The sequence below is a fragment of the Macrotis lagotis genome, chromosome 2 (assembly GCF_037893015.1).
Source record: "Macrotis lagotis isolate mMagLag1 chromosome 2, bilby.v1.9.chrom.fasta, whole genome shotgun sequence".
Classification (NCBI taxonomy): domain Eukaryota; kingdom Metazoa; phylum Chordata; class Mammalia; order Peramelemorphia; family Peramelidae; genus Macrotis; species Macrotis lagotis.
This window is the reverse complement of record NC_133659.1, coordinates 35913956-35981253: the sequence shown is the minus strand read 5'-3', so window position 1 is coordinate 35981253 and position 67298 is coordinate 35913956. Positions and strand designations below refer to the sequence as shown.

Here is a 67298-nt window from a genome sequence, read left to right as displayed (position 1 = left end):
CTTCAGGGTGTCAAGGCATCTATTCAACAAGTATTAAATACCTACTAGGTTTCAGACCCTAAGAGACCACATCATTGATCAGTTTGACTACAGAACCTACTAAAAGCAATCATAAATATAAAAATAACCCTATCTTATGGATAAGTCCTAGAGGGAAACAAATTAGAAAGTTTGGGAGTGCTTCTGTCTTGATCTTAGGAGAATAAAGAAATGGAAGAGAAATATACTGAAGGAAAAAAGTTGGAAGAGAAATGGAGTTTAGGAAAAATTGTCTGGGGGGGGGTTGCCACAACTGGTATCTGGCACATAGTAGGCTCTTCATAGAGGCTGATTTGAATCTCATCTGACCTAGTCAAAGGAAAATATACATACACGGTTGGGTACAAAAAATATATTTCTTTGAACAGGGAAATGGAAGGGAAAAGGAGGGATTGGAGAATTAGTGGATTAAGGAAGAGTTGAGTACTAATCAAACTCTAGCTAATGTATAGGATGTATAATATAATAAGGCTATTCATGCAGTGGCAAAATGGGAAATAGTCTGACTCAATCAGGAAAAAATGAATAAACTAGTGCAGGTTGAAGTAAAGAGAACTAGGAGAAAATTCACACAGTGACAATTATAAACCCTTTGGAATTTTGATCAGCTTGAGGAGCACCCAGGATTCCAAGGTCTCCTGATAGAACATGCTGTCCACCACCTAATCAGGAAAGATTCCAAGTAGAGGAAATTGTGTGTGTGTATTTTTTTGAACATGGCTGATGCAGAAGTATTTTGCTTAATTTTACATGTTTGTAATGACTTTCCTTTAAAAATTTCCTTCTGGAGGATAGGGGAAAGAAGAGGGGTTTTGGAAGCTTCCTTTTACCCAGTATTGCCACCACCAAGTGGTAAAGTGGATAGAGCAATAGGCCTGGACTTTAGAAGGCTTGAGTTCAAAATGTAGCCTTAGACAGTAAGTAGCATTGTGACCCTGAGCAATTCACTGACTCAGTTAACACAAATATAAAATGAAAATAATTGTATTTGTGTGTGTAATACATACTCCAAAGTTATCAAAGAATGGCAAAGAACTTAGTTGAATGAATAAGTTAGAATATATGATTCTGATTCACTTGAATGAATAACTTGAAAAAAATATAAACTGGATGGAACATTACCAAAAATATTAGATACTTTTAGAGAAAAATGGGAAGCCATGAATGGATAAGGAATGAAACAACCAAGATTCAATGATGACTAGTATTGCAAGGAACATAGATTCAAAAAACAGAAGAATTGATCAATTGTTTTTAGTTGTTCAGTCATGTCTGACTCTTACCCCCTTGGGTTTTGTTCATGATGTTTTCTTGCCAAAGATGATGGAGTGGTTTGCCATTAACTTCTCTGAAGTGTCCTCGTTTTGCAAATGAGGAACCCAAGACAAATAGTAGGGGTTAAGTGACTTGCTAGATCATACAGTAATATCTGAGACTGAATTTGGACTGAGATTTCCTTCCTGGTCTCCAGGTCCAGCGCTCTGCATTGCACCATCAAGGTAACACTGATCAACTTGATAACTAACTACAAATTTAGAGGACCGTGAGGAAGCATGCTTCCTACCTCTTGGCTTTGGGATAGAATGTAGGAGCAGAATAAGACATGTACTTTCACAAAGACTGAATTTGAAGAAAAGGCTTGGAGCAGCTAAGTGGTGCAGTGGATAGAGCACGGACCCTGGAATCAAAGTCAGGAGGACCTGAGTTCAAATTTGACCTCAGACAATAATTATCTAGCTGTGTGGCCTAGGTCAAGCCACGTAACCCCATTGCCTTGCGAAAACCTAAAAAGAAAAGACAAGCTTCTGAGTCTGTCACTAATTGGATAGCATATCAGGAATATATTGTAGCCATGCTTGGTCATCGATTGATCAGATTTTCAAAGTTGAATGACTACAGTGTTATTGTACAATGTTCGCTTCACTCTGCGCCAGTTCATACAAATCTTAACCAGTTTCCCTTGAAGTCAATCCTGTTATAATTTCTTACAACAATAATATTCCATAACCATTCCTCAGTTTCCAATTCTTTGTCACCCCAAAAAAGCTGTTGGTGGGTGTGTACCTACATATATGTACATATATTCATGTATGTATTGGTATCACTGGGTTAAAGAATATATATAATTCAGAATGACTGGACTAAAGTTCTTCCCAATACCCTAATGCACATTTTTTTTCACAACTCCAACATTTGTCATTCTATTTTGGGGGTAATTTTACCAAATCTGATAGGTGGTACCTCAAAGCTGCTTTAATTTGCATTTCTCTAAAAATGATTTACAGAAATTTTTCCACATGCCTATCAAAAGATTGCATTTCAACAGAAAGTTGCCTACTTTATATACTTTGACTGTTTGTCAGTTAGAAAATGACTTATTCTTATAAATCTTAGAAACGAGACTTTTATTAGAGGAAACATGCACAAAGATTTTTTTTTCCCCTTTAGCTGTTTCATAATTTAGGTTCAAAAACTTTTAAATTTTTATATAATTAAAAATATACATTTAGCCTCCTGGGAAACTGTACCTGGTCTTGAATTTTTTCTCTATCCTTTGATTTGACTGACAGTTTTTTCTCATGCTCTTTTAACATGTCAACCTTTATTTACCCATTTGGATTTTGCTGATGTATGGTGTCAGATATTGGTCTAGATCTTCTTTTTGCCTTTTCAGTTTTCCCAGCAAGTTTATCAAATAATCCTAAACCAATAGCTGGGATCTTTGGGGTAGTCAAACACTTAGGCTACTTTGAAAAGAGATCAACACATAAGTGAAGGGTGATTAGCTGAGGTTTTGATGGTTGCCGACCTTCACAGTAGCATTTCTAGGGAGTCCACAGATTTCAGAAGTTCTTGGGTGCTACACTTATTTTCTACTGAACCATATGTAATATTCTTAATTGCCAAATTGAACGGCTTCGCTTCATCCTTGACCTTTCTGCAATTTTTAAAACTGTCCATCACCAGGGGCAGCTAGGTGGCGCAGTGATAGAGCACCGGCCCTGGAGTCAGGAGTACCCAAATTCAAATCCAGCCTCAGACACTTAATAATGTCTTAGCTGTGTGACCTTTAGCAAGTCACTTAACCCCATTGCCTTGCCCCAAAACCCCAAAACTACATCACCCTCTTCTTGATACTTTTTCATGACAGTAGATTACATTCTTTCCTACCTATTGGATCACTCCATCTTGTTGACTAGATCCTCATCTAGGTTGACCTAAGTAGGTTTTTCACCGGCTTCTATCCTGAGACTTCCTTTCCCCACCTCAATATTATTTCACTGGGTGACCTCAGCAGCTCCCTGGATTCAGTGATTATCTCCGTGTTGATGATTTTCAAACCCAGCTCTGTGATCCAGCTCTGATCTCTGTTGATCTTCAATATTGTATCTACTGTTGCCTATTAGATCTTAAACTCGGCATATCCAAAACAACTCTCAATAACTTTCTTCCCCTGGGCAACTAGGTGGAGTAATGGACAGAGATGACCAGCCCTGGATTCAGGAGGACCTGAGTTCAAATCTGGTCTCAGACACTTGGAAAAACAAAATAACTTTCTTCCCTAACTATCCACCTCTTCCAAACTTCCTTATTATGACTGAGGATATATCACTGTCTTCCCAAAGACCCAGGTTCACAATTTATTTAATTCACAATTAAATTGGATTTAACTTCTTACTGTTTCACCTCCCAAGTCTGTTACCAAGCTTGTTGATTTTATCTTTGAAGCATCTCTCACGTACCCCCTTCTCTCCTTTGGCATCATCTCACGCCTAGATTATCGTAACATCCTGTTGGTTAGGCTCCCTCCATAAGTCTCTCTTCCCCACTCCAATTCATGGTGATCTTCCTAAAGTATAGGTCTGACCATACCATTCTCCATCCTCCCACTCCTCCATAAACACCAGTGATTCCCTATCTTTCCAAGATAAAATTAAAAACTCTCCATTTGATGCTAAGAGCTCCTTGTAACTTGGCTACCTCCTACCTCTCCTGTCTTCACATCTTATGCCATCCACAACTCACCCCAATATTGTACTATGTGATCTGGTATCACTGACTTCATTACTATTTCTATCTTACTTTTTTTTGTGGGGATTAAGTGACTTGCCCAAGGTCACACAGCTAGTGTCAAGAGGCTGGATTTGAATTCAGGTCCTGACTCCAGGGCCAGTGCTCTATCCATTGTGCCATATTAGTTGCCCCTGGACATTTTCTCTGTCTCCTTTACCTGGAAAATTCTCCCACCTCATTTCCAACTCAGTTTCCCTGACTTCCTTCTGGTACTAGCTAAAATCTTAGCTTCTACAGGAAGCTTATCTCAATTCAGATACCTTCCCTCTATTGATTATTTGCAGTTTATCCTGCATGTAGCTTATTTGTACCTAATTTTTTTTAATGTTACCTCCCCATTAAATTGGGAGTTCATTGAGAGCAGCTACTGTCTTTTGTCTTATTTTGTATACCCAAAGCTTAGATTAGGGTCTGGCACATAGTAGTGCTTTATAAATATTTATTGACTAATTAAATCAACCCTGCTTGTCTTTCCAATCCTTGCATAATATGGCTACATCCTACCTTTGTTATTCTGATGGATCTGTGTTCTGATTGATGTACATTTTCCCTTGTACAGTGCAGAATGCAACTCAACCATACCTACCCATCCTTGTGTTCTTTGTGTCTTTGTTCTCATATAAACTTTTTTAAAATTAATTTTAATTTTTATTCTTTACAAATGAATAGAATAGGCATCTGCCTACCTACAGTTGTTATTTGTTATTTGCTTTTTGAAAAGGACCAATGATATCTTGGGGTGACATCTTGACTGGTAATTGAATTAGACTGAAGCGAGGCAGAATTGCATAAAGTTTTCAGCCTCACAGAGGAACAAATGTAGAATTGTACATGAAACTATAGATTACTATTATGTAGGTTTCAAAAGTAGCCTTTCCTAACTTCTGGTTCTCCCACTTAAAAATTCTCCACCTAATTTAAAAATTCTCTACCTAATAAAATGAGATTACTGGGAGGATACCTTTGATACAGTATGCATTCTGGTGGAAACATTTATCCCTTGCTCTTACTTTGACCAGTCTACTTCCTTTTTCCAGGCATAAATCTCACTAGACAATTTTTACATGGCTTCTGTCCTGCACTGTTGTTCATGGGTAACAATTTGCAACCTACTTATAGCCATTTTTCACTTTGATCAACTACCCATAACTTCAATTCTTTAGAAGTGTGATGTTCTGTTCTGTGAATTTCTACCATGCAGTTGCTTGACATGTGATGACCCCTTGTTTCATGGAGATGCTGAATGGGAGCCATTCATAGGAGCAAAGTGAGGGAAGTGATTTATTTCTCATTTTGCGATGAGACTTGATTAGTTTCTCTCCCCCCCCCATTTCAAAATCTTCCATTTAGATCTTCAAAAGCTCTCATTCTAAAGGAGGGTTTATGTGATAAAACTATAAGAAAGGAGAAAAGAAGAAAACTTTCTCATGTGTCCATATGAGATAACTGATTAAATATCCAGATTGTAGTGGTGTGGCAGCTTCTCCAAAAATGGCTTTCCAAGTTAACCCTTTTTGTACAATCTGTTAGGGATTCTCTTTCACTTTTCAGGGGACACAGGGTAGGAATTGGTGGAAAACAAGATATTATCTACTACTTCCACAGGCATGTTTTGGGGATTGTTTTGAGCATTTTGATTGGTTGAGGGAGTAGAGAAAGGAGAAAAAGAAGTTGAGGTATCCTGACCCACTCCTTGCTTGATGTTGAACCAATTCTTAACAACAAGAACCTGGTTTTTACTCTTGCCTATGCTTTTCAGAGAGTCTTCTCTGAATAATGATCATGATCTCATACAAAGAACAAAAGTGCCAGAGTTCATTTGTGACCCATATTTTTTTTAAACTCAATTCAATTGTGCCATTCTCCAGCTTCTAACATTCTCTTAGAACTTTGTTTAGTATCTATGAGAAGGAACAGTTTGTCTATGGCTAAAAAAGTGCCTTCTGCTCTTGTAAACACCACATTTTCTCCAAAAGAAATTCACTTTTTTCCAGTTCAATTTTAGATCCAATTCAACATCCACCATGCTGGTGGATCAGTTCTGTGGGTTATCCATCCTTCATCTTATCACAATCTGAACTTTATTCTTTGTCCACTTGGTTTTCCATTTGTAATTAGTCTAAACTATTGAATCATTACAGTTTACATTCAAGAGACTCTGCAATAATCTGGAATTTAATGCATCCATAACCAAGAGAATCTGCAGAGACTTGCTATCTACAGTTTGGCCTCAACACTACTGAGTATCATCAGAAAAGGAGTTGCTGAAATACATATTGGTAGTAGAAAGACCATTTCACTTGGAGTTACAAACCTCTCTGAATCTTGGCTCTGTCTTAGTAGGTGAGGAAAACTTTCTGAACTTGTTTCTTTGTGTGTGGAATGGAAATAATATTAATGCTGTCCCAGAAGATTGCTGTGAAGATGAGGTTTCGTGGGTCTCAAAATGCTATTGAAATGGAAAGTTTTATTCAGTACCTTAATATTAATAGTATTATCAGAATGAAAGCTCTGTCTTTGGATTGCCACTATCTCACACACGGTGCGCCACATAGTTCCTATTTAATGTTTTTTGATTGATTAATAAATATTGAGTGCAGAGCAGCTAGGTTTCCTTCTGATCTGTCCAGAATCCTAGTCTCTAGATGGGCTTCTGTCCAGTGCTTGGTCTTAATTTTAGTATTGCCATATTTCTGAATTGTACAATAAAACAAATGACAGTTTTAGAGATAAGAGGCCTGAATTCAAATCCCTGTTGTCACTGAACAACTTCTTTGGGCATTGGTTTCTAAGCTTTTTTTTAAAAAGAAAAAAAATTTAATGTAGCAGGCCTTTAAAGTCCCAATCTATGAAATATTTTAAACCTTGCTTACCCCAATGATGGAAATTTTCACTCCTTCCTCACCTCTGAAGCCCTGATGCCTGGTGTCACAAGTGCTCGGGCCGGCGGGATCACTGGGGGAGGCCGCAGGGTTGGGGGGTCCGGAGCTGAGGACACCCCACTCTGCCTATGCCACAAGCGTCTAGGCCAGCTTGGTGTCTGGCACGGCGTGCCTGGAGCACCCAGCTGGACACATGCCCTCGGCCTTTATCAGATGGCCTCGTGCGTGTTGCCAAACTTGGACGGTGAGTTCCAGGAGGAGGAGAAGGACATTTTCTACCTCTGCCACCTAGTCTTGGACCTTACAGGGATGGCCGAGGGCTTCTAAGAGACGCGCTGGGAGCCGGCCCCGCGGTGTCTTCGGTTTCCTGACCAGGTGGCGGAGAGACGGAGAGATGGAGAGAGAGAGAGAGAGAGAGAGAGAGAGAGAGGGAGAGAGAGAGAGAGAGAGGCATCAGAGATGGAGAGACAGAGACACATGGAGCCAGCCCCTGCCTCGGGAGGCTGGATTTTGACGCTTCAGTGAAGCCCCCTCGGGGGCCCCTGCCCGGCCTCTCTCCAAGGCTAACGCCAGGCCCCGCCTCCGGCCAGGCCCCGCCCCTCCAGGCCCCGCCTCCGGCCAGGCCCCGCCTCCAGCCAGGCCCCGCCCCGCCAGGCCCCGCCTCCCGGGCGGGCGCCGCGGCGGCCTGGGCTCTGCGGGCCGGGAGGCGCCCCCTCCCCTCCGCATGGCGCCGGCGCGGCCCCGGGGCTGCTGGCCGCGGCTGAGCGCGCGCCTGGCCGCCGCCCTGCGGGCGCTGCTCTTCTGGAGCCTGGTGTACGGCTGCTGCGCGCTCTGCGCCGCCGGCCAGCTGCTGCGCCTGCTGCCCGGCCTGGCCCGCCGGCCCCGCGCCGCCCTCCGCCGCCGCCCGCGGGACAGCCCGCCCGCCTGCCTGCACGACCCCTCCCTGGGCACCCACTGCTACGTGCGCATCAAGGTGAAGGCGCGGGGGGCGGGGCGGGCGGGGCGCCCTGTCTCTGGCTCTGTCTCTCTGTCTCTCTGTCTCTCTCTCTGTCTCTCTGTCTCTTTCTCTTTCTCTTTCTCTCTCTCTGTCTCTCTGTCTCTCTCTCTCTCTCTCTCTCTCTCTCTCTCTGTCTCTCTCTCTCTCTCTCTCTCCTCTCTCTCTTTCTCTCTCTCTCTCTGTCTCTCTGTCTCTCTCTCTCTCTCTCTCTCTCTCTCTCTCTCTCTCTCTCTCTCTCTCTCTCTCTCTCTCTCTCTCTCTCTCTGTCTCTCTCTGTCTCTCTCTCTCTCTCTCTGTCTCTGTCTCTCTCTTTCTCTCTCTCTCTCTCTCTGTCTCTGTCTCCTCTGTCTCTCTCTCTCTCCTCTCTCTCTCTCTCTTTCTCTCTCTCTTTCTCTCTCTCTCTCTCTGTCTCTCTCTCCTCTGTCTCTCTCTCTCTCCTCTGCCTCTCTCTCTCTCTGTCTCTCTCTCTCTCCTCTGTCTCTCTCTGTCTCTGTCTCTCTCTGTCTCTGTCTCTGTCTCTCTCTCTCTCTCTCTCTCTCTCTCTCTGGGGGGCATAGTCGCACCCTCAGACCTGACAGCCCACATTGGAAGCCTGGGGTCTGGGGTCGCCAGCCCTTGCCCGCCCATCCCGGCCTCAGTCTCCTCCCTCTGCACATCGGGGGGGAGGGTCCCCAGTCCCCTTTCTGCCCCCGGAGCCCGGATCAGCCTAAGGACTGAGCCCCCCACCCCGGACCGGAATGAAATCCGAGTAATTCGGGAACCTTGAAGCCGCGGAAAGAAGGGCAGGAAACGGGCAGCCGCAGGCGCCCCAGAAATGCCTAGGAGCCGGGGGTCCACGGCACAGGGGCGCCAAGCTCGCCCCGGCCCCGCCAGCCCCGCAGCCCGGCGGCCCCCCGGCCACGGCTCTGCTCGCCGGCCCCTCCGGGGCCCGGGGCGGAGGGGCATCTGGGCAGCCCGGGCTGGGGGGCAGGTTGGCCTGGGCCGGGGTCGGGACACTCATCCCTGACCCGCGAGCCCCCCCCCCCCGGGCTCCCACACACGGGGGTCTTCTAGGTCGGACAGGATCCGGGGCAGCGGGGGGCAGCGGGCTGCCTGGGACACTGGCCCCGAGCCCGCCTGCCCCGGGCCCTCCTGGCACGGCCAGCCTCCCTTCTCCTTGCTCCCCCCCCCACTCCATCTTTCTCCTCTGTCCATCGGGGGGTTCTCTGCTTTTGTCTCTCAGTCTCTGGTCTGTTCCTCTGTCTCTGTCCCTCCATCTTTCTTTTTCTTTTTGCAAGGCAAAGGGTTAAGTGACTTGTCCAAGGTCACACAGCTAGGCGATTATTAAGTATCTGAGGGCACATTTGAACTCAGGTCCTTTGAACTCCAGGACCGATGCTCTATCCACTGCCCGACCTGGCTGCTCTTTTCCTTTTTTCTTTATCTCTATCTCTTTCTCTGTCTTTGTTTCTCTCTCTCTCCTTTGTCTCTTTTGTCCCTTTCTCTGCCTATCTTAGTCCCTTTGTCTCTCATCTTTGTTTCTGTCTCTGTCTCTCTCTGCCTATTGTTGTCTCTTTCTCTCTCATCTTTGTCTCTCTGTCTCTCTCCTTTGTCTCTCTGTCTCTCTGCCAGTTTATCTTTGTCTCTTTCTGTCTCTCATCTCTGTCTCTCTGTCTCTCTCCTTTGTCTCTCTTTGTCTCTTTCTGTCTCTCATCTTTGTCTCTCTGTGTCTCTGTCCTTTGTCTCCGTCTCTCATCTTTGTCTCTCTGTCTCTCATCTTTGTCTCTCTGTCTGTCCGTCTTTTGTCTCTCTTTGTCTGTCTCTCTTTGTCTGTCTCTCTGTCTCTCTCCTTTGTCTCTCTTTGTCTCTTTCTGTCTCTCATCTTTGGCTCTCTGTCTCTGTCTCTCTCCTTTGTCTCCCTCTGTCTCTCTGCCTATCTTTGTCTCTTTCTGTCTCTCATCTTTGTCTCTCTGTGTCTCTGTCCTTTGTCTCTGTCTCCCATCTTTGTCTCTCTATCTCCCATCTTTGTCTCTCTGTCTGTCTGTCTTTTGTCTCTCTTTGTCTGTCTCTCTGTCTCTCTCCTTTGTCTCTCTTTGTCTCTTTCTGTCTCTCATCTTTGTCTCTCTGTCTCTGTCATTTGTCTCTCTGCCAGTTTATCTTTGTCTCTTTCTGTCTCTCATCTTTGTCTCTGTGTCTGTCTCTCTCCGTCTCTCTCTGCCTATCTTTGTCTCTTTCTGTCTCTCATCTTTGTCTCTCTGTGTCTCTGTCCTTTGTCTCTGTCTCTCATCTTTGTCTCTCTGTCTCTCATCTTTGTCTCTCTAGCTGTCTTTTGCCTCTCTTTGTCTCTCTCCTTTGTCTCTCTTTGTCTCTTTCTGTCTCTCATCTTTGTCTCTCTCTGTCTCTCATCTTTGTCTCTCTGTCTCTCTCCTTTGTCTCTCTTTGTCTCTTTCTGTCTCTCATCTTTGTCTCTCTGTCTCTCTGCCAGTTTATCTTTGTCTCTTTCTGTCTCTCATCTTTGTCTCTGTCTTTTGTCTCTCTTTGTCTCTGTCTCTGTCTCTCTCCTTTGTCTCTCTTTGTCTCTTTCTGTCTCTCATCTTGTCTGTCTCTTTCCTTTGTCTCTCTTTGTCTCTGTCTCTCATCTTGTCTGTCTCTCTCTTTTGTCTCTCTTTGTCTTTCTGTCTCATCTTTCTTTGTCTCTGTCTCTGTCTTTTGTCTCTCTTTGTCTCTGTCTCTCTGTCTCTCTCCTTTGTCTCTCTTTGTCTCTTTCTGTCTCTCATCTTGTCTGTCTCTCTCCTTTGTCTCTCTTTGTCTCTTTCTGTCTCTCATCTTTGTCTCATTGTCTCTGTCTCTCTCCTTTTTCTCTCTTTGTCTCTTTCTGTCTCTCATTTTTGTCTTTCTGTCTCTGTCCTTTGTCTCTCCTTGTCTCTCTGCCAGTTTATCTTTGTCTCTCTCTTTCTCACTTGTCTGTCATCTTTGATTCTCTGTCTTGATTATTTTATTCATATGAATCCCCCAAGAGGCTGCTAGGTGGTGCAGTGGAACAGAGCACTGACCTTGGAGTCAGGAGGACAGGAGTTTGAATTCAGCCTCTAACTAGTTGTGTAACCTGATTGACTCTCATCCAGAACCATCATCCTGATCCCTCTTCAGTTCTCTGCCTTTGCCTCTTTTTCTCTGTCTTTCTCTGTTCCTGTAATTTTTCTTCTCCTTGTCTTGTCACGGCACTCACCTATGAAGTGAAATGTTGAACCTTCTGGGCATTCCACTGTCAGGACTGATTACTGAAATGGCCAAGACAGGGAGGAAACTGGCAGCAAAGAGAACTGTAGAAACAGCTTCCAACCGGAAAAAAAATGTGGGAAGCAAAGACCTAAAAAAAGGGAGGGAGAAGAGGTGTGAATTATGTAACTGATGGCATAGATACTGGCTAATATGCTGAGCAAAATATGTGATGAGGAGGTAAACAAGACAGGGAGCTCAGTCCCCCTGATTAGAATTTTCTCTGAGCCTGAGCCTCACGGAGCCTAACTGATGAAATGTGACGCCTCAGTGGGATGAAAGTCACAGTGGTCAGTCATCCTGCCGCCCGACCTCATCATGCGGGATCTGCCCTTAGAGAGGAAAGTTACTGAATGTTACAGAGTTTTCTTTATTTCTTACTGATGTTCCCAAATGATGTATTTGAGTATTTTAAAAATCTAATGTATAAACTAGATATAAATGGCTATTTTTAAAAATCAAATGTATAAATACAATTAAGTATCTTAAAAATCAAATATACAAACTAAATACAAGTGGGTATTTTAATAATCAAATGTATAAATTAAATACAAATGGATATTTTAAAAATCAAATGTATAAACTAAATATAAATGCTATTTAAAAAATAAAATGTACAAACTAAATACAAATGGGTTTTTTAAAAATTAAATGTATAAAAATGACTGTTTAAAAAATCAAATATACAAACTAAGTCTGTTATTTTGATATTTCAAAATATATCTCTGAAATCCATATGCAAATCTCTTCTTCCCCTGCAGGACTCAGGTCTAAGGTTTCATTATGTAGCTGCTGGAGAGAGAGGCAAGCCACTCATGTTGCTGTTACATGGCTTTCCTGAGTTCTGGTAAAAGCGCTTTCCTTCCTTTCATTAAAGATTTCACTGACCTTTTTATGGTATGACCTCTCATGTTCAAGTCATGGTGTTTGACAGAGCCCTTTCTAATTTATTGTTCCTGACACTGGGATTTCCACTGAGTTACTTTATTCTTAAGTGGGCCTGAATGATGGGGGTTTGTCTGGGGCACCTATCACAGCCTCCTAAGCTTATATTTTTACAACATAAATCTGTTTCCCATGACAACTGCAAAGAACTTAGGCCACAAATTTCCATAGACCAAGAGGCATGCTTTCAGGAGATGGCAAGCAGATAGTGTTGGAGCCAAAAAGACCTAAGTTAAAATTCTTCCTCTGGCACAAGCCTGCTGTGTGACCTTGGGGAAGCCACTTCTCAGTGCTCTGGTTAATTCACCATGACTAAGATATGGATAAATGAATTAGTTGGAATTAATGAAGAGAGATTCCATACAGGGAATCTATGCCAATGCTATCACAGGTCCAATATGATGATGATGATGATGATGATGATGATGATGATGATGATGATGATGATGATGATGATGATCCTAGGTACAAAATACTGTTCTTAGACCTTAGGAGCTAGGCAGTGGAGAAGAAGAAAAGATAAAAAAGAATTTAAAAAGATAAAATAAAGAAAAGACTAAGCTTTTAAGGAAGCTTACTCTTGGGAGAGGGAGGGAGCACATGAACATCCACAGGAATCATCAAATACTTTTTTTAAAAATAAGTTTTTATTTAGGTTTTCTCTTTCTTACAGTATCCTAGTTTTCCCCAGCATCGTTCCCCCTTCCCCTTCCCAGAGTCTTGTCCTCTATAACACATAGTATTTTTTTAAAAGAGGGAAATAAATCAGTACAGATGATGAATATATTGAAAAAGTCTCACAATCAAAGCTACGAGCAACCTGGGTAGATCTCCCACCTCCATGAAAGGATAGGTTGGGGTGTTTTCTCATATCTCTTTACTAGGTTCCTTCTTGGCCTTTAAATTTTCATTACATTAACCATTGATTATTTCCATTTAGATTATTGTAGTCATTATATATTATATGTTCTTGTCTCTGCTTGTGTCACTATGTCATTCCATGTGTTCATATAGATCTTTCCATCTTCTCTGTATTCATCACACTCATCATTTCTTACAGCACAGTAATATTCCATTACATTCATGCATCATAATTTGTTAGCCATTGCCCAAACAATGTGATTTTTTTAGGGACATTAAAAGGTTTATTACATGTTATTGTGGTTAGCAGAAGCTAAAGGAGAGAGAAAATCAAGGCAGTGGGCTCATCCCCTGAGGTGATTAGCAGCATCAGCTGCAGCCATCATCAGGGAATAAACAGAAAAGAAGAGTATGGGGGCATGAGAATTTATTTGAGGGATCTAGCTCCCCAAGAGCAAGCTGATTTTCCAAAAGGAGACTGCCCATATGTTGCCTATAGTTATTAAAACCAATAACACATCATAAGGACATAACATGATTATGTTATCAACATACCAACAAGCTAATAAGTTCATAGAAAATTAGAACAGAAAGTCAGCATCGTCAACCAACTCTCCCATTTAACAGCTGAGAAAACTGAGGCTCTGGAAAGTGGCCATTGTGCTCCAATAAACACATTATAGTATTTATACGAATAAAGTATACAAACGTGTAGACATGTAGTTAACCTTTTCCTTTTAGTTATATGTACTATAGTTCCTGACAGTGGTTAGCACAGATTTTAGAAAGAAAATCCATAGCTCTGTCACTGCCCCCCCCCCAGTTATTATACAACTAACAACCTGGTCCAATTATAGTTGAGGGAGGAATTGTCTGATCCACATGTGAACACTGGGTGACAAATATAAATACATTATTTTTTGCCAGAAGTTGAAAAATAATGTTTTTAAGTTAGTGAAAGGAAAAATTTGTTTTAGATCACATAGATCGAGCTGTGATCTTGTGATGTTTCATAAGCTAAATAGGTCAGCCCAGTCAACAGCTGCATGAAAAAAAACAAATTCATTGAATGAACACAAAATTGGTGCTAGAGTCCTTTATAGAGTTTTATTTTAGATAAAATGTCAAAATGAATGTTTGGTCATTTTTTTTTTAAACTAAGGACAGTGGGATTTGATTCTAATTATGATAAAGTGATTAATACTTTGGGCTGCATAAGGAGGTAAAATAGAGAGTTTAGTATGAGAGGTTCAGGGCAGGATCCTATGCTTTGCCCCAAAATATCCACCCTATTGAAATGATTCTATTATTAATTAATTCCATTCAATTCAGCAAGCACCTATTAAACACCTTCTGTGTGCAGAATCTCAATCTAAATAAGATCCACACAAGTAACTATAATAGAAAACAAATTAGGTTTAGTGTCATAAGAGAGGTGTGCATAAAATATGATGGGGGTTAGAAGATCCATTTGGAAGAAGATCATTACTTGATTTCATGGAAGGGGGGCAGCATTTGATTTGGACCTTGATCAGTGGGTAAGATTTGGCAAGCAGCCACTGGGAGCTTTCCAGGTGGAGAGGCAAACAAGCACATGGAGCTTTTGGGGAATGGTAAATAGACAATTTTGCTGGAGCATATGGTGCCTGAGAGTAATGGGAAATAAAGCCAGAGAGATGGAATCATGGAAAGCTTTGAGAGATTAGACCTCATCCTATAGGCAAAAGAGAACTCCTGAAGACTTTTGAGCAAAATGAAGGACTCAGTCTTTGTTAAACAGAAGCATTTTCTAAATGATATGATCAGAACTCAAAATGTGAAATATTCAGACATATTATGGATAGTATATTTGAGGTAGTGAAAAATTAATTTCTTATCCTTGTGAAAGATATCCTCCTTTCCCTTGGTCATTAATAGTTTAGCAACTGATTCAAATAATCACAGATTACTAACAAGATGGTCATTGATGAGCTGCCTTTTACTTTTCAGCAAGAATGTTTATTCTATATTCACAAAATAATAAAACCCCAGAGTTGGAAGATTTCCAGGCTTCCTAGAATGACCCAGAGCATGAATCCCAACAACTTGAAAAACTTTAATGGTAGGGAACTGAATATTGTGGAATCAGACACTCCATTGCTGCACAGCTCTATTGTTTTTTTTTTCTCATAATGAGTCAAAATCTGCCTCCTGGTAATTTTTTTCCTGATGATTCTAGTTATATCCTGTGGGACCAAATAAAAGAGGTCAAATCCCCCTCCCACATAACAGCCTTTCAGACTTGATGATGACTCAGTCTTCATGGCAAGTAACTAGGTGGCACCACATGTATAGAGAGCTGGGCTTGGAATTCAGAAGACTCATCTATGAGTTCAAACTAGCCCCAGACACTTAACTAGCCATGTGACCTTGATCAAGTCACTTAACCCTGCTAGTCTCAGTTTCCTCATCTGTAAAATGAGCTGGAGAAGCTGTTCCAGTATCTTTTCCAAGAAAATCCCAAATGGGATCACAAAGACATGACTTAATATTTTGAGCTTTGTGACCTCCATCCATTCTGGTCAACTTTTTCAATGATCCAATTTATCCTAAAAATGTGCCTCAATCACTGGATGGAGTAGTACAGATGTGCCAAATCAATCAATTAACAAACATTTATTAAATATATTGAGGAGGGGTGGCTAGGTAGTAGATAAAGCACCGGCCCTGGAGTCAGGAGTACCTAGGTTCAAATCCGGTCTCAGACACTTAATAATTACCTAGCTGTGTGGCCTTGGGCAAGCAAGCCACTTAACCACGTTTGCCTTGCAAAAACCTAAAAAAAAAAGAAATAGAACACTAAATATATTGAGGATACAAGAAGAAGCAAAATTTTAAATTCCTGCAATCAAGAAGCTCACATTCATATGTTCCTATATTTATTGTCTCAATAATTGCATTAGCTTGTTTCCCATGTCACATTATTACCTCCTATTGAGTCTGCAGTCCACTGAAACCCCTATTTTGGATTATCATGCCTTGTGTTTAGCCCTATTGCATTTCATTTTTTGAGCTTATTTCTAGCCTGTGGAGGTCTTTGGATTCTGATTTAGCTGAAGCTATGCTTCTTGTTTTGTTTCATCTGTAAATCTGATGAGCAGTTTGTCTCTGCCTTTATCAAATCATGACAACAATGTTCAATAAAGTACAGGACTAAGTGGTGCAGTGAATAGAGCACCAGCCCTGGAGTCAGGAGTACCTGAGTTCAAATCTGGCCTCAGATACTTAATGATTACCTAGCTGCGTGGCCTTGGACAAGTCATTTAACCCCATTGCCTTGCAAAAAAATAAAATAAAATAAGTGCAGGGCCATCAATAATTACTGGGTTACTACCCTGAAGATCTATCAAGATGACATAAAATCATTAATGAATCCTCTTTGGGTCTAGTGTTTAAAATAGTTTCAAAATTTACTTAGCTGTAAATCCTTTTGCTGACCCACATCTTTCCACCTTGTCCACAAGAATTAACAGAAGAGCCTTTGCCAAAGTGGTTTGTTGGTGACCAGGTAGTAGATATCTATAGCATCCCCCAATCTACCAGTCTAGTAAACTTATCAAAGATAGAAAAAGAGGTTAGTGTGGCATGTCCTAATCTTGATGAAGCCATATACTAGTTCTTTGTATTTAGCTGTCCTTTTTCATTAGCCATCCCTTTATTCAGAGCTAGGGGTCAGTCATACATTTGCACCATCATGATAACCATACAGGGCTTGGAAAGCATTTTCTTCCTAAGGGCAGAGGGGAGGGTTTTTACTGGGCCTGCTCTATCTCTGGTGGCTGATGGCCTCATCCATTGACAGCACCCTTCTCTTGCCAAGCTCCATCCTTGGCAGTGTCACCTCACTTGTACAGCAACCCTTCCAGCAAGGCAGAACTCTCTGGATAGTTTCAGAGATGTCAAACTCAAAGTTAGTTCTTTGATTACTAAAGGCCATATGATGCCAACATAATTCCCAAATGCAGTAGGAACCAGATTAAAATGTAACTGAGAAATGTCTAACAAAATAAATGAAAATATAATACAACATAGATGATGCTAATTTGTGATTCTCTAAGTCAAAATTTAGCTTCAAGGATTTGTTTCTATTTGAGTTTAATACTTCTGATCTATAGTGCATACCCAGTTGTCCTAAGTGAAAATATTGCTATTTAACAACTTGTTGTTCAGTTGCATCTTTGTGACCCCATTTGGGGTTTTCTTGGCAAAGATACTGGAGTGGTTTGTCATTTCCTTCTTTTACATATGAGGAAACTGAGAAAAACGGTGAAGTGAGTTCATCAGGGTCATACAGCTAGGAAGTGTGCAAATCCAGATTTGAACCCATGAAAATGAGTCTTCCTGGTCCCAGGTCCAGAGCTCTTATCGACTGTTCCAGCTCATTGCCCAGTTAATAGTTTACTTTTCCTTTAATAGGGCAATGTGCCAAACCTGCCTATAATTTAGTTGCAAAGACTTAGAATAAGACTTTCAGTTTTTTGGTCACAGGCTTTTTAAATTTACATTTTGAGTTCTGAGTTGTCTCCTTCTCTCCCTCCCAATCCCACATTAGAGAAGGCCAATGTTTTATAGATGTGTGTGTGTGTGTGTGTGTGTGTGTGTGTGTGTGTGTAACCAAATACATACTTCCATATATTTGTAAACCCTTCATAGTTGATTTGAAAGATCATATTACTCAGAATAGCTTCGCTATTCACAGTTTCTCCTGTAATAATATTGCTGTTATATCTATAACCTCCTTTTGCTTCTTCTCATTTTCACTCTCCATCAGTTAATGTAAATCTTCCAGGTTTTTCTGAAATATTCTGTTCATCATTTCTCACAGCACAATAACATTCCATCAAAATCATATACCACAACTTGTTCAGCCATTCCTCAATTAATGGCCTTCAGCTCCATATTTAGTTCTTTGTCACCTCAAAGACAACTGCTTTAAATATTTTAGAATGAATAAGTTCTTTTCCTCTTTCCTTTATCACCTTGGGAAACAGACTTAACAGTGGCATTGCCGGATCAAAGAATCTACATTGATTTTTACCTCTGGGCATAATTCCAAATTGCTCTCCAAAGGTCATGGGCTTTTTCAGCAATTTGGTAAAGCTTATAGAACGCTTCTTAGAAAAGGTTTTTAAATATATAGGATTACATAATTATATTGAAACACAGTTTTCAATTTTTTTTAAAAAGCAACATAATCAAGTGAAGGTTCCCATATTAAGAAGTTCCAGCTTAGAAATTTGAATGCAGTCTTGAATTTGAACAGCTTTTGTTCAGCACTCTTTCTACTGTGCCACATAGTGAAATGCTGCCAGTGAAAAAATATGTACTAGGATTTTGCCAGGAAAGAAGGAAGGAAATAAGCATTTATTGAATAGCTCCTATATGCCAAGTCAAGTTATAAATAACATCTCATTTGATCTTCACAACAACCCTGGGAGGTTGGGACTGTAATTATCTTCATTTTACAGTTGTGGAAACAGATAAACAGAGGTTTAGTGACTTGTCCAGGGTCACCTAGCTAGTAAGTGTTTAAGGCTGGTTTTGATGAGTCTTCCTGATTCTAGGGCTGGCATTCTATCCACTGCCTCATCTAATTTCGTGAAGTCAAGCAAAACTAACCAATATTTACAAGCTCCATTCTCTTCACTTTTCTAAAAATTAAGACATCTACTCTTCCCCAAAACCATGGTTCCTTTCCCATTGATTTGAACTTTCAGAGGTTACTGACTACAGCTCAGCAACCCTATCTGTCCTTCCTTTTGGTACCCTAAGATGCTGTTCTTTTGGGTGATGTGATCTCAGGAAGAACTATTAGGCACCCTCTTACTATCTCCCCACTTATCCTGGTTATTAGCTCTCTATTGGTTCATTTCCTCCTATTCTTTCTAGCACAAAGATCATTATCCTTGGAAGGGAAGAAGTGAAAAATGAGCATTGAAAAGTTCTTTTCGGGGCAGCTAGGTGGCGCAGTGGACAAAGCACCGGCCCTGGAGTCAGGAGTACCTGGGTTCAAATCCAGTCTCAAACACTTAATAATTACCTAGCTGTGTGGCCTTGGGCAAGCCACTTAACCCCATTTGCCTTGCAAAAACTAAAAAACCTAAAAAAAAAAAAAGAAAAGAAAAAAGTTCTTTGTTCTCTTCTCATCATCCTATCCATTTAGGGTGGGAGTTCTCACCCTTCTTTGGTTTTCTTTTCTCCAATATTGTTTTTATGAAAGGCTTGATGGTATGGAAACTTTGATGGTATGCAAAGTACCTTTCTTACTTGCACCCTGAAAAAATAGGCAGTACAAGTTACAATTCCCATTCTAGAGTCAGAAAAGTCAGAGATTTCTCTATCTCGATATACCAACTGAAGTGTCAGAACCATGGGATTCAAACCCATTTCACTGACTCCAAGACTATCACCCTTCTACTCAAAAACACAGCCTCTCAAACTGCATCCTTATCACCATTTAAGAGTTGTCCATGAAACTGGATCAAAGCTTCAGAACTGAAAGGGACTTTAGAAGCCACAGTCCTTTGTTTTACAGATGAGGAAATTGAGGCCCAGGGAGGTTAATCATCTTGTTCACAGGAGCATGAATTTAGAGGTGGACATGACCTCAGAGGTCATGGACAACAATCCTATCAGTCTAAAGACAAGGGAACTGAATCCCAGTGGAGGCAGATGACATCCAATGACACAAAGATTGTGCCAGAAGCAGGATTTGAAACCCAGGTCTCTAACACTCAGGTTTCTAACACCAGAGAGGGTATTTTTACCCCTGCACAAGCTTTGCTTCCATAGACTTAAAAATTTTTTAAAAAATGTAATTCCTTATCTAACTAAAGGAAGTTATCAAAGACTTGATGCAAATAAATAAATACACACCAAGGTAGCTTGACCAGATACACTTGAAAATGAAGTTGACTTTTGTCAAGAAATGACATTCTGTTGTCCTTTCCCCTCCTCCTTCTGAATCAGTTTTAAAAATATTTTGAGCTGACAAAGCAGTTTCTTTGAGTGCTTAGAGTCCTTTTTTCTCACCAGCTGTATAAAATGCATTCATCAAAATTCTTGAGTGATGAGGCATGTGAGCATTTTACAAAAGGGTTATTTATGCCACTGAGCATAACAGCCCAACCTCTACAAGAAATCCAGAAATCAGAGGAAGAGAGGATGTTCTGCATCTAAAGTCTGTTCTAGTTATTTTAATATAGTAAAATCTGGGAAAGTGCCCATTGTGTTGATAAGCCCCTTGCTGTTAACTAGCTTGGCAGAAGCAAAAGGAAATATAGATGAAAAATAAGCCAAATAGTTTTTCTTGTTAAGTTTCTTTTAATCAAGTCTGACTCTTCAAGATCCTGTTCAGGGTTTTCTCAGCAAAGATGCTGGAGGGGGTTTGCCATTTCCTTTGGCAGCTCATTTTACAAATGAGGAAACTGAGGCAGACAGTGGTAAATGAAATGCCCAGGGTCACACAGCTAGAAAGTGTCTGAGTCTGAAACCAGGAAGATGAGTCTTCCTGACTCCAAGCTAGGTGTTCTCTCCACTTTACCTCTTTGCTGTCCCTCAAATAGTTGGTCAAATAAATGAAAATTGCCAAGATATTGCCATTCTTGAAGTCCCCTTCATTATTGCAATGAGATTTGACATTTTTTCTCAGGAACTAACTTAAGAGCTTGAGTGTAAACAACAGTATCCGGAAAAGATTTTTCTTATCATTGTAGGAAATGGGCATATGGATAATTTCACAAGTTTAATCAATAAATCAGTGAACATTTGTTGTGTACCTACCATGGATTGTGCCAAGCACTTTAGATTAAAAAAAGAAACAAAAGGTACTCTATCTCCTTAAAGAGCTCATAGTTTGTTGGAGAAGCTGAGAGTTGAAATGCAGATTACATGCCAGAACATTTTTTACTTAGGGCTGGAGCTTTTTGAACACAATATATTTTTCAATTAGTCTTTTGCATTTTACTAGAAGAATTGTCATTCTACCTGTTGGGAATTTCTAGTATATTATTTATCAAAATATAAGGAACTATTTAATTTTTAAAAAGTGTTGCCAGAGTTATTAACTGTGAAAGAAAACTTGTCTCATTTGGGAAAAAAAGATAAATTATTAAATATTTTGGTACATTAAAATATTTAATAATATGTAAGAAATTAAAAATAAAATATGACAAGTATAATCAGAACACCAAAATTTTGGCCTACAGAATCATCATTTGTTTACTAAACATGTAAGTATATTATTGTAATTTTATTATATATAATATAAATAAATCAAATTTATCATTTGAAATCATAAGTTATGGTATCAAATATTCAATTAAAACTAGCAAATATTGATTAGACACCAATTGTGTACAGAACAATCCATTTGCTGGAGTAGATGCAAAGTTTAGATTACTAATCCTTCCCTCATATAGCTATGGGAATATGGCACACACAAAAACAGAATCCAAAGAATATGATAAGTGAATTAGAGGTATATGAGAAAAGTACCATGGGAGGTCTATGATGGAATGTCATTACACAAAGAAGGAATCAGCATTCAAGGAAAAATTGAAGTGAATAGTGATGATGATTATGATCATGATAATATTATCATCAGCATAACTAACATGTATATAATACCTATAGCTTGCCAGGTACAGTGTTTTTACAAATACTGTTTCATTTTATCCTCACAACAAACCTGAGAGGTAGGTGCTATTATTATAATACTCATTTTACAGTTGAGAAAACTAAGGCAGACAGGAGTTAAAATGATTAGTAAATATCTGAGGTGAGATTTGAATTCAGGTCTTCCCATCTCCAGGCCTAACACTCTGTTGTCCTAGAATACTACAAACAAATTCATGTGTCTAGGAAAGCACCAAGTTATTCATTCTGACACCAAGATTAATGTAGAAAGGTAAGATGGGCACCAATTGTAGAGGAAGTTGGATGCCAGTCAAAAGAATCTAGACTCTTCTTCTTCTCCTCCTCCTTCTCCTACTCCTCCTACTACTACCACTAATAATAATAATAATTGTTATGATGATGATGATAATGATGATAAAGTAAACTACCATCACCCAACCTAGAAAGGGTATCAGCATTTCCAAAATCCCTCTTACATCAGTATAAAATGGGGACTATAATACTTGCACTACCTGCCCACTAACCACTGGCCATGGTGCTGACACTATTACAGTACTACCTGCTTCCTGTATTTCATTAGTCTAGGAATGTCACATTAGTCCAGGGACTGCCCAGACATCACAGCCATCCTACCCAGGCTAGACATTGGCTCTGCCTTATCCTGTATGCAAGGCAAGCAGGTAGGCAAGATTGGTCTCCCTTTCCCTCACCCTCACTCCTTTCCTTTGTTGAGGGTTTTCATCACAGTGATAACTTGACCTTGCTAGCTAAGGACTTGTGTTCTCCCAGTATCTGGTTATCAGTGCTGGTCTTCTTGGTGTGGAGAATTGTGAATAGAAGTCCTATTTCTGGCTAAAACTGTTTGTATTGCTTAGGGCAGGCATTTAAGATTGGTCTCCTTGTTCCTGGAGAATAAAGTTTCCTTACAGGACTTTTTTTCTCTGTGTATCTGACTGTGAGAGACTGGAAGGAATGAACTGGTACCTAATCACTGAGGGCTAATGTCCTAGGATGGCCTTAGTCTTTCAGACTTGTCTTTCCTTAAACTGTCACCTGAGTTATGATATTCTAAATCTTCACTCTTCCTTAGCAGTAGAGGGAGTGTAATGAGGGGAGGGGAAGACATCAGCTGTCAGAACAGTCATAAGTCTAAAGGTCAGTTTTGTACTTAATGCCTTCACGTCAACGTGAATGAATAAATGAATGAATGAATGGACATATATTAAGTGCTTACTGTTTACCAAGTATTGCGGATACAAACACAGAAAAGCAACAAGAGTTCCTCTTTCAAGGAGCATACATTCTAATAGGGAGACACTGCAATGACCCCCCCCCCCCGCTTCCTTGCTCTCATTCACCTCCTATATCAACCAGTTATCAGATCTTGTTTCTATCTTCTCCACATCTCTCATCAACCTTCTCTTCATTCATACAGCCTAACTAGGACATTTGACTTCTAATGCCTCAGTTGTCTCCTCTTCCAGTTCATCTTCCACATGGTGATTTTCCTAAAGTGACTGTCTGACCATTTCACACACAATTCTCTACTCCCTCAGCTCCATCTTTTGTTTTCTTTGGCTTCCTTCGAGATTCAGCTCAAATTCCAACTTTTGCAGATAAACCCACCCAAGCAAAATCCTTTCCTCTTTGGGCCTCTGTTTTCTCATCTGTAAAATGAGAGGATTCATCTTAATGCTTTCAAAGGTCCTTTCTTTCTGAAAAACTTCTGTGTTTTTTCTAATCTATTTTTTTATCATAAACCCTTTTCTCATCTGGAATGAAATCTCAATCTCTGGATTTCACAAAATCCTACAAACTCTTCTTTCATTAGTAATTTTTAGTTTCATCTTCCCAATATTTATTTCACTTCTATTCTTTGTTTGAAATCATTACCATAGGAGGATTTAAAAATAGCAGAGGTTTTATATTTTATTATTTCTATGGTAATTGGTAAAATTTTCTTTTATCTTTAAACTGTTTGATCCATTATTAAGCTGTTACTGCTTAAAAACAATGGGGCCCCATTGTACAGTGGAGCAAGGTGAGTAAAGTGTGCATCTTCAGGGAAATAAATAGATGGTTTCAAATGATCTTGCATTGAAAAATAAGTGAAGAAAAATTGGAGAAATTGGTCAAAGCTCATTATCTAGACCAGCATTTTACCATCTGCTGGTCTAGATAATGAGCTTTGACCAATTTCTCTAATTTTTCTTCACTTATTTTTTTTTGTCATCATGAAATCTTTTAATTACTCCTAGAAATAAAAGATGTGACTTCACACCAGCTGTAACTTAGCTTCTTCATTCAGTTAATGCTTCACAGATTGATAGTGTCAGATCATATAAAAATATAACAGAAAGGTGATTTTGACAACAAAGACAGCTCAGTTTGGTAGACTGTAAAAGGAAATGCTCCTCAAGGCAAAGAGAATCAGTTTCAAAAATCTGGCTCTCTCCTTAGTTGTCTGCCTCTGGACAAATCACCTCACCTCTCCTGGCCTCAGTTTCTTCATCTGTTCCAAGAAGGTGTTGAATCAGGTAATTGCTATAGTCTTTTCCAAACCTGAATTTGAGATCTCATATTCTTGTCTGATGAGGAAAACGAATGTTCCTGTCTTAAACATCATTTTGTCTCTGCTTACTAATAGACGCATCACTTCTCTTCCTGTTGAAGGTCACTAGGAAGGACTGTAGTTAAGCCTCTGGACCCAGATTCAGGAAGACCTGAGTTCAAATCCTTTCTCAAACCTACCAGTTGTTTACTACTTAACCTCAGTCTGCCTCAGTTCTCTCATCTGTAAGATGGGAATAATGATACCACCTACCAGACAGGGTTGTTATGAGGCACAAATGGGATAATATATATACATATATATATATATAGCATTTTGCAAATTTTAAAGCCTTATGTAAATATTAGTTACTCCTTTTCTTTATATTAAAGATGTATAAGTTTATGGTTTTTTGTTTAAAAATTCTTTAGTCTTCTTTAGTATTTATTTATTTAGTATTTATTTACATTGTGATAATTTAATCTCCTATGTTTAATTTCTCTTTCTGACACAGGTACTCTTGGCGTCACCAATTACGGGAATTTAAAAGTGAATATCGAGTTGTAGCTTTGGATTTGAGAGGCTATGGAGAAACAGATGCTCCCTCTCATCAAGAGAGCTATAAATTGGACTGCATTGTTGTGGACATCAAAGATATCTTAGACTCTTTAGGTATGTGAGCAACGAAAAGAGAGACTCATTCCTTTCACTAAGTAAATCCCTAGTGTGAACAGGAATCCAAAGGGGACTATTATATTTATCTAAAAGAATTAGAAGGTTTAAAAATAGTGTGGAACTACTGATTTACAAACAAGTATTTTCACTATTCATTCATTAAAAAAGAAGTCTCTGTGGAATCTTTCTTTAGCAACATCTTATTAGCCTAGATTAGCAAAGGGACCATAGATATCATTCCATTACAGTTTTTCTGAGCCTCAGTTTCTTCATCTATTAAAACTTGATAATACTTGTATTACCTACCTCATAACACTGATGAGTATGTATATATAGTAATTTGCAGACTTTATTGTACAAAATAAATTCAAACTATTATTTAGTCCAACCCCATCACTTCCCAGATGAGGAAAAAGAGAACCAGAAAGGGAAAATTATTTCCCCAAAATCACAAAGCTAGGGACATTGTTCTTCTAATTCCAGGTAGTAAAATTGCATTTCTTTAAAATAACTTCTACCATGATTTATTTATTTATTTATTTATTTATTTATTTATTTATTTATATGAATGTGTATCGATATCCAAGTAATGAAATTGCATTTCTTTAAAATAAATTCTACAGTGATATATATATATATATATATATATATATATATACATATATATATATCGATGTCCAAGTAATAAATTGCATTTCTTTAAAATAAATTCTACAATGATCTCTCTCTCTCTATCTATCTATCTATATATATATAATATATATAAATGTTAGTTGTTCTTACTAGAAGGTTCAGAAGGGCAAATATGAAGTAAAACCTGATTGTTGTTCATGAGGGTAGACCAATCTCTCCTTTGTGTCTTTCTGTCTTTCTTCTTTGTTTCTTTTTCTCTTTCCACCCCCTTTCATTCTTCTCCTCTCTTTTCCCCTCATATGAGTATGTATGGATGTGTGTATGTAAAATGTTTTGTGGATATACATGAGTAGGCATATATCTATGTGTTTCTCTTTTCAGGTTACAGTAAGTGTGTTCTGATTGGCCATGACTGGGGAGGGATGATTGCCTGGCTCATTGCCATCTGTTATCCAGAACTGGTGACCAAACTTGTTGTGATTAATTTTCCTCATCCAAATGTATTCACAGGTGAGTTTTACAAGTCACTACTCATAAGCTTCCATGTTTATGCCCAAGTCGATGGACATATAAAAATAGGCATTTGCACCAACCTTGCAGCTGGGTATGATGCAGTGACAACTAAATTGATCAATTAGTTGGCAATTATTTATTAAGCATTTATTAAGAGCCAGACACTGCGTTTGATGATAGGTGTTGGGGATTCAAAGAGGTAAATGAAACATGAAATGATCCCTGCCTTCAAGGAGCCTACATTCTATCAAGGAAGACCTGATGGACATAAGTATATCATATACCCACTTGTAAGCATATACGGGTGTATGTATTTACATATACAGGGTGGCAGCTAGATGGCACCATAGGGCATGGACCTCTCCCCCCCCCCGGAAGTCAGGAAGTTCTGAGTTCAAATCCAGACTCAGACCCTTCCTACTCATGGGACCCTAGGCAAATATGCCTGTTCCCTCTTCTGTAAAATGAAGATAACAATAGGACCCACCTTTCTGGGTTGCTATGAGGATCAAGTGAGATAATATTTGTAAAGCACTTTACAGAAGCTGTAAAAGTAGATGGGAGTCTGGTTGGGAAGGCTATAAAAGCTGGAATGTGATTCCCTAAGATTCTATAAGAATTTGAGTGGCATAGTCTTACCTTTATTTTGAAGTATCACTTTGACAGCTGCGTAGAGGATAGATTAAGGCAGCAATGTGGCCATAGTGCAAAGAGTTCAGGGCCTGGGACAAGGAAGACTCCTCTTCATGAGTTCAAATCTAGCCTCACTCTTATTAGCTGTGTGCCTGGACAGGTCACAGAAGTTGAGCTCATTTATATTTACTTTTAGCAAATGAGATTTCATTTATCCATTCTCACCTCTTCCACTGGCTCTTACCAAGCTTTCAGGAGCTCAAGTCAGGTTGATAAACATTTACTAGAGGCTTACATGAAAAGGGAGTAGTTCAGTAATGCTGAAGTGCCTAGAACACTGGAAGACTCATCTTCATGATTTCAAATCTGGCCTCAGGCACTTACTAGAAGGGTGACCCAGGGCAAGTCACTAAACTCCCAATTGCCAAAAAAAAAAGCCTTGGATTCCAACCCATAGTCATAAGAATTCCTCCTCCACCCTGCAGCACACCCAATAAGTGATAATCTAAGCTTTGCTCAAAGACCTGCCTTGCCTGAAAAATCCCCCCACAGTGGGATAGTCAAGTCTCTCCTAAACAAAGGGGGTCCATGCCAAATCTGAAGAAAGAGACTGGGGAGCTCCAAATTGATTATATAAGTAGTTTAATAATCAAAGTGAGAACTTAAATTGGGTCAGTCTAGGGTGGCAGCTAGACAGCATATTGGAATTTCCACAAAAACCCTCAACCCCCCCCCATAATAATTAAAGAAATTAGACAAAGGGAGAAGTTATAAAGCATTTTAGTGTGGATTGGCTTATATTTTTGAGTTCACTCTGCTCATGCCTGGACTTTGGTTCCAGATACCTGGGTGCCATATCAGTTCTGTTTTGGCTAGAGTCTACTGGGCCTTGCTGATGTCATGCCCCAGTCAGTGGGTTTTCTTTTGGCTTACATTAATCTTGTTTTCATTATTCATTGAGAGAGACTACATAATATTATTATTATAATGTCTTTCCCTTATAGAAACTTTTGCTAGGAACCCACCTTATTCATGACCTTTACTGCCTGAGATGTGCTAGAAAATGACTTTCACATTATTACAATTTTCACCAGTAGGGACCCCATAGCCCTCAATGAGGGGAAAAAAAAAAACATTATCTTCCCAGGAGGATAGAGCTAATTGTAGGAAGTTTTTCCTTATATCAAGCCTAAGTGAGTCTCTCTGAAACTTCTCACTGTCCCAAGTTCTGCAGAATATCTCATCCCCCAATCCAACAGCAGAGAATTTGAGTTTTAGATTTGGGCTACATTCTCACAGGCCTTTTCACCCATAACTTTGTATTGAACCATCTATATGTTTACCCAGATAACCCAGAAGTCTTTTTTTTTTTTTTGCCCAATTTATTCTGTCAGAGAGACAGCTGGCTAATCAGTTCAACTAAAATTACAGTCAGGGATGTTTCTAGAACTTCTATTGATAAGAACTAGGACACAGCCTGAGTCAATATGAGCATCAAAGAACATGTTCAGCTATTTATTTCTCTTTACAATTTGCCAACCATTCTATATTAAAGGCAGCTGAGTGCTGTAGTGGATAAAATGTTAGACTTCAAGAAAGGATGGATGACTAGATTTTAAACTCAACTTCAGATTCTTACCTAGCCATGTGACCCTGGACAGCTCAACCTTAGCCTCAGCCTCAGCTTTCTCACCTGTGAAGTGGGGAGAATAACCAGCACATTTCACAAAGATGAGATCCTGAGGCATTTTGCTCTGTGAATATTAGACCTAATAGTAGATACTCTTTCCTTAGTTTGACTGAGATCTCTAACCATGTTGCCAAATAGAGTTTCTTGCTAAATAGAGCTTTTTTTAAAAAATTACTTATTAATTTTTCCAATCATATGCAAAGATAGTTTTTAACACTTCTCTGCCTTAAGCTAGTACATAATCTGATATAGGTCATACATGCACAATCATATTAAACATATTTCCATATCAGTCATGCTATGAAAGAAGAATCAGAACAAAAGCAAAAAAAACAAATTTAAGAAGTGAAAATAGCATGCTTTAACCTGCATTTCAGTTCCATAGTTCTTTCTCTGGATATGGATCTAAATAATATTTTTTAGAAAAAACTTAATACTTATCCAGATCACATTTCTGAAAACTTTATCTCTCTGAACCAAAAAGTAAGCAAAAATAATTGTCTTAGTGGCCTCTGAGTATTGAGGAAAATAGCTATCCCAAAGCCCATGGACTTAGTACTTTGATACCTTCACCCAGACAACAGATTGAGATGAGTGTGTTAAAAGCAATGAACACCCAAGAACAATTGTGAAAAGGGACAGTGTCGAACATAAGGGACTGAATTTTAAAATATACAACAACCTAGGGCTTGTTCTATTAGAACACTGCATAATAACTGACCATAGATTTTGAGTTAGAAAAAGCCTTGAGGTCACTTGGATGGGACCTATCAAACAAATGCCCTCCAAAATTTGAGCTACCTTATGATCAGAGAGAAGTTTCTACAAGGGAGAAAATCTTAATCCACAATCTTTGAGGGTGGTTGATTTAATGAAGTCTCAATTCCCCTTCCTTCTCCCTTGTTCATCCTATGATACTATGGAAACATTTTAAACAATAACAACAGATAATTACCCTCTCATATATCCTTGGAGACATGTTGAGTCACTCTGGAGTGAATTTAAGAGGTAGAGGCCAAGACTCAGACTGCATGAATTTCAGGGATGATACTGTACAAACTAACCTGAGTTTGGGTAGTATCCGGCCTTTCCCTTCCCTTTTTTTGCAGTGGTCTTCACAATGTGTCTCCCTGACTTTCACAGAAGTTGGTGAATTCTTTGAACATCTAATATGCTCCTGTTAAAAAGAAATGTAAAACTATATCACCATGACACAGCAGTTCATATGATCCAGACAATGGGATCATTTTAATGAATCAATGAAAAAAAACTTGATTAGATGCCACAAATAATACTAAACCCAGGGAAACAAATGCAGATAGACCCTGCCCTCAAGGAGCTTCTGACACAGGGAAACTATACAGATATAAGACCAGAGACCAAGAAAGAGTATTTTAGTTTGGGAAGTCATGGGGATGGTAAAGAGAATCCATTGACAAGCCCTTTCCAGAAGCAGTGAGGGAGAGTGGATTTGATTACTGTTTCCAGAACAGGAGATGTAAAACTAGGGTGAATATAAAGAACATATGCTCAAGGCAGGGGAATGGGCAAGAAAATTGGCAGGTAGATGACTGGATGAGATATAAAGCACGATATGAGATGAAGTCACCATGGAACAAGGCCATTTTGATATTTCATTAACAAAAATTAATTGACAGCTAAGTGATGAAGTGGTTAGAGTGTTTGTTGGCTGTGGAGTTAAGAAGACATGAGTTCCAACTCTGCCTCAGATATGGTCCAGCTGTGTGATGCTGGGCAAATCCCTTGATCTCTTGAAGTCTTAGTATCCTCATCTGTTAAATGGAGATGATACCTTATTGGGTTGAGATAACATATGTAAAAGTACTAACCCTTCCTGTTATTATTTTTTAATATTATTATTTTTTAAATACTTTTAGTATGTGACCTAAGATAGACCTATTTCATATTAAATTCCTCTCTAGAGAGTAAAAGCTTTTTTGTATTTATATCTATTTAGAGATTATCCCTATTAACATTTCTTAAATGTTAGTATTCCTTAAATGTACATTTATATCCCCACCTAAATCAGCATGTAGTAGGGCTAATTGATTAACTTCCTTATAGTCTTAACTCAGTTTATTGCCTGTCCAGTCATTTTTTTCCCCTCCCCAGTTTAGCAATTTTTGCTTTTAATTCCTGTGCATTTTTGTTTCAGAATACATCCTCTGGCACCCTACACAGCTCATCAAATCTGGTTACTACTTCTTCTTTCAAATGCCCTGGTTCCCAGAATTCATGTTCACCATAAATGATTTCAAGGTGAGGTTATGGAAATGATAGTATCAATATTCCTGAGAAAGTTTTTAAGCAAATTTGGTACTTTTTAAAAAAAACCAACACATGGGCAATGGGGAACTGTACCATATGATTTTAAATTTTCACCTAATTGCTTTGTTTATTTTCCAGGTTGCTATTTTCTCTATTTTAGGCAAAGGTCCTCATTCAGTAACATTTCAGGGTCTCCATTCCAGACTGCATCTTGTAGAAAGCCTTTAAAAACCTGCCATTAGTCTAAATGCTTGGTGTGCTGGCATTTGAACTGTTCCCATAAAAAGCCAGGCACTGCCAAGTTTGTGTTGGTGAAGAAGGGAGGGCAAGGAGGGGTGGAGATGTTAAGAGGAGAGATAGAGAAAAAGGTGACCGCAGTGGATAAAGGAATTCTAAAGATGATCACCAGTTTATTTATACAGAGCACACTGAAATGATGTCACCATTTTGTACTTACAAACAACAAATAATTAGGCTTAAAATCATTCAAGAACATCATAAAATACTATACAATGAAGTGTCAAATTGAACAGAATCAGTAAATACTTTGGACAGTCAGGGGAGTAGTAAATGTTGATTGGAATTGCCTTTCCCCATCAATCATCCCTTCTCTCTTCTTTTTTAATCAGTCTCCATTTTTCAACTCTTTCCTTACCTGTATAGATCTAAGCATCTACTATCCTTTAAAGTGACTCATTAGATCCTGAAATCCTCTCAAGTTTTCTTCATCCTGAATGTAGCCTTGGGGCTCTGGAATCCTTATTTCAATTTCCTCTCAAACTGACAAGACTACATCTCCTTCAGGTTTCTAGGGATTCCTTTGAGAGATTGAGGGTGTCCTTCTTTAGCGATGTCTGTTTGAGATCTCACTGTGTTGTGTTCTTCCCTGATCAACTTCTAGTTACAGTTAATATCTCCCTTAAGTGATTTGTTCAGGGTCACATAACTAGTTAAGTGTCTGAGACTGGATTTGTACTGAGGACTTCCTGACTCCAGATCCAGGACTCTATCCACTGTGCCACTTAACTACAACTTATCATCAATAAAAAACATATCATCAATTCCCCCACAGTGATTTAGATCCCAGAATCATTCAACTCATTGACATTAATTAGCTTTTACAGAGATGTTTACTGAAAAAATATAGTAAGAACAGAAGTCCAAACATTTGCCCTCAATCCTCTGAGGCACACTTTCCCTTATATAGCCTCAGTCCTTAGTAAATCATTATTGCTTGTTGATTTGTATTCTCTGTAGTGCCAAAGTCAGGGAATCAGTTGAGACTTCAGCCCTCCTGGCACTCAACTATCTACAAAATTTTAGATGGACTCCACCTTTTGGATCTGTGACAGAGAAGAGGTCTGGATCTCCTCTCTTGCCCTTTTGTAGCTCACAAGATCATAATTTAGATGTTGCTTCTTTTTCTTAGAAAGAATAAAAGCAACACTTTTGCCTTTCAACAAGAGCAGGGCAGTGTGTTCCCTCCTTGGGTGTCTTTTTTTTTAAAATGGAATTCCAAAATCTTTCTTTCCCCCTTGGTTAGCCTACCTGTCACGGAATAGAACTGCCCATGATCCCGAATCCACTTTAGAAGGGGGAATTAATTCCAACTGAGCTCATTGCTCTTGTTCACATCAGATCTGTACTTGCTATGTTTCTTTGTCTCCCTCCTCAATTTAGTGTTGCTTTCTTTACTTGTTGAGCCTATCATCCCATCATTTCCTGCACAACCTCTTTAGATCTGCTTTTGAATCTAAATGCTTCAATGACTTTCCTAATTTCAGAATTCCTTGGCCTTATCTCAGCCCCAACTTTGCTTCAGTATTGTTGACTCTCCTGCATTCTTCCCCTTCTTATCACCCTTGCAATGTGTTGTCTTCCTCCATTAGAAGATAAGCTCCTAGAGGACCAGGACAATCTTCCTTTTTGTTTTGTTCATAGAGTGCCCTATTCTTGTCTTTTTTTTAAATTTATTTTTATTAAAGATATTATTTGAGTTTTACAATTTTCCCCCCACTCTTACTTCCCTCCCCCCACCCCCCCCATGGAAAGCAGTCTGTCAGTCTTTACTTTGTTTTCATGTTGTACATTGATTCAGATTGGGTGTAATGAGAGAGAAATCATATTCTTAAAGAAGAGACGAGAAGTCTAAGAGGTAACAAGATCAGACAATAAGATATCTGGTTTTTTTTTTTCCTAAATTAAAGGGAATAGTCCTTGCACTTTGTTCAAACTCCACATCTCCTTATCTGGATACAGATGGCACTTTGCGTTGCAGACAACCCAAAAATGTTCCTGATTGTTGCACTGATGGAATGAGTGAGTCCATCAAGGTTGATCATTGCCCCATGTTGCTGTTAGGGTGTGCAGTGTTTTTCTGGTTCTACTCATCTCACTCAGCATCAGTTCATGCAGATCCCTCCAGGTTTCACTGACCTACTCTTGTCTTGACCTCCTTCTAGAGATTCATTCTTTGGCTTCTGTGATGTTGCTTTTCCATGGTTCTCCTTTGAACCTGTCTGAATACTCCTTTTAATGTGAAAACAATGATGATGATAGGATTTAAATAGTGTTTTACAGTTTGCAAAGTGCTTTACATATAGTATCTCAGTTGATCCTTATAACAGGTACCATTATTCTCATTATTTCTCTCCCATTTTCATTCTCCTTTATTTGTTTAGTGCCTTTCTCAAAAGCCTACATGTTCCCTAAGACTTTGCTTTTGGCCTCTTCTTTTCTTCTTCTCCTTTATGATTTCAAGATTACCAGAGGACTCCCAAATTTAAATATCCCATCCCAAGCTCTTCCCTGAATTCCAGTCCAGCAACACAACCTGGAAAACTCCACCTCTTGCCCATTTTCTTTGTTCGATACTTACCATACTCCCAGAAATCCAAGTTTGAAAACTTAGTTATATCCCTCTTTCACTGTCTACCAACCCTTGACAGGTTTTGTTAATTTTGTTTCTGTATCATTTCTCCCATTTATTCCTTTCTCTCTCAAACTGAAGGTCTGTTAGGCCTCATTACCTGTCATCTGAATTATTCTAAAAGCCCTTGAACTGGTTCCCCTACTTTCAGTATCCTTTCTCTTCAAATCATCTTTCACAACTGCCAAAACCATCATCCCTAGGTAAAGGACTATGTCACACTCCTACTCAAAAGTCTTCAGTGACCCATTATTGCCTCTAACATAAAATTCAAATTCTGTAGACCCTCATTTAAATACCTATCTAGTTTAACTCCAACCTTCATTTTGAACCCAGGGACTCCTGACTCCAGGGCCGGTGCTTTATCCACTGCACCACCTAGCCGCCCCCATTTTTAACCTTATTTCGCATTACACTCCTCTCTGTATTCTTTGTTCCACATATTCCTTAAATTGAATATTCCATCTCCTTCCTCCATCTTGGTATGTACCCTTTCCTTACCTCACAATGTCTGTCACAGAGTAGGCACTTAATAAATGTTTATTGAATGAATGAATCTCCACCCCTTAGACTCCTAATGCTTTTTTCAAAGCCCAGTGCTGGTGTAAGCAATGAAAACCCCTAAGACAGAGTTTTTATTAATTAGGCTAGCCAGCAATCAAAAAACTGATGGTCAATAGTTTCTCTCAGTAATAAAAGATATTTAATGGAAATCCTGAAAGCCTTAAATTCTTTCTTGAACGGGAACTCCTTTGACAAATGAAAAGCAGCCCTAGTTGGTGAACATTTAATGAGGAGGTGGGCTAAAGGTTTTCAGATGAGAATGTGACTTGATCATGAAACTCAGTGGTGTTCAGCACTTTGCACAGGGAGATCCCACTCCATCCAAACCATTCTGGTTAGTTTTCTCCTTCATGAGAAGAAAGGTTTTCTCCTTTATCACCCTGAACTTTAATAGAGGGGTACAAGGACAAAGGGCTCTTTTCTCTAGGGTAAGAGCTTCCCCGGACTGGATTCTGTTTATGCAGAAATTAGGTCTTCTAGTGCTCTTGGAGTGCTAAGAGCAAATAGTCATGTCCTTCATGGACTGACTTTTTAACAAGAGCTGGGCCTTAATGGGGAAATTGGGGAGAAAAGCCTGAATGCCAATTTAATGATTTGTTATTAATATAAAAGTAAAATAATTTATCTTACCTGAATCCCCCCACTACTAGTGTTTTCTCCTTCCTCAACTATTCCTAGAGTTCTCTTTTGCCTCCATCATAATCTTTCTTGTATCATTTATTCATTTACACATTATATCTCTCTCTTAATAATGTAAACCTCTTGAGAGGAGGGATCCATTCCTTGTATAACCAGCACGCAGAAAGATTGCTTATATACATAGTAACAGCTTAATAAATATTGGTTGTATTGAATTGACTCAGGCAAAGTTTCAAGGTGATGGGTCTCCTAGAATTTGGATGCACATACAGGAAAAGTATCACAAGCTATCAATGAGTGTGGGGCATGTGAGGATAGTGAGCAGACTGATCTGTCTAGAGGAGGGGGTACCTGCTGCCCCCCACCTCAATCTCTCATCAGAAGGCAATGATTAGATTTATGAACAACAGATGAAGGACTCACCTTTTCTCTACCATAGGCTCTGAAACATTTATTTACTAGCCAGAGGACTGGCATTGGAAAAAAAGGGTGCAGATTAACCCTAGAAGATCTTGAAGCCTATGTTTATGTCTTTTCTCAACCTGGAGCACTCACGGGCCCAATTAACCATTTCCGAAATATCTTCAGGTCAGTGTCTTTTGGCTGGGCAAAATATTCCAGTTGAATTCTGGAAATCCAAGGCCTCATCTCAAGGACAGGAGAGGAGAGTGCCATCTTTTTTTTTAATCTTTGGGGGAAATTTGGTTGTGTGGGTTTGGTTCATTAGTCTGCTTTGCTTTTTGTATCACTAGGAACAATGGAAACTTTTTTTCTGTGAAATTTATCTTATTTTTTTCTAAGAGGGTGGGAATTTACAGCTTATTAGTCATGGAAGGGGGAAACTCTAGTCTGTGTCACTTGCTGCTAACAGTTTGTGGAAATCACACAAACCAGCATGTTTTGTGATTGAAAGGAATGATTTACATCCTAATAAATGGAGGGAAGATCTGGCCATTGTTCTACCTCCTTCCTGTATGACATAGTTTGGTATGCAATAGTTAATAAATTAACATGGCATTAAATAGTTGTTTATTATTATAATTACTATTATAATTATAACATAATTATTATAAAATAAATGATATCATTAGTAGAACAAAATATTAGATATGAGAAATGATATTTAAGCCTGATTAAATACATAAGAAAATTTCTGAGTACAGATGTCGATTAAAAAAAAAAATCTCAGAAATTATTTGCAAGCATCACTAAATATGTTTATAGAACAGCTAAGGTATATATTGGATAGAGCACCAGACCTAGAGTTAGGAAGATTGCCCAGAGTTCAAATCTGACTTCAACCCAAGCAACTCATTTATTCTTATTTTCCTCAGTTTCATCATTTGTAGAATGAGCTAGAAGAAGAAATGACAAAACACCCCATTAACTTTACTTAGAAAACCCCAAATGGTATTATGAAGAGTCAGATAGTCTTAAATAGTGAGATATGACTTTAACAAAATGAATGATAATTATAGGGAAACAGTCTTCTTTTTTTCAACACAGTAAAACAACTCTATGCCAACACAGTCACAAAACAGACACAAGACCGTGTCATCCCTTTCATCCTATCATTCAGAAATTCTTATGTATCTTTTTTAAAAAAGTAAATGAATTAAGGTAGCTAGGTGATGCAATGGATAGAGCATGGGCCCTGGAGTCATGAGGACCTGAGTTCAAATGCGACCACAAACACTTAACCCTATTGCAAATTAAATGAATCTTCTTAAATAAATTAACCCACTAGAATCAAATTTAAATTAAGTGGATCACTAAGAGTCAGGAAAACCTGATTTTGAATCCTATCTTAGATACTAGCTTTATGAATTTAAAGCAAGTCCTTTGATATCTCTCGGCCTCAGTTTCTTCAATAGGGATAACCTAAGGAAAATAAGGCATCTACTTCTCAAATGATATATATAATACATGCAAAATACTTTGTAATTCTTAAAGTCCTAATCAAATATTAGGACTAAAATATTATTTAGAGAGAATTTTAATATAGAGGCTGGTTCCCCAGGAGAGCATATACTGTCACATTAGAAAAAGATGATGTATTAATTTTGAGTATGAATTTTAAGCCCCCTGTATCTTTTCTTTACAGCTGCCTGCCACTAAAGTATCATCAGGTGACCACCCCAACATTGCTCTTGTGGGGAGAAAGAGATGCATTTATGGATGTGGAGATGGCCGAAGTCACAAGGATTTATGTCAAGAGCCATTTCAGGCTAACAATTTTGTCTGAAGCAAGCCATTGGCTTCAGCAAGATCAGCCCGACATAGTGAATAAATTAATATGGACATTTCTCAAAGAAGAAATGAGGAAAAATGAGTAATTTTAAGGACAAGTGAAAAGCACACAACAGCCAAAAAATTGATGTGAAAGGGGTCTATATTTTCAGCATTCTGTTTAGGCTTTGTTAGGGAAGACACTATTGTTATTGTCTGTTTTGTGACTATGCTGGCACAGGGTGTTTCACTATGTTGAAAAAAGAAGATTGTGTAAGACCGTGTCATATTAATGTGGGCTTTTTCCCCCCGTTCTTCTGTTTTGCACATAAAATACCTGCCTTAAAAATATATTTACTTATCTAAAAAAATGAAATTATGTGAATTGATTTTTTAAAATTTTCTTTATGTTAACATGTGGTGCCTTTTACGAATTTAAAATGAGAAGATGTGTGTGCCATATGAAAAGACATTTATGTGAAGATATCAGTTTTCATTTTATTAACGGAAAAGTTTTGGTTTGTTTTGACTTTTTTTTAACCATTAGAAAGTCTGTTACCAAATCTTTGGTCCCATGGCATGTTACCATGTTAATTTGAAGACAGTTATATTTAGAGGTGTTTGGATTCTTTAGGAGACTTAAGATTACCCTCTTGTGCTGTGAACTTCTCACTATCAGTGATTTGTGAAAATTGGTTTTACACAGCCTAATAAGTGGCAGAAAAAAATGGAACTTTATATATAGAATTTACTTAATATGTGAATGCTGTTTGTTCAGGCTTGCACCCTTATGTCAGTTGTTGTTATTAGTTAAAGTGAAATTTACTTTATTTTTATAATAAAATAGTAATATATTTACCATAATATTGCTTACAGTGATAATATTGTAACATATTTACAGGGCATTTATTTATGGGCAATTAGGTGGTTCAGTAGATAGAGGGGCCAAGTCTAGAATCAGGAATAACTGAGTTCAAATCTTGCCTCAGACATTTTAGTAGCTGGGTGATGCTGGGTAAGTCACTTAACCCTATTGGCTTTAGTTCTTCAAGCTGTAAATTTGCCTGGAGAAGGAAATGGCAAACTCTTTGGTATCTTTGCGAAGAAAAATCCCAAAAGAACCACAAAAAGTTGAATACAACTAAAATGACTAAATAGCAAAATACATTTACAATGATTTTATTCTTTATATATATCCCTATATTCATCTCAAAACATTTCAAAATGAAAAAGTGGGGGGGGGATATCAACATAAAATATTATTCTGATTTATCCATTTAATCAACCACATCCATTAGAGCACTCAAAAGACTCCTTCTCTTGCACAAATGGATGTTCAATACAAGAAGAATTTTATTGACTGATGTGTCCAGCAATATGGGGAAACAGAAGCATTTTAAGTGCCTGCTCTCAGAAAGCTTTAAAACTAGTTTAAAACGTATGTTTAATGTCCCAAAGGAGAATTATGAAACAAAGTGAAGGCTGCCCTTGTCCAGACTCTGAGTGACACTTCTTTGGCAGGACAAAGGATGGGTAACATTGGGGCAATGACCAGAGCAGAGAGAGGCAAACCAAAGGGTAATTAGATTGAAAAATAATTCCTCAAAATAATTGCTAGCATTTATATAGACTATTAAGGTTTGCAAAGTATTTTAGGGTATCTTATTTGATTCTCACAAGTCTGGGGAGTAGTCACAATTAAATTCTCATTTTAGAGGTAGGATAAATTGAGGCTGGGAGAGATTATGGCCTAGGGCTATATGCCCAGTAAGCATTTGAGACAGGATTCAAATATATGTAATCCTGACCCCAAGTCCAGTATTCCAACTATTGCATTTTGCATCGTTAAAGATAACCAAATCCATTTAAGTAAGATTCATTATACCTCAGTGCTAATTTTTAGGGAAAGAAGAGCATGAGAATTATTCTTTCTCTGCTTATGATATTATAGTATCTAAATAAATAAAATTAAAATTAAATTTTTTTAAAATTTATTATAGTACCCATGTTATCACATCTGGTTTTTATTAGTAACCTGATAACACTCCAATAAACCAAAAAAGTTCTACTTTGTAATCAAGGTTTGACAATGTACTAATTCTATGGAAATGAAGAGAAGTCAGTAATTAACAAATATAAAGTCATACTAATTTGTGTTCTTTAAGTAATAATAGCTGACACTTATATAGGTGTTAACGCTTACTAGGTGCTAAAACTTGATGATTATTGTCTCATTTGATCCTCAAAAACAACCTTGGGAAGTAGGTTGTAGAATATTATTATTATTCACATTTTAAAGATGAGAAAACTGAGGCAAACAGAGGTTAAGTGACTTGCTCAGTCCTGGACTCCAGGTCAGGTGTGATATTATTATTGTAAAAGGATTTCAAGTTTACAAAATATCACTTACCACAATGTTGTGAAGCTATGCAATGGTGTGTAGTGGACAGTGCCCAGTACCTAGAATCAGTTAAGTGTTGACTTCAAATTCTGCCTTAGATATATACTTTTTTTGTGATCTGGGGAAAGTCACTTACTCATTCTGTGACTCAGTTTCCTCTTCAATGAAACCAGGAAATTTTACTCAGGGGCATCTAAATTCCTTTTTAGCTCTTAATTTTTGATCCTATTATTTTTCCCATTTTTCAAATGAGGAAATGGACATTATATGATTTGGATAGGGTCACTTAATCAATGTCTGTACCAGCACCGACTCCTCCTGGCCCCTTGACTCTAAAACTAGTACTTGACATGGTACTGTACAAGACATCACTAATGCTATAAGATATATAAGAAACTTGGCTCACAACCCCTTTACTTATTAGATCCCCTTAAAATCATTTATAGACTATTAGAACCAAAACTACTAATAGCAATTGTTCAGGTACTCCATTTGCATTCAGCAAATTTTGTGAATTGTCCAATAAAACAGTCTTGTAGACTCTCAAAGGGCCCAGGATCTGTGAAATACAAATTTTTATTTTCTGTGTGGTTGACGTATATGACTGCATTTATGTGGAAGACAACATGAAAGAGAGGATCCCTTGGCTAGATGTGTCCAATAGAATGAATATAATTTGATTCTTGATGCTTTGAACCTCATAATTTGGAAGAGTATGTGAATGAATAGTGATAAAGACTGAATGGTAGCATGGAAGGATACAGAGTGCCTCCTGCCTACATTTTGCTTCTTTAGGTTACATAGTACAAAATAATATATTCTTAGTCTAAAATCTTTGATCTCCCAAATATGAGAAATGCTAATCAATACTTAATCAATATTATGGGAAAACAATATTCTGCATGGAAATTCTTTTTGAAAATTTAACAGTTTCCGGGGCAGCTAGGTGGTGCAGTAAATAGCATAGCCTCATATAATTAGTTGTGTGATCCTGGACAAGTCACTTAACTCTTTTTGCCTCAATTCCTTGCCAATTTATAACCCATCCCTTAGGCCTCTCCTTCACCGTTAGTACAAGAAAGTCTCCTTGAATTGATTAGGAACCTGCCTTCCTGATTACTTTACTTAAGCATCTCACTTTTGACAAGTGAGAAGCAAAAATCTTGGGAAAAGTGATTAAAGGAAGATTGTTTTTTTAAGAAAATTATACTTGAGGGTGTGCAGACATTTTACATAATTAGTATTCTGCGGTTGTTAACCTATATTCTGATCACTTGCTTAAACTAGACTTTGGAATTTTGTCTGTTGTTTGAGAATATTATATATATATTATAATTTCAAAATTGTTTGTGCCAGAGAGATTTTCAAAGATATAAGGAAACTGTCCATTTTTGAATCTTTCTATCTCTAAGCCCAAAATGCTTAGATTAGAAAACTTAATAAATTAAGTAAGCTTTTGCTTAAAACAGAGTATAGAACTTTTTTTCTATACTAGTTCTCAATTAAATTCAGTAATACTGATAAATGTTTTAACAACTAGCTCTCCAAAAACACTTTTTAAGCTAAAACGAATGATTAATATTGTCTCCATCACTTTCTTAAATCTAGACAAACAATGAAACAATAAACTAAGTCCTGATTTGAGGCTGGGGTAAATGCTCACACTACAAATTTAACAAATTAACTCTAGCATATCCCAACAGCCCCAGCACTCCACAATTCAGTTGATCTAATGTCAGAGAAACTAGGAACTTGTCAGAGGCCACAGTATTAAGTAACAATGGAAAAAATTGAACCCAAGTCATTAGCTCTTATCTATAGCATGGAGACCTTGGAAAGAAATGCTTCAAAATATGACATTGATTCCTGGTAAAATTCTAGAATAGAATTAAAAGGTGATTCATGAGCATTAATTAGTTCTCTTCTATATGATAGCCTTTTAAATATATGAAGACAATTCTTCTGTCCCCTTAAGTCTTCTCTAGGTTAACCACCCCCCCATTTCCTTCAAATGCTTCTCAGATATAATGAACTCAGTTCCACACTCTGGTTGCCTTTTGGATGTTTTCAAGACAATTAGTGTATTTCCTAAAAGGTAGTAAACTAAAAATAATATTAAAAATGTAAGGGGCAACTAGGTGGTACAGTGGATAGAGCACAAGCCCAGGAGTCAGGAGTACCTGAGTTCAAATCCGGCCTCAGACACTTAATAATTACCTAGCTGTGTGGCCTTGGGCAAGCCACTTAACCCCATTTGCCTTGCAAAAAAAAAAAACCCAAAAAAAAGAATGTAGCATGACTTATGGTATTGTGGGAGTTAAACATTTTGATTCCTGGATGCTATGCCTTTCTTATGTAGTCTAATACCATATAAGCTATCTTAACTATCTCACTGCTGACTTATATACTGAGTATGTACTAAGTAACCCAGATCACATTTGGACAAATTCTTGTCATGCTTGCCCAATTTTGTTTTTGTGAAATTGATTTTTTAATCCCAAATATAAGATTTTACATTTATTTCTATTGACTTTCATATTACTCAATTTGACTCAAAGTATAATGTCAAGTTCTTTTTGAATCCTGTCCAACAGCATATTAGTAATTCTTTCCTGATTTCTGTCATTTGCAAATTTGATAAACCTGTCGTCTTTTTTTTTTTTTTAAATTTTAAAGTACAGCACAAATACTGGGTTTTTTATTATAACATGTACAACTGATTTCACATGTCTATTGCGAGGATCAAATGAGAGAGGACATGAAAACATTTTGTAAAAAGTATGCTAATTATTATTATTTATCCTTATTATTAATAATTAAACAAAAGCTTCACTGGAACTATTTCTTTTTTAAACTTTATTTATTTATTTATTTATTTTTAATTAAAGATTTTATTTAGAGTTTTACAATTTCCCCCCCAATCTTACTTCCCTCTCCCCACCCCCCTAAACCTGTCATCTTTTAAGAAAAATATGGACCTGCAACTTCATGAACTAGAACTCCTAGAGTGGAACAAAAGATAAGCACTTCTTTTATAATTTACAGTTGCTTTAGGGAGCTGATAGAATTAAGTGAGTTGGTTATGGTCACATAACTGGTTATTTATACTTTATCCAATAATAAAAATGATTCCGATAAGCATTTATTTATGAAACACTTGCCATGTTATAAGCACTGTAATAAAATGATGGAGATAAAAAGTAAAACAAAAACTCCCTGCTCACAAGGAGCTCAAAGTGTACTAGAGAAGGAAAGGGAATAAGTATTTTATTAAATGCCCATGACTTTGCTTAGTACTATCATCTTCTTTGTTATCTATAGCAATTATCTCTTTGGATCCCCACATTAATAATGTGAGTTAGGGGTTCTTATTTTCCATTTCACAATCAAGAAAGAAGAGATAATCACTTAACAGTGATGTCTTGTACAGTACCATGTTGAGGGTCATATAACTAATGTCTGAGATTGAATTGAGAAAGATAGCATGCAAACAATCCTGTATGAACAAGATCTATACAGGATAAATTGGAGATAATCTGAGAGGGCAGATGCTAGAGTTAAAGAGCATTAAAAAATACTTTTTTTTCAGAAGATGGGATTTAAGCTGAGACTTGAAGAATGCTAGCAAAGTCAGAAGAAGTTGGAGATGAGGAAGGAAGGAGAGAATTCTAGTAATGAGAGATAGCTAATGAAAAGTTGAGGGGTTAAGTGGCTTTCCAAAGGAACACTGAGGAGGCCAATGTCACTGGATGGAAGCAAACATGAAATAAGGTGTAATACTTATAAGAAGAGACCAGAATATGAAGCTCTTTGGAAACTAAACAAAGAATTTTACATTTTTCTTGGAGGTAATAGAGAGCCACTAGAGTTTAACTGAATGGAGGAGGAAAGAGTGACAAATTCAGACCTGTATTTTTAAAAGATCAATTTGACAGGTAAGTAGAAGGTGGTCTGGAATGGGGAAACGCTTGAGGCAGGCAGACCTAACAGCAGATTATTGCAATAGTCCAGGGTGGTAGCAGTATTAGAGAAGGTGGGGAAGAAGAGATGCTATGAAGTTAGGATAGCCTTGGCAATAGATGAAGAATGAAAAAAGAGTGAGGACTTAAGGAAGATTTCTTTTTTTTTAATTTTAGAAAGGTTTTATTTTGAGTTTTACAATTTACCCCCAAACTTGCTTCCCTTCCCCACCCCCCACAGAAGGCAGTTTGGAGGAAGATTTCTTGATTTCAAACTTGAGTAACTGGGAGAATTGTGGTTCTGTCACTGTAATAATATGTTAGGAAAAAGGGATGGCTTTAGGGAAAAAATAACCATAATATTATATATGTTACTGAAACATCCAGTTTGGAGATGTGAGCTGGGATTAGGAGAAAGGCTAGGGCCAGAGAAGTGGATAGAAGAATTATTTGCATAGAGATGATAATTGAATCCATGGGAGTTGATAAAAATCATCAAGTTAAATAAGTGCAGGATAGGTCCTAATGTGAATGAATCCTGTAGAGTGATCAAGCTATTTGATTTCAAAAATTACAATTATATATATTAAATTATTATGACTTGTCCAAACCCAACATAAATATGCATTGAAATCTTTTTAAAATTATTGTTTCTTGGGGGCAGTGGAGCCAAGATGGCAACAAGAGAGGATTGTATCTTAGGCACTCTCTCATAAAACTTCTAAACTAAGGACTCTAAATTTTCGAGAGACAGAACCTGTAGAGGGACCCAGTGAGGCAGTTCTCCTACTCAAGGTAACCTGGAAAAGAGCAGAAAGGCTCTGCTCCCAGGGTTGGAGGGGCGGCCCGCCAGAGGGGTGGCCCACCAGAGCGCAAAAACTTCAGCCTCCCAGAGGCAGCCCCAGGGCGCTGGGAGCAGCAGCTCACAGGGGGCGTGGGGGGGGGGGGTTCCTGATCTATGCTCCGGGGAGCACCAGCACAACTTGGGGGAGCAGCAGGGGACCTTTGCCAGAGCGAGCATGTGAAGCCCAGCCCTAAGAACACAGAGAGCAGCATGGCAGCAGCAGCCCTGATCCAGGAACAGGAAGAAGAAACTGGTAAGCAAGAGCCCCCAGGGCATGAGAGCACTAAGCCTAGGGAGGGAGCAGAGAGAGACTGCCCAGCTCTGTCCTCTGTACCTGGAACAGGATGCTGGGGTTCTGACCACATTCAGGTCCTGATCGTAGTCTAGGCCCCACATAAAACAGTAGCCCCCCCCACCTCAGCCCCATGGCAGAGGGAGGTGCTTATAGTCATTCACAGACCAGGAGGGAGGACAGAGCTTCACACATTGAGATCCTTGTGGTAGTGTCCCAAAAGCTCAGGAAGCACCCCCAAACTAGGCACAGGTTGGGGAAATGAGTAAACAGGGAAAAAAGAGGAACACCATTGAGAATACTTTGCCTGTGAGCCCAAGAAGGATCAAAACACTCAGTCTGAAGATAAGGAAGCACAAGCTCCTGCATCTAAAGACTCCAAGAAAAACAGAAATTGGGATCAGGCTATGACAGAGCTCAAAAAAAGACTTTGAAAATCAAATGAGGGAGATAGAAGAAAAACTGGGAAAAGAAATGAGAGAGATGCAGGAAAAACATGAACATGAAGTCAGCAGGTTAGTCAAAGAAATCTAAAAAAATGCTGAAGAAAATAGCATGCTAAAAACCAGCTTAGGTCAAATGGATAAAACAGTTCAAAAAGTTATTGAGGAGAAGAATGCTTTAAAAAGCAGAATTGGCCAGATGGAAAAAAACATAAGAAAGCTCTCTAAGGAAAATAAATCATTCAGACAAAGACTAGAACTCAGGGAGATTGCTGAATGTACGAGAAATCAGGACTCAATACTTCAAAACGAAAAGAATGAAAAATTAGAAGAATATATGAAACATCTCATAGAAAAAAACAACTGATATGGAAAATAAATTTAGGAAAGATAATTTAAAAATTATTGGAATACCCGAAAGTCATGATCAGGAAAAGAGCCTTGACATCATTTTCAAATTACTCCACAAAACTTGCCCTGATATCCTAGAAGCAGATGGGAAAAATAGAAATGGAGAGAATCCACCGATCCCCCCCAAGAAAGAGAGATCCAAAAAAAAAACAACCCTCAGGAATATTATAGCCAAGTTCTAGAACTCCAAAGTCAAAGAGAAAATATTACAAGCAGCCAGAATGACACAATTCAAATATCGTGGAGCTGCAGTCAGGATCACACAGGACTTAGCAGCAACTACATTAAAAGCTCGTAGGGCTTGGAATATAATATGCTAGAAGGCAAAAGAGCTGAGAATGCAACCAAGAATCAACTACCCAGCAAAACTGAATGTCTTCTTCCAGGGAAAAAGATGGACTTTCAATGAACCAGGGGAATTTCAAATATTCCTGATGGAATAGCCAGAGCTGAACAGGTTTGATCTTCAGATACAGAACTCAGGTGAAGCATAGAGAGTAGTGGAGGAGAAGGGGAAAATATGAGGGACTTGATGATGAACTGCATGTATTCCTGTATAGAAAAATGACACTGATAATACTCATATGAACCTTCTCAATTAACAGAGCAGGTAGAAGGAGCTTTTATAGATGAAGCACAGGAGAAAGCTGAATTTGAAGATAAAATATGGTGTAAAAAATGGAGTCAATAGAAAAAAGGGAAATATAATGGGAGAAAGAAAAAGGAGAGGGGGGAATAGGCCAAGATATTTCATATAACAAGATTGTTCTTTATTACAATGAACTATTGCAATGATATGGAAGGGGGAAAGGCAAGGGGGAATGAGGGAGTACTTGCTCTCATCAGAGGTGGTTAGGAGAGGAAACAGCACATATACTCAATGGGGTATAGGCATCTGGAGTAAGAAGGAGGGGGGGAAGGGGGACGGGGGGGGGGATGCGAATGATGGAGGAGAGGATGGACCATGGGGGGGAGAGTGGTCAGATATAACACATTTTCCTTTTTACTTCTTGCAAGGGGCTGGGATTGGACGGCCTGTCTGGGACCATAGGGCCAGGTAGATGCTGGGCCTAAGGGGTGGTATGGGGGCTCGGGGCCTCTTGGGCCCAGGGCCAGGGATCTGTCTGCTGCGCCACTCAGCTACCCTACAGCAGAGTCAGAATGAAAGGAAAGAGAAAATATAGTACATGGAAGTGGAGAAATAGGAAAGGAGGGAGTTGCAATCAGCAATGGCAACAGTGGAAAAATATGGAAGTAACTTTTGTGATGGACTTATCATAAAGAATGTGATCCACCCGCAACAGAGTTGGTAGTATTGGAACACAGACTGAAGCATATTTTTTATTATTATTTTTTGGGGGGAGTTGCAGGGCAAATGGGGCTGGGTGGCCTGCCTGGAGCCACATAGCAGGGTGAGCATTGGGTGTCTGAGGCTAGATTTGGACCTGGGTGCTCCTGGCTCAAGGGCCAGTGCTCTGTCTGCCACCCAGCCACCCCTACTATTATTACTATTTTATTTTATTTTGGGTTTTTTTTCCTTTTTTTTTTTTGGTTTTTGCAGGGCAGTGGGGTTGGGGTGGCTTACATGTCACACAGCTGGGTGATTGTTGGGTGTATGGGGCTGGATTTGGGCTCGGGTGCTCCTGGCTCCAGGGCTGGTGCTCTGTCCACTTCGCCACCTGGCCATACCTATAATTATTACTATTATTTTTTTAAATTTTAATTTTAATTGTTTTCTCTCACCTTTATCACTCAAGAGAGTCTATATATTTTTGGGGGAGGGGGTATTTTGTTTACTCTTAAACAAGAATATTTTATAAATGCATAAAAATATTATTTGTACAAAATGAGAATAAATATTGAATAAAAAATGTATTAACTTATAAACATGCAAATGGATGAATATTAAAAAAACAAACTCCCATAGCATGGAAATGGAATAATAAAATTAGATAAAATATCAATTAAAAATAAAAAACAAACAAAAAAGTTTCTTAAATATAATAGCAAATGATAAGAATTATATTTCTGAGTTAAATTTATTTTAAAGTATTAAAATAGTCATAGAAACTAATATTAGAAAAAGACTGAATATTGTATCTAAAGATAAATATATGAAAATGATCAAATGATTATCATTTAAAGTATTTTATTTTTTATTATTTTATTTTACTCCAATTACATGTAAAACAATTTTTTAACATTTTCAAAGATTTGGAGTTCTGAATTCTTTCTCCTTCTCATTTAAAATATTTTAGCAGAATGGATTAAATGATCTCCTCTTCTGTTAAATCTCCATACATGTGCAGAAAACTATATGCATGTTGGGCAAATTTTCATATGAATATTCTCAAACAATGAACCTAGTTGGATGACAAATGGCATTGCCAAAAACCATTTCAGACTTTAGATGTGATATTGGACTAAAATAACTTGAAAAGTGGTCACACTTGAGTTCTTATTTGATCACCAAAGAACTAGAAATGATTGATGGTTGTAGCTTTGATAAACAAGCATTGTTTCAGGATTTACATCTGCATTTGTTGAAAGTTCAATCTTTTTCAGATATTTCTGATTGTGACCCCATTTGAGTTTTCTTGGCAGAAATACTGGAGTGGATTGCCATTTACTTCTCTAGTTCACTTTAAAAATGAAGGAATCGAGCCAGACAGGGTCAAGTGACTTGCCCAGGGTCACACATCTGGTGTCTGAGGATTCAGGATATTTTGATGAAGTTTCTTTATTTGCACCAACTGTCTTTCTGGTTATTTTAACATTATGAAACTGAGGGGTGGCTAGGTGGCGCAGTGGATAAAGCACCGGTCCTGGAGTCAGGAGTACCTGAGTTCAAATCTGACCTCAGACACTTAATCACTTAACCCCATCTGTCTTGCAAAAACCTAAAAAAAACCCCAAAAAGCAAAAAAAAATTATGAATTTGAGCTGTTCTGGCAAGAGGAAGGCATTTTCAATTGTCTTCAACTGTAACGTGAATATTCCCTATGGTTGTTTGCAAACCTCAAAAACCTGATACAATGTTGCTTTTTTCTTTTGTTTCACTTGCCTTTTTTTTAATCATCCCATGACTCAAGAATTTCAGTATCTCTAGTGTTAGAGTCTTTATGACCATATTCATGTCATTCAAATATCTCAACTTTTTGTTCCAAGGCACTAATAAGACTGAAGTATTCTTCCTCTGGTTCCTTTTAGTAAGGGGATGTTTTAAATTGTTGGAAATTTGGCATGTCACATCCACACCTCACATAGGCAAGTAATATTGTGTTAAACCAAGGATTAATTTGCGTGTGTGTGTGTGGTATTAACTGAGTATTGGCTCACATCAAATGTGACCTGGCATTATTTTATGATTCACACCTTATCAAATTTCTCATAAATTTTAATTCACATGAATCATGACCTAGCAGTAAAGAAAAGAGGACAAAACTTTGGGGGAGGAAGAATATTACAAACATTCACTAACGTGGTTCCTGCAGCTGGGATTTTGATGAAGATACAGCAAAGGAGATTGAGAAGCATTAGACAGGTAGGAGGAGAACAAAGAGAGTAGCGCCATGAAAACAGGGTATTAAAAGGAAAAGAGGATGATTAATAGTTTCAAACTTAAATACAAAGGGGCCACTAAACCGTGACAAACCCTACAAGCTGCATATTGACTTAGAAAACAATATATTACATATGTTCTAATGCATTTTAAAAAATATTTTGCAATTACAATTTACAACACTCTTGGGAGAGTTGAAATAGCCTTGCTGCTACTAGAATAGTGTGGTAGACACATTTGAGCAACAGAATGGAAGGCTTCAGAGATGTTAAGAGGTTAAAGACTGAGAAAAGGCCAATAGATTTAGCAATGAAGAAATCTTTGAAAACTCTAGAGACAACTGCTTCAGTTGAATTACAGAGAATCAAGAAGAGAGTGAAAAGGAGTGGAAGTGGAAGTGTCTTTTATAGATAACCTTCTCTTAGAGAAGGGATATAAGATCAGCCAGTAGAAAAGTTTAAATAGATAGTGATTAGACCTGTGATTTCATTAGAGAAATACTCTACCAATGCAATTTGGCACCTTCTCTCTGTACCTTATAGTCTAGAAAGCTACTCAGAATTCTGAGGGGTTATTTGGCTTTTTCTGGGTCATACAGGCAGAGGGAGAACTATTCCAGATTGATAAAATATAGATCTGAGGTTTTTGGCCTAGGGTTTGTCAACTTGGGATTTTTAAAAATAATTTTAATGATATTTCAATAAAATTTTATCATCTTAAGTATTTTATCTGCATTAAGGTTCATGTGTTATGTTAGCATGTTGTGTAGTTCAAAAGGAGGCAGAATAAACATCTCTAGCTTCTTTGGCTCATCGTCTTCTCCATTTTAATTTCTAATAGGAGAGACTGAAGGCCACTGGGAACCACTCTGCTCTCCTTACAGAGAGAAGGTATTGGGCTACATTTAGATCTATTTGCTCCCCCTAAATAGTGATATTAAATCTAGGGGATGTGATCTGATGACTATTTTATTCCTGGAGGCATAGAGGAGCCCAAGCTCTATATCCAAGGTTTGACTCCATTTCACTCTAAATATTAATTTCACAATGAATTTAGCTGAGAAAACCAAATGAGTAGCAAAACTGAAATCAGAAAGGATTGCATAGGAGAATATATAGCGGATAAGACAGTGAGGTTAAACTCAGTTCAATCAATAGAGAAGATCCTAGACCTAAGGAGAATTTCTGCAAAGTCTCTAGAGTAACAAGCTGGGGATAGAGGCATGTATCTTGGGTCTTTTCAGTCTTTTTCTTCAGTAACCTGAAGTGGGCTTGGTCTCATTCAGCTTTCCCTCTGGAAGTTGGAAGCCAGAAGAGATCCTAAAGAGTTCCTTCACTCTCTCCTAATATCAAAGGGCATAATCCTTCAACCAATCCAGAGAGAGTCCTATATCTGTGGGTTTGGGGATTAGTCCTATATACTGTGGGACCTTAAAAATATTATTCTGATGAAAATTAAAGCATCTCTGAGGTAATACCTCACACCTCTCAGACTGGCCAATGTGAGCAGAAAGAATAATGATCAATGTTGGAAGGGATGTGGGAAATCTGGGACACTAATACATTGTTGGTGGAGCTGTGAACTCATCCAATCTTTCTGGAGAGCAGCCTGGAACTACAGGCAAAGGCAATAAAAATGTGCATTCCCTTTGATCCAGCAATACCCCTACTGGGTCTGTACCCTGAAGAGATCATAAAAAAGGGTAAAAACATCAGTTGTACAAAAATGTTCATAGCAGCCCTGTTTGTAGTGTCAAAGAATTGGAAATTGAGTGAATGTCCATTGACTTGGAATGACTGAACAAATTGTGGTATATAAATGTTATGGAACACTATTATTCCATTAGAAACCAGGAGGGATGGGAATTTGGAGAAGCCTGGAGGGATTTGCATGAACTGATGCTGAGTGAGATGAGCAGAACCAGAGAAACACTGTACACCCCCAACAGCAACATGGGGGCGATGAGCAACCTGGATGGACTCGCTCCTTCCATCAGTGCAACAATCAGACACAATATGGGGCTGTCTGCGATGGAGAATGCCATCTGTATCCGGAGAAGAACTGTGGAGTTTGAACAAAGACCAAGGACTATTACCCTTTAATTTAGAAAAAAACTGCTATCTTATTGTCTGATTTCGCTATCTTGTATACTTTATGTTTCTTTCTTAAGGATGTTATTTCTCATCACACTCAATCTGGATCAATGTTTACCATGGAAACAATGTCAAGTCGGGGAGGGAAGTGAGATTAGGGGGAAAACTGTGAAACTCAAAATAAATAAAATCTTCCAAAAAAAATTATTCTGGGGCAGCCAGGTGGCGCAGGGTATAGAGCGCCGCCATGGAGTCCAGCGGCCTCAGAAGCTTCATTATGACCTAGCTGCAGGGGCTTGACTGAGTCACTTAACTCCAAGGCCCCGGAAAAAAAAACCTAAAAACCAGAAAATGATCATTGTGAGCAGGGTGGGGTGAACATACCTTCCCGAGGTGGGGCCCGTGGTGGAGGGGCGGGGTGGCACGGTGGAGAGGCGGGGCCTGCGGCTGAGGGAGCTGGGTGTCAGAGGGGTAAGGGGCGGGGCCTGAGGCAGAGGGGCGGGGCCCGTGGCGGAGGGGCGTGGTGTCGGAGGGTGGAGGGGCGGGGCCTGCGGCGGAGGGGCGGGGCCCGTGGCGGAGGGGCGGGGTGTCAGAGGGTGGAGGGGTGGGGCCTGCGGCGGAGGGGCGGGGCCCGTGGCGGAGGGGCGGGGTGGCGGAGGGTGGAGGGGCGGGGCCCGTGGCGGAGGGGCGGGGTGTCAGAGGGTGGAGGGGCGGGGCCTGCGGCGGAGGGGCGGGGCCCGTGGCGGAGGGGCGCGGTGTCAGAGGGTGGAGGGGTGGGGCCTGCGGCGGAGGGGCGGGGCCCGTGGCGGAGGGGCGGGGGTGGCGGAGGGTGGAGGGGCGGGGCCCGTGGCGGAGGGGCGGGGTGTCAGAGGGTGGAGGGGCGGGGCCTGCGGCGGAGGGGCGGGGCCCGTGGCGGAGGGGCGGGGTGTCGGAGGGTTGAGGGGCGGGGCCCGCGGCGGAGGCGCGTGATGTCAGAGGGTGGAGGGGCGGGGTGTCGTGGCGGAGGGGCGGGGCCTCGGAGGGTGGAGGGGTGGGGCCGCGACAGAGGGGCGGGGCCTCGGAGGGTGGAGGGGCGGGGCGTCCGAGGTTGGAGGGGCGGGGCGTCCGAGGTTGGAGGGGCGGGGCCTGTGACGGGGGCGGGGCCCGCGGCAGGGGGCGGGGCCGGCGCCTGCGCAGACGCGGGCGGCCGGGCGCGCGCGCGCGGTCAGGCCGCGGCGGACGTTGGGCCGGGCCGGAGGAGGCGGCCCGCTCGGCCGGCCGGAGCCGCCATGGACAGCGGCCCGCTGCAGCCGCCTCGCCCGGCCCCGGCCCCGGCCCCGGCCCCGGCCCCGGCCCCGCGCTCCCTGCGCGAGCGCTCGCTGCCGGCGCCGCCGGTGGAGAACCCCTTCGCCAAGAGGCGGCGCTTCAGCCGGGCGCGCTGGCTGGCCATCGCGCTGGGCGGGCTGCTGCTGCTGCCGCTGCGCTGCCTGCTGCTGCTGCCGCTGCTGCTGCTGGCCTGGCCGCCGCTGCTGCTGGCCACCGCCTTCCAGCCGCCCTGCCCGCCGCGGCCGCTGCGCTCGTGGCGCCGCCGCCTGGCACGGCCGCTGCTGCGGGCCCTGGCGCGCCTCTTCCTCCTGGTCATGGGCTTCCTGGTGGAGGTGAAGGGGGCGCCGGCCCGCGCCCGCGAGGCGCCCATCCTGGTGGCCGCGCCGCACTCGTCCTTCTTCGACGGCATCGCCTGGGTGGTGGCCGGCCTGCCCTCCGTGGTGTCGCGCCGCGAGAACGCCGGCGTGCCCTGGGTGGGCCGGCTGCTGCTGCTGGGCCAGCCCGTGCTGGTGTCGCGCTGCGACCCGGACTCGAGGAAGAGCACGCTCAACGAGATCAAGCGGCGCGCCCTGGCGCCCGGCCGCTGGCCGCAGATCCTCATCTTCCCCGAGGCCACCTGCACCAACCGCTCGTGCCTCATCACCTTCAAGCCGGGCGCCTTCGTGCCCGGGGTGCCCGTGCAGCCGCTGCTGCTGCGCTACCCCAACAAGACGGACACGGTGACCTGGACCTGGCAGGGCGACTCGGCGCTGCGGCTCTTCCTGCTGACCCTGGCGCAGCCCTTCACCAGGATGCAGCTGGAGTTCCTGCCCGTCTACACGCCCGAGGAGGACGAGAGGAGCGACCCTGCCCTCTATGCCCAGCGCGTCCGCGGCGTCATGGCCAGCGCCCTGCAGCTGCCCGTCACGGAGCACACCTACGAAGACTGCAGGCTCATGATCTCGGCCGGCAAGCTGACCTTGCCCATGGAGGCCGGCCTGGTGGAGTTCGCCAGAATCAGCCACAAGCTGAACCTGGACTGGGACGCCCTCAGGAGACACCTGGAGGAATACGCCACGATCGCGACTAAGTCCAAAGGAGGCAGGATCGGGATCGAAGAGTTCGCCAGCTACCTCATGCTGCCGGTCAACGACACCCTGAAGCAGCTCTTCGAGCTCTTCGACCGCAACAAAGACGGCACCATCGACTTTAGAGAATACGTGATTGGCCTGTCGGTGCTGTGCAACCCCGCCAACACGGAAGACCTCATCCACATGGCTTTTAAGCTCTTTGACCTTGACGGGGATGGCTTCGTAACCGAGATGGAGTTTGCCAGAATTCTGCAGTCTTCTCTTGGCGTTAGGAATCTGGAAGTTTCCAGTCTCTTCCAGGAAATAGCCAAAGAAAATCTAAATTACATTTCCTATTCGGAATTCAAACGTTTTGCGATGAAGACTCCAGAATATGCCAGATTGTTTACCACATACTTAGAACTCCAGACAAGCCACGTGTTTACATTACCCAAAACCATTACCTTTAAAGGAGTGAACTCACACAACCAAGTCAGCCCCGAAGACGGTGAAGGCAAAAAAAATAACTGAAAAGTCATTTTCACTGAGCAAAACTCCAGAGCTTATACTTTAGGTTGTTACGGGTACTGAGCGATATTTAAGATACGGTTGTAGATTACTTTATTTGGGCCTTTCCTTACCAGCTTTCTCATGAGAAGGCCCAAGATGGTCATAAAACCTCTTGGAAATAGATTGGGAAGCAGGTTTACAAAACACAGTCACCTGGTGTAGCTAGCATATTGAAGATTGGAGTAGTGCCTAAAACCAGAGTGGAAGAGCATTCATACGCTGAAACACTTCAACCACACTCACAGCATACATTGGCAGTGTTATTGGAAGATTATTATACCTTATATTAAGAGCTCCCTCTTTACTCTTCAAGCCAGAGGGGCTTCCACAGACATATCTCCTTTACCTCTCTGGTCCAGACTCACATACATTTTTCAATTTCACAGTACAAATTAAAAACAAAAGCTATTTTTTCAATGTACTGAAACAGGTTCATACTATATAAAGTTGCCTCCTGTCATCACTAAATGATAGAACAGGGAATAAAAACTTTGATTTTGGTTTACAAAGGATAGGCCTTGTGTCATGATAACAATACTTGCCCAATGAAGTTTCTGAAAATAATAAAAGGGGTGGGCATACAAACTGAATTGATAAGAAGGCTTTGTTTATTTTCATTTATTTCTAGAAGAATTGGAAAGTTAACAGTCTGGACTGCTTTGGAAAAGAAGACATCGTACAAAGTGCAACAACCAGTTTCATAGATCATAAACTCCAGTGGAGAGGCTTGTGCTAAATTTGAAACTTCATTGATTCACCAAAAAAACAGAACTGTCGGAAGGGAGAGGACTGCCAAAAAACAGGTTAACCACATGGTGCTACTCAAAAGGTTATCTAGATAATGTTCTTTCACACTTACTGAAAATTCAATAAGCACATCTCTTAAGCTGCCATATTATGGGAGTGGGATTCTTTAAAGGAGTATTTTGACTTTAAATCTGGATCCATGAGTGTCAAGAAATCCACACAAAGATTAGGACACACTCATCTTCAGCTTTCTTTTCATTGCATTAAACTCTTGCCTACACACCTTCATTTCAGGTGCACATTGATTTTATGATTTCTCTCCCTTCCAGCCTAATAATGTTAAAATCTTTGACATTTAAAAATGTGTAGCTAATAAGGATCATTTGCACAAACCTTAAGTCAAAGGGGTGAATCTCGGGTAGAATTTTAGGGAGGTCTCTTGGGGAAGTTTAATTCTTCCTGTTGCCCAGGTTATGTGACCTTTCTTCCCTCACAACACTAAAGTAGTGACTTTACTGTGCCTAAAAATGAGGCCAGTTCTGTTCATGGAAATTAACCCTATTCTCAAGACCCCATTCTGCTATCTGATCCAGAGCTCCTGAGAATATAAATAACTCAGTTGCTCCTTAGGCTGACAGGAAAACAAATTGGAAACCACAGAAATAGGAATGGGTAGAATTCTATAAGGTTTAAAAAGAAAGATCCCATCACAATGCATTATACTTTTTTCTTTCATTTACTTAAAATAGCTCTATTTTCCATCTGAAGCATAGACTATTTCAAAGTAAGCTATGCTAAAATCTGAATGGGTATCATAGTTCAAGTTTTGCATTTTTGGCCACTTTGGCTATTTTCACTACATAACAGAATGTTATAGACTTATTTGGGTATGATGTTTTCAGTTCATTCCAAAACCAATTATAAATGTTTCTGGTTTATCTTAATGTTTTGTACTATCAGTCAGTGACCAAGGATTTGTTCAGTTCCTACTGTGCGCTAGTTAAATCCTGGGGATATAAAGACATATGTGAAACTATCCTTAGACTCAAGGTGACTTACGTTTTTCAGGGGCTTACCATTTCATTTGCCTTAATACTTCTTTCACTCCATTATTACAGATCAAGAATTAACTATATGGTTTCATGTTCCTGAATCAAAAATTTTCATTTGGGATAAGTTTTGGGGGAGTTAGAGTGAGGAATAATTTCTTGGCCAGTTTAATAGGAGAAAATCTCCGTAGGTATGAATTGGGTCATAGATCATTACACTCCTGCAATTTTCAGAAGCCAAAAGTTTTCACTATTTGTGTTGGTGATGGAAACTTAAGTAGTTGGATTATTGCCCTTTTATTCTCTTCTGCTGTCTCTCATCCCCGAGGAAGTCAACAGCTGAAAACATTTGTGGTTTTGGTCCTACCTGGGGTTTTTGTTGGCAGGGACATTGGTGTGGTTTACCCTTTTCTTGTCCAGCTCAGTTTACAGACGAGGAAACTGAGGCAAACAGAATGAAATGACTTGCTTGGGGGTCACACTGCTGGTTAGTGCCCGCAACTGGATTGTAAGTCAGAGGAGTTTTCCAGATTTCAAGTCCCACCCTTTCTCCATTTTATTCACTATATCCCCATGCCCGTTCAAAACGCAGCCCTTTCAATGACAGCCACTGGCTCCGGGAGCTGCCCCCTGGCCTTTCTCACCTCCTGGCCACCCTTTCTGGACTCTGGGGTCCACGAGGCGGAGGCCGTTCTCGGCCGCCAGGCTGGGGAGGAGGGATTCTCGGGGACGATCGGGGCGTTCGCATCGCGGGGCTGGGGGGGGCTGCGCCCCCAGACTTTGGAGACACCCTGCTTCTGCCCCCGCACCGTCCCGGCACCTCGAGGAGCCCCGGAATCCGCCGGCCCTGGAGCGAGCACGTGCGGCTCCTCCTCCAGCCCCAGGGAGCCTTCGCCCGAGGGGCGGGGCGAGCCGCCGGGAAGCTCGCGCCTCACAGGCTCGGCGACGGGAATGACTTCCGCGGCCACCAATAGGGAGACGCGTCGGCTCGGGGGCGTTCCCAGGCGAAGGTAAACAAACCTAATACGCCTGCGCCCCGCCGGCCGGAGGGAGGCTCGCTGGCGGCCCGGGCCCGAGTTCGAGGGGCCGCCGAGGAGGAAGGGCAGTCTGCGCGGCCCGGGGGCGGCGCGCGCTGGGGCCGGGGCTCGGGCTGGCGGCGCCCGGCCCGGAGTCATGGCCAGGTGCGGGCCCGGGGCCGCGGGCTCCCAGGGGCTCCCGGGGGCCTGCAAGAAGGCGGCGGCGGAGCGTCGCCGGCTGCGGGCCGCGGTGGCGGAGCAGCTGAGCCAGGACCTGCTGAGGTAGGAGGCCGCCGCGGCGGGCCGCGTCCCTGCGCCCGGAGCATGCGCGGTGCCCGGCCCCGCCCCGCCCGGGCCGCAGGTGGGGGGCGGGGGGAAGGGGCCCCCGCGCGCCCCCGCTGGTCTCCGGCCGCCTGCCGCACCTCCCCCCCGTGGGGGAGCCGGGCGGGAGACCCGGGCCCCGGCGAGCTGCGCCCTCGGCCCTGGGCCCCCCCAAGCTCCCGGGGGCCCCCTCGAGGGTCTGTGGGGAAACTGAGCCCGGACAGAGCCTGCGGCCCCCGGCCCCGCCCCCGGCCCCGGCCCCGGCCCCCGGCCCCGGCCCCCGGCCCCGGCCCCGGCCCCCGGCCCCGGCCCCCGGCCCCGGCCCCGGCCCCCGGCCCCGGCCCCGGCCCCGGCCCCGGCCCCGGCCCCGGCCCCGGCCCCGGCCTCGGCCCCCGGCCTCGGCCCCCGGCCCCGACCCCCGGCCCCGGCCCCCGGCCCCCGGCCCCCGGCCCCCGGCCCCCGGCCCCCGGCCCCCGGCCCCCGGCCCCCGGCCCCCGGCCCCCGGCCCCCGCCCCCGGCCCCGGCCCCGGCCCCGCCCCCGGCCCCGGCCCCCGGCCCCGGCCCCGGCCCCCGGCCCCGCCCCCGGCCCCGCCCCCGGCCCCCGGCCCCGGCCCCGGCCCTGCCCCCGGCCCCCGGCCCCGGCCCCGGCCCCGGCCCTGCCCCCGGCCCCGGCCCTGCCCCCGGCCCCCGGCGCCTCATCAGCCCAGGAGAGGCCCCGAAAGTCCAGCCCAGGTCACGTCCAACTTCAGGGTCTGGGAGGAAACGAGGCTGACAGGCTGCCGGGGGGGGGGGGGGGGGGGACTGGGGCATTCCAAGTCCATAAATGAAACAGAAAGGGAAGTTCATCTTTAGTCCAAAGCCTATCCGTATTGCAGGGGATAGAACTTTAAGCCTGGAACTAAAAAAAGACTCCTCTTTCTGAGTTCACATCTGGCCTTCCATATAACGACTAGCTTAGCCCTGTTTGCCTTTGCTTTCCCATCTCTGTAAAATGACCTAGAGAAAGGAATGACAGATTATCCCCAAATGGCATCATGAAGCCTCAGGACAGTACCGTCTTTTGTTGCCCAGAAAGTAAATGGCAGTATTTGAAAAGGTGTAGTGCTCTAAAAGAAATTTTGAGCACTGTTGCAAAATCTTACTAATGAAAGCTTATTCTGTTTATAAAGTAACAAGTAGGTATCCATGATAACAAAAGGCTTCATTCTCCTAATTTACCACACTTTTTTTTAAATTAAAGATTTTTTTTTGTTTTGAGTTTCACACTTTTCCCCCCATCTTACTTCCCTCCCCCACCCCCACAGAAGACAATTTGTCAGTCTTTACATTGTTTCCATGTTGTACACTGATCCAAATTGAGTTCGATGAGAGAGAAATCAGATCCTTAAGGAAGAAACAAAGTATAAGAGATAACAAGATCAGACAATAAGATACCAGGTTTTTCCCCTAAATTAAAGGGAATAGTCCTTGAACTTTGTTCAAACTCCACGGTTCTTTTTCTGAATACATGGTATTCTCCATTGCAGACAGCCCAAAATTGTCCCTGATTTAACCACACTTTTTACTAGAATAGGTGTTACTTTGCAGTATTGCAATATGGAATCTATTGAGAATATTCACTCTCCTAATGAGAACACAGTCTTATCAAAATTTTTTGGTATTTATGTAATGAATTCATTCAAAATATTTATTGAACACCTCTGGTAAGATGTAACATAAAAATTTATTTTTAAAAGACAGTGATATACATCTCCATTATAATACCAGTGTTAGACTTGGGTATTGATTGCTCATCAGAATAATTTATTTTGTCCTCAATATAACCAAACCTGTCATTTTTGCAATGAGATTAAATTATAATTATATAATTTTCTATAGTAGGTTAACACATCACAGTAGCATTTTGGGGACAAGGAAAAAGAATGAGACAATATTGTTGTCAGCTTCTTTTTAAGGAGTCTTTAATTTCAAACAGTTTTTTACATTCTGGAAAATTCATGGATCAGTTTTCCCTATAGTAAACAGTATTGTTTAAACCTTGGTCTTTTAAGATCTGTATTTTTTTTTGCTAAGTTACAGCTTTTTTCTTTTTCAATTTCAGTATGACTTTAGCTATATATTACTGTTATTATTACTATCTTAGCATTATATGTACTTTTATCAAGACTGCAAAATTTAGAACTAGCAAAAAGAAATTTAAAGTTAAGTAGAGAATGCCAAGAATTTGCATGTGACTGACACTCATCTAGCAACAAATTTAAGAATAATATACCACTTTAACAATTCTCTGTTATTTTAATGGAATTCTCTTTGTACATTATAGTGAAAATTTCATTTCCAAGGAAAGATTGTGCCAGGTTTCTGCAGCTGAATTAGATAAAAATAACTCAGGTATATCCTAAGGGATTAATATGATTTTATATATTAGGTTGAAAATGAATTTTATTTGTTGTCTTTTATAAAAGAAAAACAAGACCAATGTTTGATATATTAAGTTTTAAAAGTAATCAAATTGTGATTCCTATCCTTAACAGGCTTCTAAGAGAAGAAATCCATACAGATGTCACTTTTTGTATAGGTCCTACATTGTTCAAAGCTCACAAAGCTGTGCTTTTAGCAAGGGTTCCAGACTTCTATTTTCACACAATTGGAAAAACATTAAATAATTCAGAGAACCATGTTCCTGTTGTTGTAGAGAACTTTGAACCTTCAGAATTTAGAACATTTTTACAGTAAGTATGTTTTCCTAGTCTCTACTCATTTCATACTTTGCTTTAAGCATTGTTTAATTTCATGTTTTGTTTTTTATGCCTATTTTTGCAATTAGATTTTAATTCATCTTAACATGGGTGAAGTAATAGTGATTTCAGGGAAACAAAAAGATGTCTTGGTATATTTTCTGTCAGTTGATATTTATCATCTTGAGATTTAGAGTTTTAAGCTTAGAATTATAAACATTTACAGAAATACAAAATTGTAACTTATTTTTTCCTTGTAGTTTATCTGAAATTGACTTAAAAAAAAGAATGATTAAGAGGTGAATATAAGTGACCTCTAGCAGTTTCTGTAACTTCATAAATTTTACTCTAAAAAAATGAAAGAAACTGAAAGGAATTTTTGTTTACTCTTTCTCTCTAAAGGACATGCTTTAAGGACTGTTTAGAGATTTCTGTATAGAAATCCTCAAGACTTTAAAAGTAATCAACCATAAAATATTTGAATTAGAAAAAAACATTAAAACTAATTCTACATTCATAATTTAGGAAATTAGTAGTTATTATTGGAGTACTAGTAGTTTATAGGGGCAGCTAGGTGGTACAGTGGATAGAGCACTGGCCCTGGAGTCAGGAATACCTGGGTTCAAATCTGGCCTCAGACACTTAATAATTACCTAGCTATGTGATCTTGGGGAAGCCACTTAACCCCATTGCCTTGCAAAGAAAACAAAAACAAGTTTTTGATTATCAGGATTAATTTGTTAAATTATCCTGGAATTTTTCATTATTATCATTATCATTATTATCATCATCATCATCATTATTATTATTATTATTATTAATAATAATAGTTTCATATTAGGATTATTCTTGAAGCACAGAATTGTTGTGTCTAATTCCATAGATTACAGTTACTGTTCCCAGTAATTTTTGTTGAAGGGTGAGGCCTTGCCCTCAAATTGTGTTCATTTACTATTTGTATATTGTATACCTAATCTATTCTACTGTTTCATTCTAAAATAAAAGTTTTTTAAAATAGAAAAAAATGTTAAGTTCTCTGCTACCCAAGACGACTGACCTGGAAAAAGGTAAAGGAAAGAGAATATAAGTATTTTAAAGTATCTGAAAACCAGAAGCAACAGCAAAATAGTTAGCTACCATATCTCAACGTATCGAGTGAAAATTGCCTCAGTTTACTAAAACCAAAAGGCAAAGTGAAAATAGGAAGATTCTACCTATCATCTCCTAAATAGTAGTGGCCAGACCTATGATATTCTTCACAAAAGGAATTCTCAGATGAGGGACCCCCACTACACGTGTAAATTGGCATATTCTTTATAATTTATAATCTCCGAAAGTAGATGCTTAGAACCCAGAGAGGTTACGGGATTTGCCCACAGCTAAGATGTGTCTGAGGTGGAAGTTCTTTTGATGATGTTCTCCTTCTCTTCCTTGGTTATAAACTACTTACCTTTCCAGAGATCTGACAGGTAAACTATTTCTTGATCTCCTAGTTCGCTTATAATATTGTTTTTTATGTCTAAATCCTGTATCCCTTTTGATCTTACTTTGGTATAGGGTGTGAGGTGTTGGTCTAATCCAAGTTTCTGCCATACTAACTTCCAATTTTCCCAACCATTTTTATTGAAGAGAGCGTTTTTATCGCAATAGCTGGACTCTGGGTTTATCAAACAGCAGATTACTATTCTATTCCACTGATCCATGAAGTGGGACTTCTTGAAAGAAATTCCTGATAAAAACTCCCAGAAATGCAATTACCAAAAAAAAGAAAAAAAGAGCTTTCAACTCAAAGAAAAAATACTTCAAGGAGACAGAAAGAAGTTCCATGTATAAGACCTGTTAGTATAGCATAAGACCTGTTAGTTACCTTTATTAAGTGGGAAAAAAAAATCTTGGGAGTAGAATATTCCAAGAGACAAAAAAGCAAAGCTTGCTACCAAGAAGATCTTACCCTAAAACACTGAATATAAATGCTTTCCTTTTGTAATCTTTCTGAGATGTCTTGGTTTTAGCCCATTCTAGAAAAATGATATTTTTTCTATAATTAATCTTTTCCCTATCAGGAGAAAAAAGTTTTCTTAAGTGAAAGTTTCATAGAAAGTTTGACTTCAGTATGGAACTTAAGTTCTGTCATCCTAGAAATTTCCCTGTTAAAGTGTTTATTCTTTCTCTGTAGCTAAGCTTTTAGATCCTCTGGAATCTCTGGTTTCTGAAATTTATGAGGAAAAGAAAAATATTTACATGTAGAAATTTAAATTTTTTTCAGTAGCAAAGGTTAACTTTTCCCATAATAGTATTATTTTTATATGCTTCATTATAGCATGGAGATGAACTTGATTTTTGAAAACTGTGAAAATGGAATGTAAGCTCCAACAGGCTTCAAAAAATGATCTGGTAGCAAATCATGTTGGTTATCTAAGGCCTGACTTGGTTCATAATATGCAAAACATCATCAAAATGTTGACTACCAGATGAGAAATTTTTTTTCATTTTATTGGCCCATGAAATAGAAAAAAATCTCAATGACCTTCCATCGTATGAAGTCCTATTTTTCCCAGTGATGTCAGAGGAATTGTAGTAAAGGTGTTAGAAGATAATGAAAGTCACAAATAAAAGTTTGTAAGTAATCTACAAACTACTAACTCTTATTAACATTTGATAGCAACAGCCATATAATGTATACACAACTAGAGTAACAACCATATCTCTTTTGTTATTCTTGTTATAGAAGAAACTAGAAGACAGAAGTCATAGCTTAATGGCAAGAAGGATCCTCCTGGGATCAGGGAATTGGTAGCTGGAATTTATTTTATCATAAAGCCAGAGACAATAAGCATTGTTTTCTGAGATATTTGGCTATCTCATCTTGCAGTGCTTAAGATGAACTGAGAAAGGGTACTGACATAAGATCTTTATATTTAGTTTAACAGTGGGCTGTATAGAAATTTTTTGAAGAACTTCCTCTATTCAAATCAGCATACCATATTAATCAGTTATCTCACTGGAGATGAGTCAATTTAGATATAAATCTTTTTTTTTTATGATTTTGCAAGGCAAATGGGGTTAAGTGGCTTGCCCAAGGCCACACAGCTAGGTAATTATTAAGTGTCTGAGACCGGATTTGAACCCAGGTAATCCTGACTCCAGGGCAGGTGCTTTATCCACTGCGCCACCTAGCCGCCCCTAGATATAAATCTTGATTTCAGTTTTTTAAGGAAAAATTAACCAAGCTTTAGATGATAGAGATTGTTTTTACAACAGGATACAAGAAACAGCTATGATGGATAATGGGGAAAAAGCGGAACTACACAAGTCTGTTTTCTCTGCAAAAGTGAAAAACCTTCAGAATGAGAATTATAGGGGAAAAAGTGGTTAAAGTTGTTAATAGAGTTAGAAAGCCAAGAAGAGATGACTAAAGAAGAAGGTAGCCCTCAGTGAGTTAAGATCCCTAGGTATTGACAAGCTATACTCTGGGGCACTGAAAAAACTTGATTTAACAGTCTTCTTTCAAAGATTGAAGAGGTGCCTTAGCAATGTTTTCTTGAATTTTAACAGGAGAGAAGAGTAGAATCTGAAACAAATGACTTGCCTCTTTTTCCAGGCAACATTTTAGAATGGATCATTAAAGGGAAGGTTTTTGAGTGATCATTAAGTGCCAGCCATTAGGGACAGTTTAATGGTGTAGAGTACAAGAACTATCGCCCTGAAGGCAGGAGGACCTGAGTTCAAATGTGGCCTCAGATATGCATTAGCTATGTGACATCAGGCAAATCATTCACCATTGGTTGTCTCCTTCCCCTTCCCCCCCCAAAAAAAAACCCAACCATGAAGGTTGGCGAAGGTCACCGGTTTAGTAGAGAGAGTAGCCATAGTGGCAGAAACCTGACCTTGGACAACTGCAAGATCTCAGTTTAAGTCTAATCACTGACAAAGAGATTTACCTCTTGGAGTTATGGCCAGGAGATGGTTTCCTAACAGCATTGAAATCATTGACATGTTCCACCTTCTTCAAAAAAACACAGACTGGAAGATCATGGTGAAATTGTAGATTTTGTATGGCATACATAATATATTGAGGTTTTTAGCAAGTCATTTAATAAGACATCAACTATGTACCCATGTTTACTTTCACTGCTGCAAATTCTGTGAGAATGGTATACTTTCATGACATCATTGATGAAAACGAGAATTGGGTAGGCTTTTACAGTTTTATTTTTTCTTAGTATTTTTATTGATAACTTTTTAAATCACCTTCATTTGATTTTTCATTTTTAAAATTTTCATATGAGTATTTAAAAATTAATTTCTCACACCTTTTTGACCTTCTGTTTTTCTATAATGAGTTTTGTTAATAGCTTTTCTGTCTGTATAAAATGGTCTTTTGGGGATTTAGTTGTACAGTACTGAATAAATAAATTTAGGTAGTTAAAATAATTTTTGTTATATTGGCTCAACCCACTTCTTTTCTTAATATATCCTTTTCCCCTCAAATACTTATTACTGTTACTCAAGCAATAACTATCTCTTGTCATAAAAAATAAAGAGAACAGAAAAGATTTTAGAAAAATTGACCAATACAAATACATCTTTGCTAATTTTTTGCAAGCTTTTTTACAGGAGACAATTTTTAAAGTTACTCAACTGACTAGAAAAGATAGCAACTATAAAATCCAGCCATATCTGTTATTTGTGGGCTTTTTAAAAGTACTTTTTATTCTGGCTTTAATAAAAACCAAAAATAAATGAAGGAAAAATGAGACTTACTTGAAAACACAAAACTCTTTTGCATCCAACTTTTCCCTTTAATTGTAAATAACTTATCATGTTACTTTTAAAACTTGGTCTTTTCCCCTCCTAAACTTCCTTCCCCTTTCTTCAGAAAGATGCTTTTAATTACTTCTTTTTCTTTCTTTGCTTTTTTTTTTTTTTGGTTGCACTATGCTTCTCTCACACCTCTGTACTAAAAAAGAAAAGCACAATCCCTGTAACAAATAAGCATGAACAAACAAAATAAGCTTATGTATTTTCCATTTCTAAAAATATATATCTCATTCCACACCTTGAATCCAGCATCTTTTTATCAGGAGGTATTGTCACATACTTCACCATCAGCCCTCTGGAATTGTGGTTGACCACAGCCATTGATCATAGTTTTTAAATGTTTCAGAATTAATTTTTGTAACAATGTTGTGATTACTACAGAAATATTCCTGATTCTGCCCACTTTCCTCTCCAGCAGTTCATACAAATATTCCCAGGTTTTTTCTTAAACTTTTTCATAATTTCTTGCAGTCAGATTATATTTCATTCTACTAAAATACCTTAATTTACACAGCCATTGCATAACTGATAACTCCCCCTTTGTTTTCAGGTCTTTGCTATAGCAAAAAAGGTTAATTCTTTTTTTTTAACATAAGGATCCTTTTTCCCTTTCTTTGAACTTTTTGAAAGTATAGATCAACTAGTGGTGTCATTGAGCTGAAGGGTATAGTTTATTAACTTTTGGGGCTTAGTTCTAATCCTTTCCAGAATGGTAGAACCAATTCCCAGTTTTACCAGTAGTGTATTAATATGCATATTTACTATAGCTCTTCTAATAATTTTCATTTTTCTTTTTTGTCATTTCTCCTACTTTGATAAATGTGAAGTGCAACCTCAGAGTTGCTTTAGATTGCATTTCTCTTATTAATGACTTGACTGTTGATAGCTTGGATTTCTTTCTTTGAAAACTGCCTAATCATTTCCTTTGATTGTTTTATCTATGGGAGAATGACTTATGATTATCCTATACTTTCCCTTCATCCCTAATATCCAATTGTTTGCCAACTCTTGCCATATCTATTACCACAACATCTTTGAAATGCTTTTTTCTCTGATCACACTATAATACCATAGTTTGAGTCCTAATAACATTGCCTAGATCACTTAGTCTCCTAATTGATTTCTCTGCCTTGAGTCTCTCAGTTACTCTAGGTTCATGCTACTATAACCAAAGTGATTGTTTTTAAGTGCAAATCTTACCATAGGACTACTACTCAATCTACTCCAAAGACTTTCTTTTGTCTCTGAAATAAAATAGAAAGTTTTTTTTTCAATTAAAAGTTCATTCCCCATCTTTTCCATGCATTCTTCCCCTCCGCTCCTCCTGCCTTTCTTTTCCAGGAGGTTGCAGGAACCTTGTAACAAATGTGCATTGTTAAACAAAACAAATCCCATCATTGTCCATGTTCAAAAAATACAGGTCTCATTCTTTATCTTGAGTTTATCACCTGTCCATTAGGAGGTGGGTGGGTGCCATGCTTTATCATTGGTTCTCAGGAATTGTGTTTGGTCATTATATCAAATGACTTAAGTGTTTTACGGTTCTTTGTAGTTACAATGTTAATAGTGTTGTAGAAATTATTCTTTTGATTCTTTTTCTTCCATTTATCTTATAAAACCCAGTACCACTAAACTACAGTCTTTTTCTTTTCTCCATGTTCCCCAGACCCTCACTTATTGATACTTCCAAGTTGACCTTCTCTATTTCCCACATATGATGCTCTTGTCTCTGGCCTCCCTACCTGTAGTTTCCTCCTTACCTTTGAACTTCTTCCCCAATTTCTAGTGTGGTCCTTGCTAAACTATTTTGTATTTATACTGTACAGTATAAATACAGTATAGTATACTGTACAGTATATATTTATACTGTACATCCATGACTAATATGGTAGCTCTTTGTGAAAGTTGCCTCCCACATTTAAGATTAAAATTATGGGATGACAACTCTGATGCATACAATTACAGGAGGACTTTTAGTTGAGTCAACAAGCATTTGTTATTATTTAGTGTGTGTGTGAATATATGCATGTGTGTGACACACACACACACACACACACACACACACACACACACACATATATATATAGAACCCTACTATGTATGAGGGACCATAATAAGTGCTGAGAATATGAAGAAAGGTTAAAAAATGGTTCTGTAAACAACATGCAAACAACTATTTGCCCACAGGATATATCTGTAGGACTAATTGGAGATTGTAACAGAAAGAAGGGCCCTAATGTTGAAGATTATGAAAAACTCCTTCCAAAAGGTGTGATTTAGCTGACAGCTGAAGGAGGCCATATAGTAGAGAAAGCATTTCAAGCATGGAGGACCATTAATGAAAATGTATGGAGTTGGGAGATACAATGTCTTATAAGGAACCAGTTCTGGATCACAGAATATATAGATGGGAGTAAGGTATATAAGAAGATTAGAAAAGTAGGATGTTTTGAATGATTTTAAAAACCAAATACAATTTATTTGATCCTGGAGTTAATTGGTTGGTTCTTATCCTTCATTAATGAAGAAGACCAAAATGATGACATTATGTTAGAAACATGTGGTGTGTCCAGCCATGACTGAGCAGATCATTATGAGCT

General features: G+C 40.0%; 2 protein-coding genes across 7 annotated transcripts; both read left to right on the top strand.

Annotated features, from left to right (window-relative positions):
* Window positions 1-7719: 7719 nt before the first annotated feature.
* On the top strand, window positions 7720-40890 carry LOC141512609 (epoxide hydrolase 4-like). The gene is made up of 7 exons (XM_074221688.1): window positions 7720-7968; window positions 12012-12097; window positions 24798-24955; window positions 25973-26101; window positions 30604-30707; window positions 35288-35436; window positions 36953-40890. The coding sequence occupies exons 1-7, from the start codon at window positions 7720-7722 to the stop codon at window positions 37182-37184; spliced, it is 1107 nt and encodes a 368-aa protein (XP_074077789.1). The 3' UTR covers window positions 37185-40890.
* Window positions 40891-52292: 11402 nt separating this feature from the next.
* On the top strand, window positions 52293-55041 carry LOC141512607 (lysophosphatidylcholine acyltransferase 2-like). 6 transcript variants are annotated; one of them, XR_012475539.1, is made up of 2 exons: window positions 52293-54020; window positions 54638-55041. XR_012475539.1 is itself a non-coding variant. In XM_074221687.1 (2 exons), exons 1-2 carry the CDS (start codon window positions 52351-52353, stop codon window positions 54649-54651), a joined length of 1608 nt encoding a protein of 535 aa, XP_074077788.1. In that variant the 5' UTR covers window positions 52293-52350; the 3' UTR covers window positions 54652-55041. The 6 variants fall into 6 exon arrangements, 4 of the variants coding, with proteins under 4 accessions (XP_074077788.1, XP_074077787.1, XP_074077786.1 ...); XM_074221687.1 differs by having other exon boundaries at window positions 52293-53944; XM_074221686.1 differs by having other exon boundaries at window positions 52293-53944; window positions 54635-55041.
* Window positions 55042-67298: the final 12257 nt, after the last annotated feature.

Excerpts from the sequence above, each read along its gene's own strand:
- LOC141512609 (XM_074221688.1), top strand. The coding sequence starts at position 7,720 with ATGGCGCCGGCGCGGCCCCGGGGCTGCTGGCCGCGGCTGAGCGCGCGC. Across the intron at positions 24,956-25,972 it reads AGATATCTTAGACTCTTTAG|GTTACAGTAAGTGTGTTCTG; the intron begins GTATGTGAGCAA and ends TTCTCTTTTCAG. Across the intron at positions 30,708-35,287 it reads TCACCATAAATGATTTCAAG|GCTCTGAAACATTTATTTAC; the intron begins GTGAGGTTATGG and ends TCTCTACCATAG.
- LOC141512607 (XM_074221685.1), top strand. The coding sequence starts at position 52,351 with ATGGACAGCGGCCCGCTGCAGCCGCCTCGCCCGGCCCCGGCCCCGGCC.